Raw genomic sequence first — 72,089 nt, forward strand, 5'->3', positions numbered from 1 at the left:
TGCGTGCGTGAGCGTGGGGGTGCATGTGTTTGATAATAATAAGGCGAGTGAAAATGAAGAGGAGCTAAACTGTGTAAGTCATTTCTCATTTCCTTGCTTCAGTGCCTGTCAGCAGAAAGCCCTGCATTTTGAATGATGGCTCAGACAACAAAAAGTGAACAACAAACCCTGTGGCTGCGAGGAGAGAGATGGAGGAAGAAAAAGTACGGAAGAAAGAAAGATACAAGCGTGCAAACATCAATGACAAATACGCCTTTAAAAAAAAAAGAAAAAAATCGACAAACAAACAAAATCCCAATATCAATGCCTTAATAATACGGCCGAACATGCCCTGAAAGTGAAACATAATATAGGAAAAAAAAATTACCCGTACAGTTGGCACTCGTGTAGTTTTGGAAGGACCTTTCAAGGGGCTGATTTAATGTGAGAGCATCAATCCTTTAGCAGCACAGGGCCTTGACAGCAAGTGAAAGTAATCTCTTCTTTATTAATGGGACTTTTCACTTTGGACCCAGGGCCTTTGGTATTCCATAATAGTAGCTTCATGCTACGGACCGAAGGAAAGAACAATATGAAATCAGATCAAGCGGATGTGTTATGTATGATAAGTGGAAAGTATTTCTTTCTAAATTCAGCGGCGCCCTTCCAGGTGACGAAGAGGAGATGAGACGCAAGAAGCCGGACTCTGAAAATAGCTTAAAGCGTTTCGATACGACGAGAGCGCCTCGCGGCACGCGTGGCGAGGGGGAACCTTTCTTGTGATGAGTCGCGACAAAGGAAAACGCATGACTTAGTTGCTTCCGTTTAAAATCAGCATCTAGTCTCATTTGTGCTCTGTCAGTTTGACTAATTCAATAATCTCGGCCTTGTTCTTGATGAGATAACTGCTCTAGAGTAGAGCTATAAAGCTAACCTGCCTTCAAAAGCCACTCATTCAACACCTTGTGTGACTTCTCCTTGTGATTTATATCAGAAAAACAAACATAAAGTGATGTAAACCCGTAGTTCAGCCTATGGTGGTTTCTGCCAGAAGCTTATTTTGACCCATGACGTGACCCCACTGTCTTTTCATGTCGGTTTCAAGAGATCCTTCCTCAGCGAGACGCACGGCACAGCAACATTTCCACGCTGGTGGAGGGAATATAGATTGACCTTCTTCCACCATACCCTGGCGAAGAAACTCGATAACAATCTCAAAATATTAATCAAGTTATACACCTGCTGCATGCAACCGCGGAACCAGAGTATAAAAGCCCCCGAAAACGTGGCTTTAAATCGCAAAGATGCCGTGATCAATACCCAACAGTGGATCAAATTACAATGTGTAATGTGAAACGTATTGCCCAGAGCGAGGAACCCGCCGGAACCAGGTTCTGCAGTTCCTCTCGGCTCGTCAGAGCTTCTGTCTGCTCATTGTTTTTTCAGCTTTCTGACCCACAGCTTCACTGCTTCAGTCTCGCTGTTCTCATATAAAACCCCCTCCACGTCTGCGCTACGTGTGGCACGTTCACATGTGATGAGCCGAGTCTGTATTTTACTCAAATTTACCGACATTATCCCCTGCATGTGATGTCAAGGCTGTGCCTAACATCAATGTTTCAGAAGCGGAGCGTCTGTTCCTCGGCAGCTACATTAAAAATATAGATTAGAGTTGTTTTGCCCACTTTCTGCATGTGCCACAAGCATAAGTATACATTTGCAGCTCATTTAGATGGAGTAACAGATGCTGCGTCTGTACTTGTTGCTTCGAACCTCCCCTGTCATCGCTCGTTTTAAACGTCAAAACAGTGGATCTCACAGCACAGCTGCTGACTGCTGTTTGACGAGTTATGAACCCCGATCAGGATTCGTCTCACCTGTCAGCAGAAAACAGATGAGATGCTGATTTGTGTGGGACCAATATTATCACACAAGCTTTATGCTAGGTTTGGAATTTTTCCTTTACTAATTAAGGAAAAAGCAGTTTTACATGGGATTAAGATCACAGACGACCCCTGCAATCATTCCTCCAGTAATAGCCTCCTAGTCCTGTGCAAACAGGGTTGAAGTTGTAGTTGTTTTTGGGCTAAAAGGCACCAAAGCAGCATCAAACTGTTCAATAAACAATAGACGGACAACGTCAGCTAATGAGTCTTGAGTTGGTGGAGACCAAAAACAGAGCTAAAAGACCGAAACAAGACTCCAAATGAACTAACGTTGCTCTGTATCCACTGAATGTGTAAATTCTGCAAATTTCTCCTTGAAGATAAATAAAGTATCTATCTATCTATCTATCTATCTATCTATCTGTAAGTAGGCAAATGTTTACTTGCATGTGATTCAACATTAAATATTCATGACTACAAAAAAAACTATAAAATAAAGTTCTTATTAAGACTTTAAAAATAAAAACAGTTAATCTGCCTCATCCGGACTCTGTACTTGTTTTTGTGGTCAGATTTGAGGGGCAGTAACCAATCAACCCACCAACTGCCATCAGAATCTGATTCAAATGTTGCTAAATCCTGATTGGTGCACGGACGTGTGTGACATCCCTTTTCCCACTGAGCCCCGCCCACTTCAAACCAGGAATCTCACTGTACCTTTGCCAAAGAACAATCAGATCCCATCACTTACAGTAAGAAACTGATTGAGTTCATAACTGTTCAACATGATCATTCAGGCACCTCATTAACATCGACACAACTTTGTAGGCTGACAGCTGGAAAAACTCATTTATTTGTTTGTTTTTTATCAGAAGACAAGGTTAGTTGGTTGCTATAGAAATGTGCATCCCAACAAATAAAAGATAAACAGGAAATTGCAGAATCACAGTTGGTGCCGAGCACACGTCTTCAGCGATAATGACGGCTGTGATGAGGACTCTTTAGCTGACGGATGACCTCTCCATCAATCAGAACACCTCTCCACGATCTCCTCTGTGGCTCGCGAGTCAAAATGATGATGGTAGATTAGCAGCAGGCTCGCAGACTCTACAGTCTGTTCTGCTTTCCTTTAATTTCATTCTCACAGCAAAAAAAAAAAAATCAGTTTACAGTTATATTCCCCTTGAAATTCTTTTAAAAATGATCATTGATTTTTGATAAAAGTAGATAAAACCAGGCTCCTGATTTCTACTGTAGCTGTAGCTAGCTACTTGATAAAGATAACGTTAGCTCTGTCAAGTAGTTGAACATCATGTAGCCCCCAGAGGTGTTATCCAGTCCAGTTTTAATGCAATGCTATAATGTTATGCTAATGCTAACAAATAGTAATGCTATGGTGGCTCCATTGCTCCTACGCGGTATTAATGTTAGCCAAGAAGCTATGTGTAGCTACGTGGAATACATTGGCTTCAATGCAATGTCCAGCCAGCACAAACATTTGTATTCATTGCACACACACACACACACACACACACACACATACTGTGAGGTAAGAATTCAGGAAATAAAATCCCACCATGACCTTTCAGGGGGTCCATAACAAATGCTCTCCCTGGCTGACTTTTTAATGTTTCCAGCTGATTTTAAAACACCAGCTCTGTCAAAAAGGGATCTACAATATTCATGTGATGGCTTCATAATGTAGCGTGATGTTGTGCTAAAAGACTGAGGCTGAAGCTGCATGACCCAGGCTAAAAGTCAGCATCTCTTCACGCAGCAGGGAAAGACTGCACGCTGCTAGCTGTGAACGAGGCATCTCTTTAATGACAGCTAGTTAGCCGGACATGCTAATGATTACAGCTCAATTTGAAATGGGTTCAAAACTCAGATGTAGAGCATCACTCTTACTACAGCCCCAACAAACCAGCGTGTGAAGAAGTACCCAGTTGCTAAGCTATGACTGAACAATTACTATTGGGAGGAGCTGTTTAGCAAACGGTCAATTTGCAATAAAACAGTCTCTTCAGCCAGATCCATCAACCCAAAAGAAAATTCAGCTTGAGCATGAAGAGTCTTGATAATAATCCAGTTGCCTCAGGCAGGATATCAAACTATCAACCATGTTGTAAACGGGGCTGCACATTACCCCCGAAAACAGCCACCAATTAGCCTCTGATGAGCAACAAAACAAGTTTCCAAAGTTTTTGCACAGCATTATTACTTATTAATTTCATTTCAAAGCCTGACAATCCCCAAGTCTCACCGCAATGAGGGAAAGCTCATTAATGGACCAGAATAGCGAAGGTTCACATGAAATAACTTGCAGGAAATGTATTCTGCAAATCCTAAAATATTAAAGTTTGCATAATCTTTTAACACATTTGCTGTCAGATTTGACTCCAGCACACATGCTTTGGTGATAATAGGCTGATTTTGTGTAAGGGCTCACACACGGTAGTCAGTCTGGTTAAATATTATAGTGTCGTAGCGTGTGCGGTTTAATATTGAGTATTGTGATGTTTAGGCTTACTGTCTACATCCTGATATGAAGCCTCAGTCCTGTTCCGGCTCAATTGGTTGTAATTTGACATCATGGGGATCACATCAATGAAATATTTTAATGCATAAGCATATGCAGCATTCACCGCTCCATCCTACTCAACCAGTCATCTCATCTCCATCTTCTCAAGGGTCTCACCGAACTAGCAGAGATCAGATATAAGATACTTATGGACCTCTTTTCTCATTTTGTTTCAATCATATCTTTTTTAAAAGCCAATATAACATATTCAAAAGGCTTTCACTTCGGTTGTGTCCTGTTGTTATTTTTTTCTATTATTTTCTTTCATTACACACATTTCACATATTATTATTATCTAAAAGGATCACAGCAAATTATAGCACAGTCCCATAAGTAAATTAAATAATCATGATCCATCCAAGATCAATAACAAAGGCACACAACATATGCTTCTCACGCTCATGATAAAAATAGAATATTGTGAAATATATATGCACCAATACACACATATTATTGACAAATATCAGTAAGTAGTCCCTCAATTATTTCAGTTTATTTTGCAGTTTATTACTGAGCTGCATAGCACCAGAAACCAGACAGAATAAGGATCCAAGGTAGTGAGGAAATGTTTCCCTGTCTGTGTTAGACGACCTCTTTTATGTCCTTTGTGTCTTTTCACCCACTGCTGCCTGTGAGGAGAACGCTGTTTTCATCCCAATACTTTATTATTATAATAATATAATGATTTTAGTAGAATTCAACTCTTTCCAACTTCACTCAGCCTCTGGTCCGTGTCCTGTCATCAACATCACATGTCAATTAGCACCTTTGCATGCCCACTGATTTCCCTGTTATGTCCATAATCAGGATATGACAGGAGGGCTCGAACGCTATCTCTGCAGATCACTGCAGATGAATCTCTGTCCCAAGTTTTAGGATCCAAAATTATATTTAATTCTAAATTTGATTATTTCATTAGCATTTAGAGGACACACTTGGCCTTCAGCTGACCTGCATTAAAATTAGTGAGGTGATTTGGATACTTTTAAGCTCTGCGCTAAAAAAAAAACAACAAACAGCTTTCCTCAGAGGGATTCATGTAATATTTTGTATTTTTGGAGTGTTTGGTATCATTAGAGAGAATGTCAGTTGTGGCAGGAAGGTCTGGACACGATTCACGGTATTTTCACATCATAGTTTGTTTGCTCTGGTCCAAATCAGTGGATGAGTGGGTGGACTTGGTGAACTCACTCCACTCATTGGCTGGATGTGTCTGGGGTGGGACAGAAAGACCCGTTGCCATGTTTCAGCTCCATAAAAGAGGCATTCCCCTTTAAACTTCTGTTTATTTCTAATCAGCCGAGGACACCCAAAGAGGTAAAACTCCAGTATTAGATATAAGATATGAGATTAGAGAAAAGTCGAAAAGCTGAAAACAAACTTGTGCATCAGAACTTGTTTTTTCTTCTTTCCAACCAAATTAATCATAACAATCTTCATATTTATCTCAGGGTTTGGGTCTGAAACCAGTAACTGTGTAGTAGTTCTAGCTCCACCACTCAACTACAGCAGTAAAATGCTGCCCACACATTGATGCATCAGCGTGAACAAGTACTTTTGATAAGTACACTGAGAACTTCTGTAGTTTTACTCAAGTTCGGAGCACGTTCCCACCACAAATGAACCAAACCCTCTTCCTCTGAAGGGTCTTGGTGCAAATGTTTTGGTCAACATCTGACTACGATTGCTGGGCCAAACCAATCGCAGCAGGGCGGAAATGACCCAGAGTCTGATTCACTCACACAGGCAGACGCTCCTCAACCCCAACACCAACAAAATACTGACATTTTCAACCAACAGCACCATTTCAAAGGTGCAGTTCGCCAGCAACCTGCCACTGAAACCCACAGCTTCTCTGCTCGCATTGTTCACCTTCAGGAACTTTAATTGAAAATTCTGGCAATATGGAGGTGTGTGATATTTCAAATTTAGACACACACGCTTAAACACTATTATGATGCTCAGAATCACGTCCAAATTTTAACCTCCATACTCTATAATTATGTTCACATGGATGCTTTGATTTCTCTTCAGTTAAACCTTAAGGCATACATGTCGCTAGTGACTTTTCTTTAAAAAAGAAAAAAAAAGGCGGCTTCAAAAAGCCTCTTTTCAATCAGTTCGCTGTCTGCCAAACGAGAGCCCCTCTCAAAGACCCTCTGGTGAGCATTGTGGCGCTTTGTGAGGAGTTTGGCACCGCGTTTGAAAAGAAGAGCTGAATCTATAACCTGTGTGGGAGAGCAGAGGACAGAGACAGTTGACGGAGAGAAATCCTTCACATTGCTGTAATGAGTATAATTACACAAAGAAAAGGGCTGTTAGGTTAAATTACCCGTGATATTCACCATGGGTAATGACAGAAATTCAGAAGGTTAAATGACACCAGGAGCTGAATGACTTTTGACATTAAGGTACTTTTGAAAAAGGAATTAGAACAGAGCTTTTATGGGCAAATCCAATACCCTACATGTTGGTCTGCAGAGATTGGTTTGAAATGACTTTAAAAAAGGCCTTTTTTTGGTGAACACCTGTGTCTTTAGAAGCCATTGTGAGACAATGATTTAGTCTCAAAAGAACTGGCCGGATAGATTGTTTCCAACAGTAAAAGCTATTTGAAGCTCACTTTGAGTTGCAGTGATGTCTGGAAATTGTCCTGCTGAGTGGCGCACCTACTCACACAAGTAACCATGGCAGGAAAGGAAAAGATGAATAGATTCAAGCAATTAGTAGCTTCCCTCAGATTGTCTCTTACCTCGAGGCATTCCAGCTACTTCCCGAGTAGGCTTGTGTAGAATATCTTCAGTATTTTCGTCAGTGAGAACTATATTCTCTCTGGTCCAAACGCTGACCTTCACAGACAGCAAACAGCCCAATTAGTGGATGAGAAGGTGAAGGGGGCTGGACCTCATCCCCATGCTATTACCTCCAGTCACCCCTCGAGCAGCCACCCACACAACAAACAGTGAGCGTGCGGTGCTGGCCGGTAACACTGTGAACGACCATGAAGAAAGAAGAGAGCAGGCGCTGAGCATTAAGCACAAATTTCACTCCAGCTGTTGTGTTTCTAAAGAGTTTCACTTCCTTTATACGTCTCAAATCAAGCCCAGGCTAACTTCTTCTCCTCACTCAACCTGACTTTGCTGGAATTTTGCTGCCGGTCATCCAGGTGCTCTCTCCGTTGCTGATTGGTTTGCAAGAGTAGGGCGATGTGCCCTCCGGTGACTTGACAAAAAGGAAAAAAAAAGTCCTATCATACAGCATAATACATGTCAAACAGCTGATATTTAATGGATACTTTTCTGTATGTGAACTTTAATGTTTGGGAGAATACTGCTGATCAGGAAATAAAATCTCTGTTTAGAAAAATATGTTCCCATAGACATACCTGAGGAAAGAATACATTAATTTATATAATTTCATGATGTAAAATACAAATACACATACAGTACAAACAGTAGCATAATAAGTAACATAATAATAACTAAATAGTATGAGACATTTAAACTTCATAGGTAAGTAATATTGTAGGCATTGTGCAATAAGTATGAAGCATATATTTATATAAATCAGCATGAATCACAGTGCTGCACTTTTTAAGAAACCTTAACCTTCATACTCCTATCCTATCCATTACGTCAATGCAATGGCAGTTATGTCAATACACTGATGGTGTACTACGCCTTCGTGGTGTAGCCACTTGCTTTTTTTCTAGTTCAGATTGTGACAAACATCTGCCCAGGCGACCTTTACCAGCTCTTGCCTGAAAAACTTATTCTCAGCATGGGTGGAGCAAGGAAACAGTATACAGTCGTGGTTTCTGCAAATAAAAGACGTTTTTGCTTGCAGTAACGTATGTTGTGGCTGGATCACATTGTGGTCTATTGACGCCAGTGCAGATGCTACAAGTGCTTAAACATAAAGCATTACAACCCAATTCAAAAGGAATTCTGTAATCACCTTTTTGATTAAATAGTGGTCAAGGTTGGAAGTACTTGGCTTAAGCTGCATGAATCAATAGGATTTTATAACAAATAGTGATATAAATTGTGAATAGTGAACAGGCTGTTATCACCAACTCTGCAAACCCAGTGTTTTGGTTTTCCAGCCAACAGGGACGGCTCTCAGCAAGCTATTTGTTTTCAGCAAAAGACTCAAAAAACACAGAGCACCACCTGCAATTATCGGTAACACGTTCACCATAACAACCTCATAACATGATAATAGTGTGTTTTTAGCTTGTTCCACTGCCCCCAAGTAACCAAAAATAAATTAATGCAGCATCAAGGGTAGAGAAGAGTCATGGTTAAGGTTGAACAACACAAACACTGACTTTTGGTAGCTGGAAGGATGCAAACTGCAGCCTCTTGAGGTTAAGGCACATTCTTTGTACACTCGCCATGTTGTCCCATGTCATGCTACTCCCATCTTTGCTTCTCAGAGAGGACAGTCATTAAATGTTTCTGTCAGGAAAGTTGTTTTTAGCATTCATACAAAGCATATATAACATCTGCCCCTTCTATATCCATGATAGATGACATGATTGTTGAATAAGAATAGGTATAAGGAGAAACCTTTGCCCATTGATTTTAAAATATAAGCATTAATATTAGACAAACATTACAAATTATCTCACACTAAGAAAGTACAGCAAGCAAAAATGAGTCCAGATACAGAGAGCAGATGTGAAATGACATTGAGGAGGACAGTTTGTGAAATACACTTTGCTTTCTCGCTTAGAGCTAGATCAACACCAGTCTCTTGTCAGTATGATAGATATGAAGCTACAGCCAGTTAGCTTAGCTTATCGTAAAGACTGGAAATGAGGAAACAGCAGAAAAGAAGAGGATCCAAAAATCATCCACCCAGCACCTCTAATACAGACCTCTAAAGAAAGAGCCAGCCAAGTTTTTTCACCCTGGTTACAGTCTGTCCACAAAGCTAAGCTAAGCTAAGCTAAACTAAGATAAGCTAAGATAACAAGCTGCTGGCTGCAGCTTTATATTTACTGTACAGACATGACTCTGTCTGAGTGTCTCATCGAGCTCAGGGCTGGGTGGTGAAAAAGCATATTTTCCAACTCTTCAAACAAAAAATTCTGTCCATCTTTATGCTGATGGCTTCTCATTGAAATGCACTGAACTGGTCCATCATGCAAAGATTAGAAGAACAGCCACTTGAGAAGAAGAAGAGCCCCTCAGAAGATGGTGTCTTCGTCCCTAACCCCATGCCAAGGGGTAAGTCTGACCAAGTAGGGTCTGGGATTACAAACAGGTTGCTCTGGTCCAAGCTCCAAAACAGATGACTCCAGTGAGCTGAGGGACCCTGTGGGAGACCCCGAACCCTCATATGCATAGGTCCTTAGACAGTCGAATGGGGGAGCGTAAGGATCCTGATCAGCCTCTGCCAGCCTGTCCAGAATAAACTGCCTGAAGACCTCATCCTCCGGGCCGATGATGTGGGACTCTCGGAGGGACATTCGTATGCTTGCCCTGACGTCCTCCCTCCGCAGCCTCCTCTCCCTCCTCCTTGGGTGAGGGCGCAGCGGGACTACGGGCTGGCAGAAGTCCAGGTCTGCTCCTAAACCCCCTGGTTCTCCGTAATACAGCACCTTCTGTGACACCGTCTCAGGCAGCTCTAGCTCCTTCGCCTCCACCCCCAGTCCCTCCTGCTGCTTCCGCCTGTGTCTCCTCACCATCAGCATTAGAATTGACAGCACTGCAGACACAACACAGTAGGAGATCATTACAGTTAAACAACAGGGCATGAGCTTCGTGAGAAAAAAGCATCCACGGTGCCTGATGGAGCATGCGCATAGAGTGTACATGTGTGCACCAAAAATAATAGCAGCCGGATTTGTTTTTCTGTGAATTGTTATGATGGAAAAAAATCAAAATGAGGGCAGATTAGGTTATAAATTATTTATTTTTTAAATTTCATCTCAGACATAAAGACAGAATTCTGTTATTTGCTCCATGTGGCCCAGAATGCAAAGTGAGTGTTTATTTTTTCTGCTGTGTCTTCAGCGGGTATTGTGCTCATTCGACAGAATGTTAGCATAGCAGGTATTGTCATTAATCTTTCATGTGATGGGCACAGGGAGGACACAAAGCAGCCGAGGTCATAATAAAGCTCTTCACTATGCAAACCCATCAGCGTCCCACGATGGCATTGCTACTGATGTATTGCAACCAACACGCTCATTACCTGACATCATTGCTCTGCAAGCTTTCAGCATTTTAAAAGTGTGTGTTAAAGGCACGCTGGTGAGTTTTAAAAAGGGGATTCAATGAAAGTGCAAATTTGTTAATGAAGAATCCTGCTGTTCAACACACGTTTATATACTTGCCAAAATGATGTGAGGTGGACCTGCTCTAGCTCAACAGATCTGCTGAAAAAGAATGACTTTTTATCAGTGAGGCTGTCATTGTTTCATTACGCTCTGTAACGACCAATTTCCTAAAGGAATATACTGACTTTTTCAGGGTTTGATCTTTGGTCACCTTACTGCTAATGACTGTGAGTTAAGTAATTATAGATGTCTAGCATTATTCAAATGGTTCCGATCTTATGAAAATTTCAGCTAACCTCATTAGTCAAATGCAAAAATCAGCTCTCTAGTCCACTTGACTCCTGTTGTGTAAACACAACAAACTATATTTTTATCATGTATCTCAGAAAGCAGTAATCTCATTTAGCCAGATGTCTGTCTGAGATCTGGAGAAACTTGCCAAAAAAGGGCAGAACAAGATCTTTGGTAATCCTTTTTTTTTCAAGCCTTTTTATTGGCTGTTTGCAAGATGTGAAGATAAAGTCCAGAAACAGAATTACTTTATGTGAATAGCAAATCTTTGTAATTCTTCTCCCTAGTGTAATTTTATTGGCTTGAAGAACATCAACAGCCTGCTGTGTTTACACTTGAATTACTCCCAAACTTATAAGATAAGATAAGATATTCTGTTCTTGAAAGTACGTCTATCACTGACTGTCAGATTTACATATGGAGCCTCGAAGCTGACAAAATAAAGTAAAGTTATTATACAAATCAAAAATATAGCTGAATACATCAATCAATAATATTGTTAATCAAGTAATTCAAATGGAGAGGAACAAGAAATAGTATATAATATACAGTACACAGTATATATAATACCTTAGTCGCTGTACAAAGTTTCATAACAGTAGCTTCAGAATTTTAGCCTGCAAGCTAACACTAAAAAATCACCATGCATCTATTTTCATGCCTCTATCACAGTGTCTTCATCAGGTGCATGTCACCTGTCTTCATCAAGGACAATAACGAAAGTAAGTCTTGCACTTTATTGCATCTTCATTTTGTAGTTGTGTCATTGAATGCTTCTTTTCTAATGTCAAACAAGCTAAACTAAAAACTCCTCTGTAGCTTTAGCTAGCTAGAAAAAAACCCACTTGCAAATAATAATAAAATTGAGAGAAAGAATAACTTAGCAACTGTTACATTTGTTTATACAGTGATGCTACAACAGCAGGTTGACAATAGAATCACGTTACGAGCACTGGTTGGCATCATTTTCTGAAGAAATTTATGAAATGTGAGGAAGATTAAATGTTTGAGCAAAAATTATGAATGATAAACAAGAGCTCAAACCAAAAAAAGAAAAAAAACTCAGTTAACTAATTACAGTTAACAATATTATTTATTGATGTATTCTGTTTTAGTTTTGACTCTGACAGTGGTTTTCTAAATTTTGTCAGTTTTGGGGCTCCGTATTTAAACTTCTTTTATTTCAAAGAACCAATCTTCCAGCCTTAGCTCTTCATTTTCCTCATTTTGAAAACAGACCCAGACGTGATTTTGGTGCCAGATGGCAAAAACTTCCAAGAGACCAAGCTCCATAAAACAGTCTATTCCTTCATATACATCCTGATTATATCTCAGATTGATACTCCGGACTGGGATGTGAATATAAGCAGAGACCATGCTTGCTTACCTGTGAGAGAGACCAGGCAGACCAGAAACCCTAACAAGGCTTGCAGGCTGACCCCCATAGACAGGGCGAGGGCCTTCACTCCCCCTGTGGGACAATGGCCGGCAGGTTGGCAGCTGCACACGCTGATGGTCAAAGTGCTGGTGCTGGACAGAGCTGGAGAGCCGCTATCTGTCACCACAACAGGCAGGAGGTACTGGGTTTGATCCTTGCGGGTAAAAGTACTCCGGCGTGCAACAATGCCCGCTGTATTGTCTGAAAGGAAAGTCAAGAGAGGTGCACTTATTCTTTAAAAAAAACACAAACACTGTCTCCACTGCGAGTGCTGATATTTTGGGGGGAACTCCAAGCTGAATAACAAGTGAACTGACACGCGTAATGTGATTTAAAATACAATCTAAGTTCTCTGAGAGGCCCAAACACCTTGTCAAATCTAATTCTGAGTGTGTACAAAAGTAAATTTGGAAAATCTCTTTCAGTTTTGGGTTCAGCCGTAAGACTTAATCAAGGCACTTGAACAATAACTTTTTGAGAGTCAAATTTGCCTTGTGGCATATGGAAATGCGTTTTATTAAATGTGTTCCCTCTTGATTCATTATTCATTTCCTGGTTGCTGACTGGACTGCTGTGCTTGCCTGGCTAGCCACCCATACACTGCACCTGCATACATTTCATTCTAACTCATTCCACACATTCAAACTTCCCTCAGCTGCACACTTTAAACAACACTGCCTGATTTTTACTGCCCACTTTCATTATGAACTTGGAAAAACGGTTGACTGCCCACTGGCTACAAGGCAAACACTCTTTCAGTTTACTTACTTGAGAGGCTGTCAGCCACAAAAACAACCTACTGAAGGATTTCATGCAGCACAAAAACACTTACTGGTACATAGTGTTCATCTACATTCAAGTTCTTGTTATCATAAAGGATATCCCTTTATTCTTCCTTTGTCAGACAGTTACAGCACTTTTAATATAGGCTGTGGTTTAGCTGCAGCTTGCCATCATTATTTCAGCTACCAAATGGGACTTCAAGTAAGTATCAAGCCCCACAGCTTAAAGTCAGTAATTTGCAAGATGAAACTTGCTGCAAGGTAGGTATAATATGAGGTCTAATAACACAAATTTAGTTCATGCTGAGGGTCAGCAACTGGTTCAATGCACTTCAATGCAAGAGAAAATTTCAATTCTGCCATTGTTTCATTCCTTGAATTTGGCCAAAACCATCAACAACATCATCTCCAAGATTAGTCATCACCACCACTAGTCTTTTTTTTCCCTCTACACTGCATGTTCAAAATCACAACTCGAGCTGAGAGTTTCATTTTGGGGTGCATCGGCCTCGAAAGACACAGTTTGACATTTTGTGAAACAAGCTCATTCGCTGTCTTGCTGAGAGCTAGATGAGAAGATCAATACTGGTCTCATGACTGTATGATAACTATAAGGCTAGCGGCATGTCAGCTTAGCTTAGCACAAAGACTGTAAAAGGGGAAACAGCTAGTCTGGCTTAGTAGAAGGGTCAGAAAATCTGCCAGCTCTGCCCCTAAAGCTCACCAATGACCACACTGTATGTGTATCCAGCTCTCAATAGTGTAGGCTTGTTGTCGCCAAGAGGTTGCTATGCAACCACTGGACACTCCAGGGAGTCGCTGTGGACATCCAAGAAATAATACAGCATATAACCCTCATAAAACACATATTTTGATGCTCTTGTACTTCTGTTTTTGTATGGATTTGACAAACAAGCTATAGCTTGTTAATGACTGACCAAAGGTGCTGGTAGATGTGTTTTTCCCAAAATGTTGAACTCTTCCCTTCAGCACAAAAAGATTCAGAGCTATAGACATGTGTGTGCCTAATTATCTAATTGCATTAATCGAATATAACCTTGATTATCTCTGATAGTGAAGTTTGGATTGATGTGTTTCCCGGGGACCATAGAGAAATAGAAGTGGTGTCCCTCCACAGGCTCGTCCGGATCAGCAGCACTGAGCAGCTGAATGAGCTGAGAGACACAAAGACACATTACTAAGGACACATGAGCGACACAAGTGCCACATGCACACAACAGATTTCCTGGGAAGTAAGTAATCATGTGCACCCTAGATTTTCCCTCTCAGAATCTCAATCTCAGCAGCTGACAATGTGATGAATGTTATATGATGAACAATAGTCAAATGGTTCATTGTGAGTCCTTCAATGTTTAAAAAGACGTACTGAACAGTACAATAGTTTAATACAGTATAATACTTTTACCGTCCACATTCATGGAACTTCTCATTGGCAAAATGCATGCATAGTAAATCATGGACATCAGTGCATCATAATATACATACTTCTCCCGCCTGTGTTCCCTCACAGATATATGGCTGGTAATCTCTTGCAAGCCTTGGCACATTGTCGTTTATGTCCAGCACTTTGATGAACACCACCACAGAGGAGGATAAATGGTTCTGCGCTGCAGTAGTGAAGATAGACATTCGCTGGAGTCCACTGGGTGCATGTATCATAAATGCTTTGTAAAAGCTCTGTCAAAATAATACTTAAGACTGATAAATGCTTCTGCTTTCTGAAATAAGACTGTGGAGTTTCACTACTTTCTCCAAACTGAAACAGACTGAATGGCAAAAAAAAGAGTAAAAAAGTTAGTCCCCTATGGAAATGTAAGGGTTTGGATCATTCTAGACCAGTAGCAGTCAAATTAAATTTTAAACTGGACGTTATATAGCAGTTTTAATTACATAAAAGTGGCATTTTGGAGTGTCAGTGTTAAGGAAGTTTGGTGAAATTTGCATTCCCATGCCCTTAGCTAACGATTTCAACTGTTTACTCTTTGCTTGTAGCTATTTCAACCATTTATTCATTATTATAAGATAACAACGCATACATTGCTTTGGGCTAACTATGCCAACTTTTTATTCATAGCTCTTAGCTATTTCAATTATTTATAAAATATTTTAGCTAACAATGCATTCTTTGCTTTTGGCTGACTATTTCAATTGTTTATTCAATGCTTTAGCTAACAACGCATCCGTTGCTTTAAGCTATTTCAACAGGTATCAATTGCTCTTAGCTGATTGCTTTTAGCTATCTACAATAATTTATTAATTACACTTAGCTAGCAATTTATTCATTGGCTATTTCAACTGTTATTAATTGTTTTTAGCTAAGTGCCTTTAGCCATCAATTTCATGTATTCATTACTTTCGACCAACTATTAAAACTGAAAAAACTAAACAAAGGTAGGCTAACCTTGTTTCATTTTGCCAGGTAACGTTTGACAGATGACACTATTTCGCCCATTTATTTAATACTTTTAGGAAAGAATTTCAACCATTGATCCATTAGCCTATTTGTAGCTACTTGTTTGTAACTGTATTCATTACTTTTAGCTAACTATTTCAACCATTCATTTAATGTTTGAGGCTAACAATTTCAACATTTATCAATTAGCCTACTTGTAGCTAACTAATTTAGTTGTTTATTCATTACTTTCAGCTAACTGTTTCAACCATTTATCAAATACTTTTAGCTAACAATTTCAATTGTTTGTTCATTACTTTTTAGCATCTATTTCAACAATTTCCATTACTTTAGCTAACTGCTAGCCTGTCTGCTTCTTTCTTGACTAGTTGTCATGCTCAATCACAACAGGTATTTTTCAGGTTTCTATGTTTTTTTACAACAGTCTGGTTAGCAATTGCTGCTCTCAATAAACATATGTCATCAACACATTGCTGTAAATATATTCATGACAGGTTTCATGACCGAGTGGGATAAATGTGCCATAAATTGGCCGTACGGCATCAATTATATGCTGTTATACATGACATGAAATTCTCCCTACTTGTTTCCTTGGCTTCAACAGTCAAATTATGCCAGTTTGAAGTCTCTCGGTCCAAAGCTTTAGCGACGCTTATAGTCCCATTGTTTGGGTCTATTTTGAATGCTTTTGTGGCATCGCTCCTTTTATCAATTGAATATCTGCAAGAAAAAAAAACACGGAGATACACATTTAGAAAGCAAGGTTGTTTTCTGGGCAAACAAAACATTGTGATACCACAGGGAGATTAATTAGGCAAACTGCTCAATTTTTTTTTTTTATCTGTTGACAGATATCCAACAAAGAGACTACGCACAAACTGATGTCACACAGCAACAACAACACTAGAAAAACATGGCAGATTTTGTGTATTATTTGCAGTTGTTTTAATTGAATGTTATTTCTAAGCTGACCACAGACTTTCTCTATCTGTCATAAATGAGGAAATGTCATTTAAAAACAGTGAGACAGGGAATCTTACAAACATAGAGAAATCTTGTTCAGTCTTTTTGAAATGTATTACTTGTGTGTCTAAACAATGACACAGCTGGTGCAGCTGCAGTGACCTAATACACATCCCTTGGTCTTGTTTTCGACAGCGGGTAACTTATTCCTTGCATTTTTAAATGTAAAAATAACCTCAAAAGAGCACAAATTTATCATCCACCGACAGAGCAGGCAGAATTATTTATGAAAGAAATATTTGCTTGTTATACTGCACAGGTCTTTCTCACCACCATACCTTTAACCCCCATTAATACAAGTGATTATAACACCATGGTGAATTAGAGTAACCAGGTTTGAAAACATGCCAAGTAATGAATCATTTGTGTGAGCCACTTTGCTGATAATGACATGGAAAATAAGCTAATTTGACCAAAGCAAACTTAATCATATTTAGTAGAACTGTGGAAACCCCTAAAATGTCAGCCTGAATTTATTAATCAATGAGACACTGTCACCAAAGGGACAGTAATAGACGCTAGGCTGAGGATGATATGCAGCACCTGCCACTCTTAAGCTCTGTTGAGATGGACTACAGGCACCAGTACTGCTGCTGTCTCCTCTGCAACGTGCCCCACTTGCAAATGACTGCAAATCTCAATTCCATATGCCACCTCGTATGGTGCTTTATTACATTCCCACGTCCTAGCCACGTCGCTTTGTGATAATACCACAGCAATAGATAGAAAAGCCTGTGAGGTTAAAAAAAAATCGGCATGATTTATTCAGCAGGGCTCATTTCCTACTAAAGTAATATGAGATAAATATGACCATGTACAGGGTATCCAGAGATCAAGGGTAAAAATGGATGCACCGAGCCAGTAACATTATTTGAAATGGAATGATTTTTCACCCTGTGGAGGAAGCTGTCTAGGGCAGGCTGTCTGGGGACATTACGCCCCCACCAGCCTGGGTATGCACCTCGTCATTATCATACTGGCAGTGGGCTGGCAGATGCCATTCTTCCTGGTTGAGGCGGTTCACGTTACCTGATGGGCTTGTTGACTGTGTCAGTGTCTCTGGCACTAACACTGCCAACCACAGTTCCCACAGCTACATTTTCAGGAACTTTCCAGTCGTAGACCGGCGAGAGGAAGACAGGCGGCTCATCCACATCCTCCACGACAATCTTGAGTGTCGTCCTGTCCCTGAACTCCTCCGAAGTCAGAAAACGAGTGTCCACGTGATCGTTGACTGCCTCCGCGGCCATGACAAAACGTCTTTTGGTTTCAAAGTCCAAAGGCTGTGAAGGAAAGAAATGGCTTTTATAATTCATATGAACACTGTGGCTGTTACAAGCAGAAAACCTCTTGCTCATCATCATTAAGCAAGCTTAAAGAGTAACAGCTTTTTGAATATGTTTTGCCAGCTCGTACTTAAGAGAGATGATTATTCCTGAGAGAGCAGGATGACTCAGACTGGATGTTAAAATTGTTTAGTCAATGTCAATAAGCTACCAGCTGTGAGCATGCACTTAAATAATGCTGTGTTTTCGATTAACATTATGATGGTAGTAATAAGAAAACAGCATGCAAACCATTACCGCATTCCCAGAATGATTCAGAGACAGTCAATAATGTTTTTTCACTTTCTTTTTTATTATTATTATCACGCCATCTAAATTGAAATCTCCTGCGTTATATATGAGAAGCATACTGTATGTGGGAAATAATCAAGTATGAGTGTAAGTGTAATCAGCATCATGAGCGTTCTTAACTAATAGAAATATATTCAGGGCTTTCTCGCTTTTTCAAATCATTGGGCTCAACTTGAACATACAGAGCTGAGGCCTAAATGAAAGAATTTCACTCAATTTATAATTTTCCAGTCCAGTCAATTTGTTGTCCTGTCATTGCCCTTTCCAAGTAACTAGTGGAGATGCTAGGAAGTCTCTGCAATAGCTGAGAAAGAGTCCAGCACATAATGCACTGTAAAACCACAACTTGTCGTTTTTTTTTTCTCAGATTAGACAAACAAAACACAGTGTGGTAACTGGTGACCTTTAGAGGCGCTGATAGGTGGATCCTCTCTGGCTGCTGGCTGTAGCTTTATATTTTCCGGACATATGAGAGAGGTGTGAATCTGCTTGTCCATCTCTCGGCTTAATTCCCGAAACGTCCAACTGCTGCTTTGAGTTTGTTATACAACTGCAACATCACTGGTATTTTAGCTGTTTGCCAGCAAGTAGACAAATGTGTCTGCTAATTGAGCACTAAAATGAGGGTTTAGTAGACAGTGCACAGCTTCCCAAGAGGAAAACAGGTCCTTGTCACCCTCTTCTGATGTGTAAATGGATAAAAACTGGCAAATTTCAGCGCTGCTGTGACTCATCAAAAGCGAGCTTTTCGCATGGCCCGTTCATGTGCTGGAGCCGAGCTCAGAGTAGCTCATCGTGCATATACACAGAGACGTATATGTCTATGACCTGGAAAGGGGTGGATGTTGATGTTTCTACCAGATGTGTGACTGTGTGTCGTCACTGGGTCCCTCTGCAGCTGGTAGGCTCATTAATTTTTAAAAGAATTATTTAATTTTTTTTTTCTTTTTCCTGTGTGCGGTAAAACGCTGATGCTGCTGCAGTCTGCCAGCTGTCTGTCTGTCTGTGAGCCTCCATGGTTGCTGGGGAGTGCCAGGACATGCTGCCATGCCCTCTATCAGGTGCATTTTTTAAATCTGGCTCATGTCGTCATGTCATGCCTGTAGTTTTATTCAAATCTAAATTTAAACAGTGGCTATTTGACAAGGATGGCAATGACTGCCTGTAGCTTTTGTAAAAATAATGTTTCAGAGCCTCAGGGTGTCTGTGCTCACCCACACTTCAGTTTCTACCGCCCTTGAAACATCAGATTAAAAACAACATGTAAAATTAAAAATGTGCATAAAAAAATCATATATTAGATATAGCATGATATACACTGTGTATGCATTCACCTTGGCTAGCATAATAACTCCCTCTTGTGTCACCGGGTCTGTTTTGATAATAAAAGTGGAGCTTTCCTCCAGGTCATCCTCCAAACTGTAGGTCATTCTTGCATTGATGCCAATGTCTCCGTCCTCCGCCATAATCCTGCCCACTGTGGTGCCCACGGCTGCGTTTTCAGGAACGGCAAAGGCGTACAGGTCTGGAGAAAAGAGGATGTTTTTAAAGTGATTCATGTTGACAGCATTAGTCAGAGAAGCTGAACGCTTGAATAAGATATCAAAAGGAATATAAAATCTGGAAGATACCAAATTGTTTCTTTTGCAGCTCAGTAATAATCATTTAGAGAAAAGCAACAAATAAGAAAGTTTTCTTCACTAAAACGCCTACAGAACTGAAGTTGCTAGCAGCTGGTCAAGAGAGTCTGCAAGAGTGTAAAGTGATAAGGGAGGGAGACCACTGTGGTGGGGGGTCAATTTGTGTGAGTCGCAGATAAATTGTGGCAACTCCACCTAATCCCGGCCTAAGTCTAATAAGAAGATGAGAACATGTGATTGTGTCTTTGAGGGACTCCATTTGGATGGCTGCCACGGCTGCGAGGGACTCAACAGCAACCAGCTGCTCCTGAAAACAAAAAATCCCCGCTGATAATAATTTGCAATTATGTGACAAAACAGAGGGCACAGTTCAAAGTGACGTGCGGACATTGAATATTTATGAGGCCTTTTGACAGAACACAGAATCCGTGGGATACAGTAGCACCGGCGGTGAATGAGGGTGTGACATTAATAGTCAAAAGTATCATCCTTGCTGTCTCATTTCTGAAGAATTGATTTCCTCCCTGGGCATTCATTTAGTGAGGTTTATCGCTCAGAAGGCCAGGTTTGTTTCCAAAGGTCATGACAAATGTCCTTTCGCGTGTGAATGATTAAATTCATCCGGTGGGCGGCACATGTACGTGTGCACACACAGATGAACAGAACGTCGCCATCTCCTTTCCCCCTCTCCTTCACTCCCTCTCTTTCTTCCGCTGTCTCCTTTTAATTTCTGAATAACGGGACGTGCACGGCCGAACGCAGCGCTGGCGGTGCAAAAACCACCCAACTGAACCGGAGAAGAGTGATCAAATAAATACCTGTTAGGTAAAATATCAAACATGTCCTCGCAGTCTGCTTTCATTGATTCCCTGGGTGTGCATGGCCTGGCGTTTGCACCGCTATGACTCATACTGTACATGTGACTCACGGTGCTGGAATGTGGGTCCGTTGTCGTTGACATCAGTCAGGCTGACGGTGACTGTGGTGGAGGAAGAGTAGCCGCCACTGAGGCCCAGCATATCCTTCACCTGCACCACCACCAGGTACTGCTCCCTGGCCTCACGGTCCATGTTTGGCCAAGATGTCACAATAATCCCTGCAGGTGGAGGAGACAGACAGAGAGGAGGAATGCAAGAGGCGAGCCGAGTTCATTAAGACAGCATCAAGTGTATCTGTGGGTGGTTTTCTGCCTTTTTTTTCCCACCAAATGTAAGTGAACAAACTTTGCCTGGAGTATTCTTGGAGAGCCCTGTGCACCGTGCGCTGCACCACAGAGAACTTCAAGTCTGCAAAATGTATCAATACGCAAAGAAACATGAGGACGGCTTTCAGATGACTTAATGCTTCAGCAAACAGAAGAATAATCTGAACAAAGAGAACTACATTGCCCTGGAAAGTGTTCTGTATCTGCTTTTTGCTTTGGAAGTCATCATTTCAACCACTGAGTCATCTAATCTTGTTTAGATGACATGAGGTCCTCAGCAGCTATCCGCTAACCACATTACCTAGTCAGTTAACTATTGTATTGTGAATAAATTTGTGATGAGCACACAGCATCCAGTCGAGCTGGGTTAGCCACCTGGACAGGTAACAATGCCAAAATACAGCTTTTTTTGTTTTGTTTTTTCAACAATAAGGCACCAGTTTTTCTAATTTTTATTCTCATGAAAAGACCAAAACCAACAAAATCTTTGTCTGTCTTTCCATTTTTTCATGTCTGTCACTCTCAAGTCCATTATTCCTTCTGAAAAATGACAAAAAGTCACAAATATAGAATTTCTTTTCTTTTCTTTTCTTTTTTAAGGCCTAAATAATTTCCACAGCTGGGCACTGTGGTTTTTAGCAAACATTACTCAAACAGGAGAAAACAGCAGATTATTTGGGGACTATTTTCAGATGTGGATTAATCTACCTTTGGTGTAATAAGAAATGTTACATTAGCAGGACAATGAAAGTGGAAGTGACTCAGAATGAACTAAAGGGCACATGTTATTAATGCTGAAGGAAATGTCCCCCGCAGTTCAACGGTGTGGCTATCTGATTTGTTTGGAACAGGTTTGTGACAATGATGGACAGGCACTGAGGAAGAAGATATGTCAGACTTCGCTCACACAGACAATACTTGCTTGTACAATCGATCGCATTTGTTGACAATGAGAAAAAGTTAGAACACCTCCAGGTTCATCCTTCTAGACTTAAGCAATAAGCAAAACTACAACTCGCTGGTTTGGAGTCAACTGCTGCCCACTCCTCAGTGAAAACTAACAATTGGTTTCCTAAAAAGTCAGATTTGCCCTTTTACATATTGCATTCACTTGCATTTAAATGTTTTTTTGACGTCAATAACTCTCTCCCCCAACTCTTCACAGTTCAGGTCAGGAATGTGTGTGGGAAGTGTTGTAACTGACCTCTGTGCTACACAAGTAAACGGTGTGAACGTACGCGCGGCATCAGCTGAACCAGTAAGCTCTCTCATTTTTCCCGGTGGTCTGAAGGAGCAGCTGAATCTGTGAACGGCTATTTAAAGAGACAAAGTTGCCAGGAGAACGTGCGTGATTCTCAAAGCGAGAAATGGTGCCAGAGGGGCAAACCCAAAGACAAGACAGCGTCCTGCCTTAACGGCCTGATATTAGAAACATTTCTGCCCTTTTGTCCTTTTTAAGCCCACATGTTGTGATGTTCAGCATTATTTCTGCAAACTGTTTGTGTACAATGAAGGACAGTTCAGTCTGAAAGCCCCTGCGTCTGTCAGTACCCGTCTTTGGCTCCACAGAGAAGTAGGGCTCCCCCTGCAGGATGGAGTAGATGAGCTTGGCGTTGTTTCCGAACATGGGATCATCAGCATCTGTGGCTGTCACCTGGGCCACTGTGGTCCCTGTGGGGGGGAGGGGGGATCACACAGTCAGAGTTAGCTCAGGCAGCAGTTCCAGTCGACGGGGAAATAAAGTGATTATGCCACAGTCCCGCAGGGTCTGTCTGTCTGGCTCGGGGGGTGGCAGCAGTGCAAATAGAAGAGGGGGGGTTGAGGTAGGGTTAGGGGAGGGATGTTGACAAAGGGGCAAGGGTTGGAGAAGCGGGGGTGGGGAGCAGCGTTGGCGTTTCACAGCTGAGTAAGGTGGTGCAGGTGTGTGTGACAGCCCCTGCAGCCCTAAAACCACATCTCTCTCAGCGTCCACCTGCCCCTCGCTTTCCCGGCTCTCCCTTTCAGGTTCTCTTCTTACTGCCCTTTTCTCCGCCGACCATATCCTTCTCCTCACCGTGCTCCCTTTAGTATCTTCCGCTCTCTCAGCCCTCTTGTCTATCTCGTTCCTTTCTTCCCAGAGAGCGCTCTGTTTTTCTCTCACAGGCAAGGATTTACAGCAGCATTTCTTATTTTCAGCCGCCCGCACTCCAGCCTTCCCCTCTCCCTTTCCCTTTCCGAGTCAAACACATTATGATTTATTACGAGTGAGATATTACGCTGCAAAAGCAGATTACATATAAATTGAAATGGTAATGTTTGTGGTATGAAAGGGCAGTGGTTATAATAACATTATTTAAGAAATTTAAGGCATCCAAGCTACGACTAAGAATCCAATACTTTTACTTCCTGAATGGGGACAGATGACAGGCATTCATATAACCTTTAGTTCCTTGTCTCAGTCAAGATTTCAGTTAAGAAAATTCATTTGAAAAGTACATCCTTAGAAACGATAAAGCCAATAACGAGTTTTATCCGTTCAATATGAAATGTTTAACTTTAACCGGTAAACAAAACTAACAAAAAATGGAGATACACATTTGAATCTTGAGTCTTGCCATCGTTTATCCTATTCCAAATATTACCACACTATTTTAAAAAGAGATTGTCTTCAACAGAAAACATCTATGTAAGTCGTCTGTGCAAGTAGGTTCTTGTATTTATATTATATGTATTTAAAAATATTTATATCATAGTTATAGTTACTTTTTTTTTTTTACTTTTTTTGAATTTATCTCAACCTCTAGTGGCCACAGTGATTATGACAGGAGCAAAGGAGGAAGTCGGGTGTAGTATGAAGAGATGAAGAGGAGGAAAGTCTGCATGTGGAGGAGGAGGGGTTGACTTTCACCCAGGAGACCGCTGTTTGTGCTTTGTTTGAGTGAAACCAGGAGTCAGTGTTGGCTTATTTTAAGTTACGTAATGTACTTGAGTTAAGTAACGTATATACCAGAAACGTCTTTAACCCAAATCATGATCTTTTCTGCAACCAAACCCAAGTAGCTCTGATGCCTAAACCTATCCGGACTGCAACTGCTTCATGACTTTTTTCACACTAATGAGGAAGGTCCGGGATGCTTAATGTTGGTACTTTCCAGCTGTCAAATATGTCGTTTTGGGGAACACAGGCTGGTGTTCAATGAATATTAAATGCTGTTTACGCCCAAGATTTCTATAACTTTACTCGCCTGTATGTTCAGTTCTTACTGTTAAATGGGTGCTTTCCCCTTGTCTTTCTTCAACATACCTGTTGGACACATCTCAGGGATGCTGGACACATATGGTTCGTTCTGGAACTGGGGGGCATTGTCATTGATGTCCTGCACCGTGATGATGAACTCTGACTGGGGTTCCTCTGGTTCATTGGACCACCTGTTGATAGCCTGTGCTTGGAGGACGTAGAAGGCCTTCTCCTCTCGGTCGAGCTTCTTCAGTGTCCGGATCTCACCGGAATACTCGTCTATCTCAAACACATCCCCAGCGCCTTCTCCTGATAAGATGTACTTGATAGAAAACTCGCCTCGGTCAGAGTCAGATTTGAGCTACAAAGAGGGGAGCGGGTACATGAAAGCTTGATGTTTTTAAACAATTTTCTCAGAGGTAACCAGAAAACATACATTTTCAAAGGGAAGAACCGTATCAAGGACATGGAGGACATTCAATGTATGTGGTACCTGGCCAATAACGCGAGGAGTGGGATCTTCCTCGGGGACAAACAGCTGTTTCCAGATCCAGCCTCTCTTCAGGCGACGGTGCAGATGAGTGGAGCCTTGGGCCAATTGTTGGGCTTCCAGACCCTGAGTACCACTCATATCGCTCAGCACTCCGCCAGGAATCATGGAAAAGACAGTCACCATGGCCAAAACGCTCGGCATGCTCATTTTTACTGTCCATCCGTGTATTTCCTCTGCACCTCCCATGGTTAGTGGACAGAAGATAAAGCTATCACCGGTCCAGTGCTACCAATCCTTCATTCGACAGCACAGTAATTCATGATCCCGGCAGTGCTGTATCCCACCTTGTTACGATGTGGTTTGTATGCACACACATGTCTCTGAAATAAAAGTTAACAATTTAATTAATGGCTGCTGTGAGAAATTTCCAGCAGTGCACAGAGATGCAAAATGGTGAAATTGAAATCTGTAGCAGTGCAGTGTTTAATTACACAAAGCTTTAAATACACCTGAAGTATTTTGATCTTTTTGTAGTTTCAAAGCTACATTTCAGGGCTGTATATGTCTGTCTGAAATAAGAAGTAGATTTGAAAGGTAAATCTAACCTGAAGACTTTAAATGCTGTAAATAAAAAATGACTGTCTTCTGTATCATTGATCACTAACCACACGTACTTATACCTCAGGCTGGAGTTTCCATAGTTGCTTACTGGTGTTGTTAACATAGTAGAGTAGTTCAACTACACACACACACACACCCCCACACATACATAGACATATATACGTATATACTCTGTGTCCAATATGAGTTAGTGTTATTGTAGGCTAACAATATCCCCCTTTATGTAATTAGTAGTGTTACATAAAATCCAGATTAAAATCAACATGAACGATTCTCGAGTTCATCTGACAGGACTGTGGGGACAGGTCTGACAAAACAGGTCGGGAATCACTGTTCTGTGTGAGCTCTATGATGACAGGATCCCTTTTTTCCTGTCTGAAGAGTTATGCTAAATCCACTGCACAACAACAACAACAACAACAACTCAGACGTATAACGAATTCAAGCGAGAAAGCCAGTCTGCATCTCGCAAGAGAAAGACAAACCCTTTGTGTGAACTCTCCTTTTTCTTTTTTTTCGGTCTTGCATCCTGCAGTCCTGGACGGGCCGCCGAAAACAGCCCTCTGTTTTGAATTCAGACAAGGCCCTGTATTGTGTTTCATGTGGGGGAGCAGGGCGTGAACATCATTCCTTAAGCATGACACTGCACTCTGCAGCTGACTAATGAAGACTTCTAATTAGATCAATGTCTCCCCAGACATGGAAAACAGAGACGCACATGCCTCTGACAAACTATGACTCGAATCGATGCGCCAATTATAATGTGCATCAGGATCAGGGTCAAGAGTGTAAGGACAATGAAAAGGCAGACAAGACAGCGAATTAGTTAGGACAACACAAATAAAATATCTTGAACTGACAACCGCACCAAAGTTAACAGGCTTTAACTTCAACAAATTCACTTCCTTTATATACAACATGGATTAAATCTGGTCTTTTCTTTCTGCTACCAACGATAACCATCAGGTGTTTGGTTCCAAACTGTGGGCCTTCCTTCACTTTCTTCTCCTGCATTATGCTCTTTTGTTTTAATTTCAACACAAATTCATTGTCAAAATGTGAAACCCTGAACCCAATTTAACTGTTCTCGAGCAGCAAAGTGCACATCAGCACTCAGAGGGATCAGGTGTTATTAGGGGATAGAAGTCACAACAGCCATAATTCCAAACCATTTTAATAGAGTTTTTTGACACTTGGACGGTTTAATCCAAAGTGCTGCACGGGAACACAAGTGCATGTGTTCTCAGCATGTCTGGTCCAAGTGGAAAGTTAAATAATAGGTACTGCAGGAAGTTGTTTCAGCAGTCCGAGCAGTTTCAGTATTAATGCTTTAACAGCTCATAATGCTCATGTTTAATCTTGTGAAAGTAAATTAGCCATCAAGATCCACTTGTAACGACCTGGTAAAATCAATTACTGATACAGGCTGTCCTTTCTGAAATTCAATTTCGATACAGAACGTGAATGAAAGTATGTGTTTGTTCTCATGTATGTCTTTACGGGCCGTATTCATATCGCCGAGCGTTGCGGAGTGACATTCCAATTAGTGGCCAGTGAATCGTGAGCTGTTATGGGCTTTCGTAGGGCTGCCAAGCACGTGCCCAAACTGAACGCCTTGAGCCAAAACTAGACAACAGCCCTCAATGATGTTACTCTTAGCAACTGCTCAGCTGCCAACATGCCAAGGAGCCTGCTTAAAAAACTTCCTGGGGGTATCAGCCTTTACTGATGTGGCTGGAATAGTGCACAGGTCAACAGATGTTTAGGTGCCAATTTAACAAGATGGGCCTTTCTAGAAATAAGTGATGAAATTCTGGGAAAATAATGGGTGTGCCAAACAACTCCCAGGCCCAGGTCTCTAAATAGCAAAGGCATTAGGGAGCAAGTAAAACAGATGTCCATGTGTGACAGGCATCTTGATGGTGCTTGATAATTATGATGAACCTGTAAAAGTCGGGTTTAAAAGCACTAAATGTAGTGATGGAGCCTCTTCTTTTATAATGCAAGTTAGTTTTTGAGTTTTGAATGCAAGCTCTGAGAAAAATTAAGAGAAGCTAAAAATATAAGAAAAGAACTAACCATTCTATGGTCAGTTTTCTCCCTTAAAAAGAAATTCTCATTCCTACATGACATGCAGTACATGCAGAGTGCCCTGAGGTTGACAACCATTCATTACCTCTAATAGGCCTTCCTCCCATTTCCAGCAGACTCCTTGTAGCCTGTATGTACAGTGCGCTACTCTACCACATGACAGAATGACAACGAGCTGCAGTCTCACAATGTTAAGCACTAGATGCGCTGAGACCGTCACATTATTTTCCTATATGGTGATGTGTTCTAGCTAATAAAATGTCGCTCTGTTGTAGAAATGGTTCCAGGATGATGTTAAAATGGGTCTAATGTGCCAGCACAAATGTTAAAATGCGGCAATAAAGAAAAAGCAGCTTCTACTTGACATTGTGGTTGACACAATCAGTATCAATATGCACTGCCAAGGCCCACTGCTGCGTGATGCTACCGCTATATGAGCATTAATTACGTTGTTTTTCATGCATCAATCATCCAACTTGGTCATAAGTAGGATAAGTGAAAAAGGAAACAGAAAAATCTTTAACATATGAAAATGTGCAAAGCTGAAAACGTGACACTGGATCTAAATATAGACTCAAAACTCTCATTTAACTACAGCTATTTGCAATCTTGACGAAAAATCCATCTGTTAAGCCTTGCATCGTTAAGATTACCCTTCCAAGACAAAATGTCCTTAATTGGTCATTTGGGAGCTTATCATGGGACTTGTTGTTTACTGTTCAGCTCCGTATAACAACAAAACTGACATGTAATTTATGTTTCCTAAATCAGGACCTCAAATGAGTCCAGAGACTCAGCTAGAACAACAGGGGAATGTCAAGCCATCATGTACTTGCAAATAAGTAATTTGCTTGATTTTATTATGTGCACAAGTGGAAATCATTACTGTTTAGCAAGTGTCACGAATTTCCACTGACATTTATCAGCGATAGGACTACATCCTATTATTTTTCCTCTTATTTTTCATTGAAAACAATTAACTGATGCTCCATAATAATAAAAAAAAAGATGAGTGGATTTAAACTAAAGGCAATTATCTATGAAGACCTAATTATGGTGATAAAAATAAGTTTGTGACAAAGTTTTAAATTAAGTTTCAAGGAATATCTAACATGGACAATACTCTGAGAGCAGAAGAACATGTTAATACACTTACTTTAAAAGCAGAACTTGAGTATCTGCTATCCTGTAATGTTCGCTCCCCCAGTCTTTTCAGTCATATTGTCTATGGGCCTTTGTTCTGTGCTGTAATGCCACATCATGTTAGCAGTTTCCAGACATTTCATTGCTCGGCCAAGGTTTTCACCTTGTATAATGAAAATGTTCTGCAGTTACAGATGGGATATTTGTGCGTCACAGTTTACTGCCCTTGAATACGAGGACCATCATAATGGACAGACAAGTTAATTCACTGAGAACACGCCTGAAATGACCCATCTGAAGAAAGGGCAAGGAAATTGTGAATTCACTATTTAACAATGGCACATTTGAGGGAAAGTTTTAAACTCAATTTCCAAAGGCAGGATGTTACTCAATAGGGGTGGAAAAAATGGTTAAATAAAAACAACTTTTGTGACTAGCAATACAGAGGCCTCATTGGTCAAGTGAAATCACGTTGCTACTCTTAAAGTTCCCACTGCAGCCAAGAGTGCTATTTGCTCCCACATACATGTTTTCTAGCTAACGTTAGCTGTCCTATTAGCTGTCTCTGCTCAGACCGGGAGCTTCCAGTGAACACAGCCTCAGACACTGATGGAGGCAGGTTTGATCTCAGGAGACACAGTACCGAGGTGGTTTTCCTGCAGAGTTTGGCTCCTGACACCAGCATGGCTAACTGAGCTAATTAGCCAATGGCAGTTACTCTTAGCTGCAGTTAGCAGTTACTTTAGATACAAGTAAAGCAATCTGTCATCAGAGAACTGTAAACCACCTCGGTACTGTAACATTTTTCCCTGCCGTCAAGCCGACTGGCCATGGTCACTGAGAGGCTAGTCGCTAGTTAGCAACTGGTAGCGGTTAATTTAGCAGCAAGTAAAGGTATTTGTCCAGAGTTGAGTCAGAGCAGCCAGAAGACATCAGAGGGAAAAAACCCAAATATTTTCTCCATAAAATATGATCCAGTGAGCAGCGTTATAAAGTTGTGTTTTTTTTGCAGTAATCAGTGAAGCCTGGCCCCCAGAAACATCCACCTCTTTATACATCCATGACGGCCTTATAAGAATTCAGGTAGCGTGTCATTGGACGTAATATTAGTAACACCCCACAGTGCAGGATGAGTCATCAACATCTTTTTCTTTTTTTGCATTTTCCAGGAAATAACAAAATCTAAAATACAAGCAAGAAAACAACTTTTTTGCCATTGTTCGGCCAGATACTGGTGTATGTATAGGTTGATGTATAGCGCGTGGTTAGGAACACTAACATCGATTTTTGACTTGATGGGAACTCCAATTAAATCCACTTTAAAGTGAGTTAGTAATTTAAAACATCATTTCAAATCAAAACATGAGTTATTGGAAAAGCCTGCAGCCATCTGAAGAGATGCAAGAAACTCACTGATTTCCTGCTTTGACAAATCCCTGAAAGAATCCCTGGACTCATGTAGAATTGATTTTATTCCTTTTTTTTCATCCGTCTGCTGTGGCTTTTATGTTGAGAACCTATTTTCTCTTTGTCTTCCTCTATACATCGCGTCTTGGATAATTTGTAAAATTGCATCTAATTATCCTCTGACAAAAGCTAATCTCCTCTGGTATGTATAGTCTCCACCGACACACCCACCTGTTTGTGTGATGCTGCTGTCCCTCAAGCCACTTGTCACCAACCGTCGCCGAGAGAGATCATCGCGGGGTGTAAAGAAACACAATCTGCTTGACTAAATACCCTGGTACTGGAAAGCAATTCAGTCACCACAATGGCAGAAGCGAACGCGTGTGGTTCTCACAATGCGTAATCCCCTCTGCTGACGACCTCCCCTTTTCTTCTTCTTCTCTCCCCTTTTCTGCCCTTCTCAAACTTCCTGGAGAAGAACAAACACAGGCCCTATTGTCTGGGACTCACATCTGAACACTGCAGAACACTCAGGGCCTTCATCGCCTTGCAAATACTCACAGCACGGACTTACAAATGGATTTCTATCTTTTCACCCCCCTCTGGTTTTTTCTCCCCGCATTCGCGAACAATCCGGTGCTTATTAAAGTCGAGCTGGAGCACGGACGGGATGGTAATTCATCCACTGTATGACCACTATTTCTGCTAGTGATCGGAAGGCAACAGTCTGTTTTTTGACATTCAAGCCAAAGGAGCATGTTGTTCCTGCATGCCGCGTCCAGTCGCATTTAAAATTTGACCCGTCATGACACCCGGTATGCAAAATCACTCAAGATGTTGTTTGTCGTCCACATTTTCCACATTCTCAGTTGTTTACTTGCCTGTATTTAGCGCTACAGTGGTAAATAAAGGGTGGTTAAACTCCGTACCGTACCTCAGCTACACTATCACAGGCGTGTGATGACCGAAATGGCCTTAATAATAGATCAGTGTTTGGAATAGAGCAGAATAACAGAACTGGCAGTTTTACACACACATCATTCAAAATATGGTTGAGTAGATTTAGTCCCTCTATTTAACGATCGATCAGACAGGATCTAATCTTGTGTTTTTAAATTTAGTTGGGTTTATATTATGGTCTAAAAAACTCCATCTTCTTCTTAATCCTGAATCTCCTGCACCTTCTTTACTTTCTCCATGTTTCACTTTCTCCATGATTACATCCTGCATTGCTCCCGTTTTGTTTGTCTCCTTTCTCTAACGCTTCACCCAGTCTCTGGAAATATAAAAACCCTTTACTTAAATAGAGTTAATTGCAGCAGCAGTGGATGAACTCTGAGTTACCATGAAGTCAGAATCGATGTTTAAGTGTTTTTATCACACATGTCCTTGGCTATAGAGCATTTTGTAGGTAATCTTAATGGTATTTTAAAGTTTGTCATTTCCTAGAAAACAGTTAAAAAATGTTTATGACTCACGACTTACTAATTTTGCATCCAGTGAAACATTTTCTTTAATTTTTACAAGCCTCCATGGATGAAAGTGGATCATAATTTATCAACAAAATATTTTCTGGCTTTCCATTCAGCTGCTCTGCCTCAACTCCTGCTGATTTATGGAGTTTCTTGATGGCGAGATTTGGCTTTATTTATTGCTAAAGTAGCCGCTAACTGCTGCTAACTGGCTAGCAGGCTCCCAGTGCACATGACGCGACTGGGACTGATGGAGGCCAGTTTGCCAACAGGCAACACAGTAATGTTACCCAGATAGCAGCTTGTAGCTGCCATTAGCAGGCTAGCTCCATTAGCTCTGCAGCTAACATCAGCGTTCCTGTTAGCTGACTCCGGCCCGGTTTGCCAGGGGAAAACCACCTAAGCACAATATTCACTGTCGTCAAACTGGCCTCCTTCGATCTCGGAAACTGTGTTTGGTTGATCATTTGTCTCGGTTTTGTTTCGGTTGATGTTTGTGAATGATGCGCTACGAATCGGCGCATGGAGCGGCGTTCATTACCTTTACTGAGCCGTTTATAAATCATTCACACCTTGCTACCAAAAATATGTCATAAACATCATCATTAAAATCTGGTGTAGTAGCTAGCAGAGGCACATCATAGCAGGAGGCGTGTGTTTGGACTGAAACTTTAAGGCACGGTACACAGCTAGCTGCTTATCTTGATCTTTATATGAGAATTATTATTTGATGCAGCAGGTTTCAGATTATGTCATAAATCCATCCTCAGTTAAGCTAAAGTATGCTAAAATAACACACACACAGGTGGTTGAATAAAGACTATTTGAGAATAAACAGCGTTTAAATTCATTTACCCTCCACTGCAGGCCTGCTGGTTAATTGTGGTCACTCTAATTACCACCAGTTAAAAGTTTGTCATCCTTGAGTCATTTTTGATTTGATGACCGAATAACCTTTCGGATAAAATACCCAAAGAGCCTTCATTATACGCGTCTCGTAAACATGCTAACCTCTGAGGGCTAATTACAAACCTGAACAATGCTAATAGATTCAATAATTAGAGTGCACAGAGGGGGGCAGGCTAGCATTGTCGGGTGTGAATGTCTCCAAAGTGGCTGCACCAGCCTTCCCCTCGCAGCTTTGTGACAGGGCTGAATTTGTTATTTCGGAAGTTGAGATTAGTTCTCCCTGTGAACTCCACCGCTCCCATTCTGATTCCATATCAAACAGAGAAATGTCAGGACCTGCACTGTGACATTTAAAACCCCCATTGTAGACCTTGTCTAATTGAGCCTCCCTCATTATAATGATGGAGTGTGGACCGAGCACTGCAAAAGAACATCAAAGATGAAAGCTATGGTTTGGTGCCAGCGAGGATTATTTACATTCCCGAGCTCGTCCTCTCTCTGAACACAGCAGTGAATCCGACTATCTCTCAGTCTCCGGTGACATTTCAGGGCTGTCAAATAATGGGCACAGAGTAATGGTCAGCATATTTGCAACAAGATAAAGGTGAGTCTGGTCAAATCAGCACTCACTGGGATGTCATGTTGTATAAATAATGTAAGCAGTAATGGTGATACACAGCTTGCTTATATCCTGTATAATTCACTATCAGTGGGGACATCATTCTCTTGACAGGAGGCACAAAGTGACGATAATGTGGCTTTGACATCAAACTGACGATTTTCCACGGGCACATTGTTGTTTTTCACATTTTTTCCCGCTGCCGTGCCTCTCTCATTAATGATTTTGATTGCTTTTGAAAAGCAACCTATTTCTTAATCAAACACCGCACCAATGTCAATATAAAGTTCACAAGTTCAACTCACAAGAGATGAATACTGAGCTGTTCAGCCTTCGTCATGTTAGAGGCAGATGTGCCCTTCACGGCTTACATTCATATTGTTGCATCGTCTCGCTGTAATTGGAAGAAGAATAAAGCGTCATTGGCATTCTGCTCAGTCCACTGTGGTGAATTTGATGAGAATGTCACATTAAAAATGCATGTTCCTCATACGTTCTTTGGCCTTTGTCTTTAGCCATGGGAAACAGCGGACACTTATGACAAATAAGGACGGCGCTGACGCTGCCTGAGGTGGATCTCTCTATTCGACGGGAAACATCAGCGACTTCTCCCAGCGTCTGCCTCCTCCACATGAGACCATGCATTTGTCAGCCGCCTGGGCTGATTGAGGGTAAAAGAAATTGGGTCACAACAGAAAAGTTGCATTGACATAAGCATTCTTCTAGGAAGAAATCCAAGGGAAAACAAGCATTCTTCACCTGACAAATGATGACGTGCACAAGGACTTAGATAAATCCTGGTCACTTTCTCAGGAAATGTTCAAATAAAGTTTCATACGTCACTGTTTATCTAGGTTTTTGTCGTAGTTTGTTGTAATCTTTGATCCAACAGCTAAGACAGCCATCTGATGGCCGACAGCCAACTGTCGACCAGCTGCTGGCCGATCACTTGTGAGATAAATCCTCCAGGAATCTGCCACAAATGAGCACTAACTCTGCTCTCCTGGGCGGCAAGGGAAATCTCCTGGAACCAGACAGCAATGCTTTGTTCACATAAACGTTTAAAGCGGTTCTGTCTATAAAATATATAGCTCAAAGTGGGAAGTAATGGCATTTGATCAAGTAGTGTATTTAAAAAAAAAAAAGTTTTGAGGTACTTAGGAGTTTAGCTTTTGCAATTTTATGCCAGTTGTGGCGGTTTGTTTCTTTACAGATAAATGTTTTAAATATACATGAGTAAGCTCAACTAAAAAGTGCTGTTGATTAATGATTAAGCCACCCAACAGTTTTTAAAAGCGTTTTTTAATTAACACTACAATGACCAGCAATGACATTAAAATACTGCTTTGGCCATGAAAAATACTTGTTTCTAATTGGCTGACAGTTAGAATTGTCACCTCAAATATTACCACATCCGGTTTAAGCACCTAAATTATACCAAATTATATGGAGTTTCAAGGTGAACAACTATAATGAGATTCTAAAACACCAGGACAGGATGTAGTGGCATCTACTGGTGAGGTTGCAACCAACTGAATACCCCTTGCTCGCCCCAAAGATCCCCAACGGTGGCCAAAAACACAAAAAAACGCAAAAGGCCATCTCTGGAGCAGGTGTTTGGTTTCTGGGCTACTGCAGAAACATGGCTGTGCAACATGGTGGACTCTGTGAAGGAAGACCTGCTCCCTCTGCTGACATAAAGGGCTCCTTCTAAGGTAAAGAAAATGCAAACTGACTATATCAAGACGTCCACCTCCACGCATGGCATAAGACAATTTAACGTGTTACCGTCATAAATGTCATGATGTTACTTGAGCTGGTGGATTTCAAAATCGTATCTCCTGTAGTCTGTTTCCTTACTTACAATGTTGTTCAGACTCGTCTCTGCTAAGCACTCAAGTCGAGTGAAAGTAAAGCCACCAACATTAGCCACCATGGTGAGAGAGTCACATCACTGTTTTTTCTATTTTATGTCAGCAAAGTTACATCTTCTGAGAGTGAGAGCTGACAGCATTTCTCAAAGGATTAGCTGAAGGAACGAGCAGACTCCTCTCTGTTCTCGGGGGAAATATAGTTTTGAGTTGAACGTGCGGTATCCATCATGCTGATGAAATGCATAATTAATTCTCATCATTCCTGTAATCCTTCTCTAGACTTGACCGCAAAGTGGAAAATTACAAGCCGGGCCCGTGTCAGCCGGCTGGGTGATATCTATTGTAGTTTTCTCACACAGTGGCAAAGAAATGCAGATGATAAATCGGCAAGGTTACAAAGTATTTACACAAATAAGTTGAAAACAATCGATCCAGTGCACCACACTGTCATACCCTTAGGGATGTGGTTCCCTTGGAAGAATGCACAATCCCCCTGGCCTGGGTTCATTTGAGACGCAGATTGTGTCTGATTGATCAATGAGAACCACTGCTGAGCCATCAATCTAACAGGACTGGAATAGGAAAAAGGGAACATTAACATGTATAAGCTGCCGTGTCCTGACAATGTCCTCTACCTTGAGTTGGTGGGAAAGCAGTCACCTCTGGGGACATGAACAAAAGTGGTAAGTCTGAGACCTGCGACAGGAACGTGTTATATAAGGACAACAGGGACGATGTCAACATCTCAGCTCCTTTGTGATCTCATCTCTGTCACAGCAGAGGCTCTTTATCTCTGCATCTCACCGAAAATATATCTATCATGGAGCTGCTGCTACTCCTGCACTGCATTCTCTACACAGGTTAGAGAGTTAATAATCTCTGAATTGCATAAAACCTGAATATCACCTTCAAATGCCCTTCAGGTAATCATCACTGTAAGCCGCTAATGAAGGCATTAAATTGCTGGCACCTTTTTGGCCACTTCCGTGCTGCAGCATTTAAGACAAACTGGTGATTAATGAGTGATTTGTGCTGGTTTTGCTGGTAGACAGATGTTCCATATTGCAGCAATCATTTGGCGGAGCAGTTAAAGAACTGTTCGTCAAGGTCTTTCTATAAGTGGCATCGCTTCCAAGATACATTACTGGTAAAATGGTTAACATGTTGTGCAAGAGGATTTTTAAACTATCACAGCACAACATGGCAACAGTACCTAGAAAAACAAACAATAACTACACAGCATGCAACCAGGCTCCGTGTGGCCAAGCTGATATTTGGATTCTCTTCACTTTATGGAAATATGAACTATAATGATACAGCAGCTGTGGTGCAGACTTTCCCATTTTTCAAGAGGAAAAAAAGAACATTTTTGGACGTATTTCATAACGGCCTCTAAGCTTCAACCCTTTGTGTGGGCTGTTTCCATGTCAGCAGCTGACTGACTGAGACCCTGCATTGCTGGGAGACATTCAACTTTCATCTGGTCCAAATAGTGCTGAAAGATATGTTTTCCCTTTTTCGACAGGTAGACATGCTGTTGGTTTTGTAGAAGCATATGTCCTTTACAGCAAATAACATAACAACAAAGAACGCATCATGCTGTTTACCTGGAAAGTATCTTGTTAGGCTACTAAGTAACCATGTTGAAGCTATTAGCTTGCTCACATAACACTGATTCCCGGGCAGTGTTCATGTTCAGTGTTCAGCGCTGTGTACATTCCTGCATGAGTCAGCGGTTAGGTTTCCATCCAAATTTGAAGACAATTTGCAAGACAAAATGTGAATCAGTATGTGTTTCTATCTACTACCATTACACAAATATTAGGAGTTGGTTTGTTGGTTTTGCTTTTATTGATAAACCAACTTTTCCACCTTAGCCAGTGATACAAACTTACATATTTTGAGATTTATTTTTTTTTAATTTTCTGCATTTTCACTCAAAGTGCTCAAATTTAAAATGCTCAAATTCCAGACGGTGGTAGCTATTCGGCTAACTGACTGTGTGGCCAACGTGTTGTTACAAACTATTTCTAGTGCTCACCCACACATTGCATCAATCAAATAACCTGTGCAGACATTGTCAGTGGGAATAAAGACTTCACGACCCAAAGTAAATCCAACATTTCTTCTCTTTGGTAATTACAACCTTGAACAAAAAAAGTACACAAGCCAAACAAACACCAAGGACTTTCACAGATGTCTTAGCAAGAATGAATTTTAATTTCAGTTAGACTTGAAGATATTTTCATTACATTTAACTGTATAAAAGACATTACTAAGTCAACCTCAGTTAACCTGTTGCAGACGGAAGGACAGCTGCAAACTAAGCCACTCATTAGAGCAACAAGCAGCTCATCTAACGATGGTGGAAGTTAAAGTGCTTGCCAAAGGGCGTCTTGACACAAGTTGACAAATGGCGAGAACAGCATGTCTCGTTATGTTTTGCCACCCTGATTTTTGCACCTAATCTTGGAGGTTGAGAAGGTGACATTCCAGTTGCTTCTCTAACCATGCTGCCATTTACTACAGCCAAAAAAGACAGCATTTCATGACACACTGTACGTTCAAAAACAATATTAACACAAATAATGTGCAGCTATTTTGGGACACTGAGAAGTTTATCACTCTGGCTGGTCCGTGATAAATAACAGATGAGTTTACAAATTACTACACATTCTCACATTATTTTTATAAGCTGCAAAATATCTGCAGGGTGAACAAATGTCAGTTCTGGGGATATACAGTATAAGCTTAAATACTGACATTCAGATTGCAGCAGAATCAGTCCTCATAGTAACCAGTCACAGTAATACTCAGCTTGTGGCATTATTCATTCAGTCCTGCAGTCATGCATTGGCACAGTAGCTAATCTCTGCCCCCAAGGCACTTCAGCAGTAATGCACCTGTTAAAAAATCCCCATCCATGTCATTCTGAATTGTAAAAAGATTAGCTAATATTTTATAATAGTTTGGGGGATTTATTGGACACTTGTGTGTTTCGCTCTGGCTGGAAGGCTGCACTGTCACTCAACTGGTTCCATCCCAGTTTTTATAAGAAAATGGTGAATCCCCCAAAACTGCTTTTAAAATGATGTCCTGTCTAGTTTTATGCTCTGAAACCTCAAAAAGCAATCTCTGTCCAGACATTTGTGTAAAATTGTCCAAGTTTTAATTTAAAAGTGGCTGATGACAAAGTGCCGGAAACAATCAAAGTGGTACAGAAAGTCGTTCAAAAGCCATTATGTGGCCCAGTGTCACAGGGCTGCATTTTGCTGTCTCATTTAGTTTTTTAAATCTATTTTAGGCACGCACCTATTTTTGGTTTGCTTCTGTTCTTTTCAAACAGCAGGGTTGCTCCAGAGTATACTTTCTTCCTGATTTTGCAGATGCAAACAGGAGCACCTGGTTTTAGTGACAGACACTAAATCATAATGTATACTGTCATGCACAGATGTTGCAGGAAAAACCAACCGCTGACAAAGAATATTTTGGAGATGCTTAAAATGTGAACCTTTAAACCTCAAAATAAAAAATGAATCCATGCAGCATCGCATTTTCCTTTAAAAGGTATTTTGCTGCATATTAATAAGTCACAGGAGTTGTAGTTGTGATATTATGCTTGTCGTTCTTGACGACATTAAGAAGCCTCGTGGATGAGAGGCCAAACGTCTGCTGGAACAACAAGCAAGTCCACCATGACCTGGATGAATGAGAAACTTTACAAACCTATTATGCAAGATGCAAATTTGCAGCTGTAAAATTGAATCATTAGTGAAAGACTTGTGTCTGTTTCTCTGTTTGAGGCCCCGCTAATCTTTCCATCACACACCTGCTCAGGCGTTTGTCGCTTTTATATCTTTGATGCTGTTATACTTTGTGAGCGCTGAAATACATCATTTCCAATTGAATCAAATCAAATCATGGGCAGAATGTCAGATTTTATGATGCACTGCATCTCTTCTGAGAGAGCGGAAATTCAATCGAAACACCGTCGCTAAATCTTTACACCTCGAACACCTACAGATCAGCTCTTGCTTCCCTGTTGACAGATGTGGTGAGTTGACCACTGAGTAAATGCTGAACTGAGTTGCTAAATTTAAAGTTAATCCCAGTTGTGCAATCAGCCAAATGGCCCCGTCATAGCCAAAAAAACCTGAAAACCAAGCTGGAATTTAGCACTGGTAACATTTTTACAAGCAATTTAAGTTGCTGAAGATATACTCAAACCCACTATGGTAATGTTATACCAGCAAGAACGGTTTCAGATACAACTAAAAAATGAGCAAAAGTTGCAGTTTGTCAGAAAGCCTTGAAAATGAAGTTAACACCAGAAGCTGTTTTCCAAACCAATCACTGTATGTATTTCCACTGAGATGTGTTTCTGACAGAAAAACAATCAATTAAAATATAAGTGATATCTCTTGATATTCTGCACTGCACTGCACCGTACAATCGTTGTTGAATATGAATCATTCTGAAAAATATTTTTCTTGGAAGCCTTCTCTGTGCCCTTGGAATAACTTTATTGAAGTACATATTACCTCCTAATTTTTACATGACAATGAGCAGACTTTCCTCTTTTCACCTCACAAATTGACATGAATAAAAAAATTTGTATACCTATTACAACCACAAGAAGAGCTATGGATGCTGTTGGAGGCTATGTCCCTTACAAAAGGACACCTTGGCACAAGGTAATAAGAAGGGGGAAGAGCATCCCTTGTTAATGTGTTGCAGATAAATGTGAATCGGAGGCCTGGTGACTACACAGTGAAATGGCCACAGCAGGGGCAGCCACAGCAGAGTCATGGGGTATTGTTTAGGAAAGTGTAGCCATGCAGCATCTCACAGAAGTCAAGAGCTTGAAAAAAACCCAACAGGTTTTACAACATCAGTACTTAAAGGAATAGTTCGGCATTTTACACATTAATCTGTATGGCATCAACATCTACAGTCTCGTGCTCTCACACTGACTTCGCCCCCAAAGTGTCCTCTGAGCCGAGATCTGGCCACTTGTGGTCAGTGCGAAAGTAGTTCCGGTAGGTTTCCTGGGGCCAGAGAAGGCACACGTTTTTCCTCTCAAAACAGCACTCATTCGAATCAGTGATTTATTTGCATAACAAAAGACGTCAACCACAAAACGTCACACCTCGTAATCGTTTGGGTCTAACTTTATCCCAATTGCGATCAATGCGCGCAGGCGCCACTATACGTGACAGGTAGCTAAGCCAGGTGTTTCATTCACAGTTTAGCGTTTGGAAAGCTAGTTACACCATGTCTGACTACAGCAGCGACGAAGAATATGATTTCAGCACACAACCAGAAGGATATCTGTATGAACCCGAATATACGGATGCAGAACTCTATCAGATGGAGGTAGAACGGGCAGAGAGAGAGAGAGAGATGGCGAGCAGAGATGTGGAACGTGAAATCGGGGCCGCAGCTGCGAGACCTCGAGTGACTGATACAAGGTGGTGTACGTGCAACAAGTGCGAAGTTATGCAGACCGAGGTTGAGTGCTACTGTTGCCATGAATGGGACCTCGTAATGCCTCGCATGCAGGACCTTTCCATTGACGAGGAGGCTGGCGCATCAGCAGCTGTCTGCATCGCCAATAACAACGACTTGCCTGCAATCCTGAATGCTGGTGTCCTCGAGACTTTTTTCCACATCCCGAAAATAAACTGGAAAAAGCGCCCCAAACCTGCTGGACCCGATGGCCAGTTGTCTGCAGAGTGAGTTTTTGTCTACATGCTGTTATTTTGATGCTATTGCCTTATACCCTACAGTAGGCCTACAAGTGCTCAATTGTAGCCTACACCGAGTTGTATGTATGTAAGTAGAAGTACTCTTACAAATGTTATTACAACACCAGCAGCTTGGTATTGTAGTTGTAACAACGTGATAGTATGGGTGTTGTCAATAAAATAGTAAGATAACTTGTACTTTTTACAAAGCTGCTTGCTTCTATGGCGTTATATTGTATTAGTCTGAGCCATGCAGTAGGCTAGTGCGACCTACAGTCATCACATCCAACATTGAATGAATCTAATTATAGTTTTATACATACCATGTCATGGGTGGCACTTATGAATATAAATACATAATGTAGTGCATCCCTAAAGTAATTTATGTTCATTTCATCATCATACTTGAAGCAAAATTTACTTCTGAGCATCACTGTGTCTCAATATCAGCCTACTCATGAATGCCCTTCAATCATAAAGCAAGGCCTACCTTATGCATATTATGTCAAGAGAGCTCTAAGGGTTATGTCGCCGTGGCCCAAAGTGTACTCATAAAGGACATTTTCTCTGAGATGTATAAAAACACATAAGGATACCTATTTCACAGTAGCCTGAAATGCTGGTGCATAAATAAAGATACCTTCCTGACAAACTGCTGTGTTGTCAATTAAACAAAATGTGTTTATATACAACCATAATAACTATGCAGTTTACTCAATGTTGACACACTTCATATATCTAATGTGCATAAACTTATTTTCTGTTTGCATTTCAGACAGTACAGGCTGGTCGCCTATCGCATCATAATGGAATGGGCTCTGAAAGGACAGACGCTTGGTCCTGGCAACAGAAGAGTTCTTCCCTCCTGCGTGGTGGCGCTAATAAGAAGAACATATCCATCACCAAGTGGACAATATGCTGGTTTCAAAGAGTCAAATGATGCACTGCAATTGTTTTAGAATTTTAAAAATCAAAAGCTTTACTGTGAATTTCTTTTTGACGTGCAATTTCCTAAAAATACAAAACAAATGTAAAGACACAAATGTAAATAAACAATGTAAATAAACACACTTCTATGACAATATATGTATATACAGTCTCAGTCATCTTTCTCAGTGGCAGGTGTCTCATGAAAGCGTGATTTGTGTGCTGAAACCAATTCAGCCTTGTTTGGCTTTGGTGTTGGGGCAATGTTGGCTGGTATGATGACTGGAGGATGTATGTGGAAAGCTGGGTCTCCGAGCTTCACATTGGTGTCAAGCCGTCGTTGGATGACCTTCGCCACCAAATCTTTCGGGAACTCCTGTGTTGTTGGCTCATACAGTCTTCTTGCAACCCACTGATTTGACTGCCGTGAATGGAAGACATTATATCTCTCTTGTCCTAGGAAAAAGGAAATGGGGGGGGGGGGGGACACACAAGATAGGATGGTGTATGATCATTATATATGAAACTCAATATGGTAATGTGTGTCCTGTGATGCTGTGCGAATTCTCATTTATGAGCTTACAAATAGGTATCTCTAAAATAGAAAGGCAAACTAAGATGTAATTCATTTGTATAACATTTTTTACATTTCCTGGGGAAAAAAAACAGTTATATAGAGTTTTCAAAATGGTCTTGGTCTACTTTTTACTCAGATAAGTAATCAAGAAACATTATCTGTTAGCAGGCAATGTCTAGCAGCTAGACTACAGTCTGATTTCAGAAAGTGCCTGCTTCGAGTTCTCATGTCATTTTTTTGGACGGATTTCCAAATTACACGGGCAGGGTGCATCATTTGTCCCAATGTCAGAAATTCTTCTAGTAGCCTACCAAATTTTAAAATGTGACAATCTGAAAATAAAATCTGTGGAATTTTTAGCTCAAACATATGCTGGGTGCTGCCGTTATTTCTCCAGTCTAGAATCTGACAAGGGTAGCTTTATCTTCATTATGCTAGCCAACGCCGTCATGGACTTCTCGTACACGCATAGAAACCATGCACATTCCACGTAGTAATTAGTTTCTGACCATTGTAATAACAGTGTAGCCAACATATTATGTATGTGAAACATCATTGGTGACATGACACCGATAGATGAATATGTTTCACTCACTGAGATAGAATATATCTCAGTGCTTGCACTCGCATAGCCCGCGGTGCATCACCAGAAGACTATACACGGATGCTATAGAAAATATGTGGTACAATTTTGTTTACCTGGGGTGCAGGTACAGCAGTGCTCTTCAAAATACGTCTCTTTGTCTGTCCTTCTGGAAGTCGTCCTCGCTGAAGTGGTCACTGCACACGCGAAGCTTTCTCATCTTCGGTAGTTGGGTGAGCTCCACGTTCAAGCCCAGAGAAAAGTAGCCAAAGTCTCCTCAAAGCTACATTCGTCGAAGGGAATCGGTGGAATGTTTGAGGAGACCCACTCTCATCTTTGTTGGTACAGCCTGGATATGCACAAGTGCGCACCATGTCTCTATCTCGTTTTTCCAAATAAAGAATAGCCGGTGGACTTCTTCTCTCTCTCCTTCTCCTAGCTCTAAAACTAGCTCGTTTGCGTTGCGTCGTCTGCACTCTGTAAACACCATCGTACACTGACGAGAGATCAGTTGGCTCGCACACAACGGTTAGCACTGACAGCGCGCATTGATCGCAATTGGGATAAAGTTAGACCCAAACGATTACGAGGTGTGACGTTTTGTGGTTGACGTCTTTTGTTATGCAAATAAATCACTGATTCGAATGAGTGCTGTTTTGAGAGGAAAAACGTGTGCCTTCTCTGGCCCCAGGAAACCTACCGGAACTACTTTCGCACTGACCACAAGTGGCCAGATCTCGGCTCAGAGGACACTTTGGGGGCGAAGTCAGTGTGAGAGCACGAGACTGTAGATGTTGATGCCATACAGATTAATGTGTAAAATGCCGAACTATCCCTTTAAAGATGATTATCACCATGAAAACCAGTAAAATATGAAGATGCTAACATGTAACAACCTGTAACCTGCTTGGTAACTCACCCTTAATTTCAGGGCATCCTAAAACAAATATAAGACCTGATACGGCAGAACTATCTCCTTCCCAGAAGGGATATTTTCTATGTTTGACTCATGAGATGAGACGGACAGATTAAACCTCCCGGTTCAGACCAATCAGCACTATTATTGCGAAAGCTCATCCGGGGTGTGATAGCTCAAACAAATGATCAGCACAGACTCGGCCTCCAGTGAGTTGTACTTAATTGCTAAGAAGGCAGCTCCAGGATTTGTGTCTGCATGGCACTAACATCTATATTTTTTGGGAGTCCTTTGTCAGGAAGACTCTGGGGTCTGTTGGTCAGTCCACCACTTTGGTCTAGAATGAAATATCTCAACAATTGTTGAATAGATTGTAATCAATTTTAGTACAGATGCCCACAATCCCCAGAGGATGCATCCTACTGACTTTGGTGATCCCCTGACTTTTCATCTTGAACCACCAGCAGGTCAAAGTTTTCACATATCCAGCGGTGTAGTATCTCAGCAGTAGCTCAGTAGCTCAGATGCATTGTCACAGGATCTTGTCAGGAGATTCATGGTGTAGATGGTGTATCATAATTGCCACCATAAGGTTGTATTTGTGGTTTATAGTGAGTAAATGTTTCAGCAGCATTTGGATGTATCCCTATTAAATTTGGTACAGATAGATACTACTGTGCTTAGTACTAATTAGCAAATCTCAGCATGCTAATGTGCTAAACTTGGTGGTGAACACACTAAACATTACACTTACTAATCAACAGTATTCTACACACTGTCATCGTGCTCATGTTGGTGTGCTCACGTTAGCTTTTAGCTCAAAACACCACTGTGCCTTCGTACAGCCTCGAAGAACTACTAGCATGGCCTCGGACTCTAAGTCTCGCCTTGTACACAAGTGTTGAGTAATTTATCTGAGAATTTAAATACCAGCATGTTTTCAACTTTTCATGGAAATAACAAAAAAAGCACACATTTTCATTACAGAACAACAAAGATGTTGACATGGTAAGAGACACAAGGGGATGTAATGCCTCAGGCTATAAGCTGGGGTGGTGTGGTGGCTCAGTGTTTGTTCACAGCAAGAAGGTCACACCTGATTTGTCCATGTTTTCCCTTTGATGGACTGGCAACCTGTCCATGGTGTATCCTGCCTCTTGCAGAATGCATGCTGGGATAGACCCTGCAACCCTGCAACCCTGAAGACGACTACAAATAAGATGGAGAGACGAATGGTCTAAATGGACAAACTTTGTAAGGCCGCAATCACTCATTTATTAGTAATAACTACGCTTTAAAAAATTGATTATGTAATATGCAGTAATTAGATTAAATTAAATAGCTTCCCTCACATTATTGCATTATACACGATACTGACAGATGATTAACCCATCACATCAACCACTTTGACATTGTGTGTATCTTAAGATTGCTCTAAGACTTTGTTTGGAAGGACTTTTTTCCTTGGCCATGACAATGCTGCCAGGCCTAGCACTGAATGTCAGTCTGGACAATTGATACGATAAACCCAATTGAAACTTTCAATCTCTCTCCCGCTGATAAGAACAGAGGGAGTCTGCGAGGGGGAAGGAGGAGGGGGACTTTCTTTCCTTGACGGCCTGGTGTCAGTAACAGCAGAATCTCCATTAAACTGGCCAGGAAAACAACATTCGGGAGCACATCTCCTGCAGTTCACCGCGATACATTTTCCACAGCTCGAGGAGGGTGAAGAGAGGAAACCTTTGTGGTTTATTGTCTTTTTGTAAAAGGCTGCTTGATGTCATGTATGCAGTTCAAAAGGCGCCGAGAAAATACCGTAGCTTCTTAGCATAACAGAAGTCAGTGGTGGAAAAAGTATTAAAATCTTTTACTTAAAGGGACACTCAACCAATTTAACATGTCAAATCAAAATGAATTTACACATCTTGGGCTTGGAGATATCAGGAAGGCTGCATTACAAACCAAGGGTGTCTCAGTGTGTTTTGTAGCTGAGGACAAAACGTCAGAATATCTCGACCTCAGCAACTTTGATTATTTTGTCTTTTTTAAATCTGTCTTTTGAAAGTCCCCAAGCTTTATAAAATGCAATACTAAATCTCTGGGGTTAGGTTAAAGTAAAGTCAAGCCACATCTCAAGGATATAGTTCATGGTGCAAGGGCACAAGTAAAATTCCGTATAAAACTCCCCAGACGATAAAGCATCTTCTTATAAAAATTCATTATGAAATATTTAAAAGATGCCCATTAGGCCTTAGGCAGGGAAAAATAAAACAATGATCCCATCACACTCATGCCGTCTCCCCTTCAGGCTGTGATCAGGTTCAACCCTGCTTAGCTTTTTCCACAAGTCTTGTGTCAGTATGTTGCTTTAGAGCTGCTGGACCCATGGGATGGAAGGGGTTTGAGTCAGACATGAGGATTAAGGTAAGATAACGGTCAGGCACAGAGGTAGGGGTGTAGTAGGGGTAGGCACTACTGAAGGGGTTTGGTTAACGTAAGGGTAATTGAATTGAATCCAGGGAAATTCCAGTCATGAAGTCCAAGAGGGAGCCCACAAGCCAGTAAACATACTTTTATTTTACACCCCCGTGGAATCCTGTTTTGAAGAAGTACACAACAGATACATCATTATTTGGGCTGGCCACAAAACAACACTGAGATGTTCACGAGTCAGTTAAGGTCCAACGTGATGAGCCAATCCTCAAACAGCAGAACACATGAAAAGATCCTGCTGGTTGGGAGTACGTACCCACCCTGCCTCTGATGCCACTGTGTCCATCAGCGCATCGATCCAAAGACCTTATCAAGCAGTGTATCTGAAGCTAACAGGGTGGTGGGGATTGACTGTGCAAATCTCTACTCCTTCTAACTTTGCTTTTGATCTGAGCATGGCCTCTTTGCTCTGTGTTTCATAATCAGCTGAGCTGAACTTGTCTAAGTCTCAGTCTCTCTCTACATACTAAGACTGGAGCGGAGACAGTCTCTTTGGGGTTGCCAAGTGTCACCTCAAATTTATTTTACCTAATTCTGTCAGTCTATGATGTGTCTGGTTGGAAAAAGAGTGCATCTTTAGTAAAGTTCCAAACCATTTAAAAATTTAAGTCAACTCATCAGCATATTCATATGTCACACAGCTTGTTGGCTTTTACATTTGAGTAATCTTTTATTGATGCACCTTGTGTAACTATTGCATCATAGATTACAAAGAATAAAAGTGTGGGAACATCAGTATCATCAGAATAAATTGAATAATTGCAATAGTTGCACTGTCTCTGGTTATTTCATGATGACAAGAGACAGAAGCATACATCATGTCTCACTTCCTCACAGCGATCCAAAGATGACACAGAGCGATAACAAATACAGGCAGTTCCCATTGATTACAGGGCTAACAGCCTTCGAGTGGAAGACTAATCCGAAGCACTAACCAGTGTTGATGCACTCAAGCAGTAAACCAGTAATGTGCACCATAAAATACCTATTAAAGCCTTTCAAAACACCTTAAAGTAACATAGAAGTGTATTTCAAAGTTGGCAATATAAATCATAACACTGCAAGTTTATAGTTACAGTTACAGTTATAAGCACAGCGGGCCTATTTGACAGCTGTGATGCTTGTTGTCTTATTTAAATTGCAAACATTAGCATGCCCAGCTAACTAGCTAACCAGCTAGTGTATCTAGAGCGTAACTGTAGCAGCTTTATGCTGTTTATTTGGCTTGGGGAAATCCCTTCCTTTTGTAGTAACCTAGCTTAAACATCCAACTATTTCATAGTTAACCCTAAACTTTTAACTTTATTTAATATTTTTTATATATAATAATGCAATAAACTAGGGGTAACTAGCTTGCAATATACGTACAATATTGTTTCTTTAACTGGGACATGCAGCTTTAGCCTTAGTGTCTTTTAGCATGAACAAGGCAGTCAAGTGGATGTCGAAACCCTTTTACAAGTTTGTCTTTTTAAAAAGAATTAGCTGGAAACGTCAGCTCTATACCAAGAGAGCTTTTGCTAGCTAGCTCCAACTAATGGAATCTGCTAGCCACTAGCCGTCGTGTTAGCTAGCTAAAGTCAATGGCTGTCGGCTAGAAATGAAACGTCAGCTTTTGCTTACTTCTGTATAAACCAGCAGAGCCACTGTGTTAAAAATAACTGAGAAGTTCGAGTTTTAAACCTGCCAACGTTATCAACACAAGCTGCACGTCGGACAAGAGCAGAAACCTTGAAAGGCGTAGCAACAGTAGCGTCAGGGCTTAGCCAATGGTCGCTAACATAAAATAAAATGTTGTTAACAGTGGAAAAGTTTCGGCTACAGTCATCTGCGCTGGTATAGGCCTGATATTGATCAGCGATAACTAGTCTAGAACATAAGTAGCATCATTTTTAGTAGCGTCACAGCCGTCCAAGCACACCATGCAGGCCTGCTCACAGCAATCTGTTGAACCTGACTTAGAATAAGACTGTTTAAATACACAGAGCGGTTCCTGCTAACACTCAAGGTATTAACCCTCTTAGACTGAGTCATACTGTTGCTTTTAATACACGAGAAAGGAAATGATGATGCCAGTGTTAGCTGTGTAATCCTCTTGGCACTTAGACAAACAGACAGGGGCAGCAAGAGTGAGGTTTTCCTCGCAAACTAAAGCATGTTGATGGCTGGCGGTAAGATTTTTGGAATGCTTTGTTTCTGCGTATTTCGCTGCAGGAAAAAGTAAATGTAGTTCTGTATTTTCCACTCATTCTCTATACTGCTCGATGATGTTTTCTTGCTTTTCTTTAAGCTGTGCACTGCTACTGTATGCATATTGCATTAGAGGGGTATTAAGAGCTTTGTAACCAGGAGAAAACACGGATTTAGATTAGATGTTCTCTGACTGACTGCTATTTATTTGTCAGTTTGAGAATGAACAAATATTCAATTTGCACGGGATCAGATATCAGAGCGAATGAAGTGGATCAAATGAATTTTAATATGCGGTGATTTTATAACCTGCCGTCATTGTGTCTTTGATGCTGCAGCTGACCGCCGACCAAATCGCAGTCACAGGACGCTGCAGTGAATTTTGATCGCTGGTTTGGTCTCAGTTCTTAAGCTGTGTAATCATGCACGCGTTGATTGGGTGTATGACATTGTTAAATGTTACAAACAGGAAGCTAAGGCAGATTTGTCAAAATAATACAAGTGTAATGAGGGAAGATGAGAGGAAATGCAAGCATAATGATGTAGGCCATGCATTTAAGCACAGATTGATAATTAGTTGCATGTTGTGGGTTGTTGTTCTAACACATTAGGCTCGCTTACTTAACAATATGTGCATGGATCAGAAGTGTGGTATTATATTGTAGGTAACATCTGATAAAATAGGTTAATGCATACAATGATGTCAAGGCTTTGTTTGGCTCATTGCATTCTTCTTTCTTTTCCAACACTCACCTTCACTGAAAGCAGGTGAGTTTAAATATGTTCATGATTTTGTCATCATCATTCAAACTTTTATTAAATTGTTTTATTAATACAATTTCTCTCATGGCTGAGGTGATATATTCATACAATTTTTAATACAAACATCTGAGGATGCAAAGCTGCTGACCTGTGGTGGAATGTAACTAAGTACATTTAAATAAGTACAAATTTGAGGAACTTTTCTTTTTATGCCACGTTCTACTTCTTCTTCTCCACTTCGCTGCAGAGGGGATATATTGAGATTTTTTATGTGCAAACAAAACACATAAAAATGCACAACAAAAGATGAAACAATTAGTCAATTAATCGATTAGTCAGCTGGCAGAAAATGACTGTGCAACTGCTGTGATAATCGTCACGTTTCATGAAAAAACATTTCACGGCTCCAGCCTCTGAAATGTGACAATTTGCTGCTTTTCCTTTCAATTATTTTTATTGATTTTTAATCATTTTGAGGCGCAAACAAGCATTGTGAAGGAGTCAGTTTGGGCTCTCTAATTGTGTCTGCATGTCTCAGAGTTTTTACATATCAAACAATCAGTTAAAAGAAATGATCGGCAGATTAATCCAGAAAAATAATGATCACTTACGGTCTCCTGCAAAATAATTAAAATGAGTTCCACTACTTTTACAGTAATGCATGGGCAATAATAATCTAATGATATAATAAAAGTCCAAGAGGACATTTTTCTGCATTGAGTACTTTTAGGTTTAACACTTAAAGTATATTTTCCTGATTATACTTACATACTTTGACTTACATAACATTTCCAATGCAGTATTTTTACAGTGTGGTATTAGTACTTCTACTTAAGTAGAGGATCTGAATACTTCCTCCACCACTAACATCTCAAAATCATAAATGAGCACTGCAAGGAGGGGAAGAGTGACCCATATTAATCCACGAGAGCGATTCAAGGTCAAAGTCAGTGATCCCACATTGTGTAGAGCCGGGAAGGCTTCAGCACAAATGAATCAAACCAGTCTGCTGTCCACAGGCTGAGAGCTTTACTTGGGTCTTTTTCCATGATTTGAAATGTGAGGCTGTAGTCGAGCTTTGTCCAGTCCAAATCAGCTGTTATGAACAGCTTGTTTATCCAAGGCGTAATAAAAGGGATGACATCAAAGTCACGGGAAAAACGTAATTAATGTGTAACAGCAAGACCAAACAGACCATAAATTGTGCACATTATTTCCCCAATATTAACATGTGAGTGAATCTATAACCACACAAGCATCTTTATTAGACTCAGCTCAGACTTTCATCAGTCTCCACTTTGTCCAACAAGCTAAATGAAAAAATAGGTGGTTGAGCTTTGTCTGTCAATTCAGCTAATATGAGCATTTTCTTCTCCTGCACCTCCATCAGCAAGAACATGTCGTTTGTCAGCCTTCCTAGTTAGACCATTCATTCATTTTTTTTAATTTTCTTTTATCTACCACAACTACAGTCCATGTTTGTTTGTTTGTTGGGTTTTTTTGGTACAAAACCTACTTGGTTAAGGTCAGTGGTGGACGAAGTGTTCAAATCCTTTACATCAGTGCTTCAGTGCTAATACCACACAGTGGAAATACTCCACTACAAGTAGAAATCCTACATTCAGAACCTTACTTAAGTGAAAGTATGTCTTAGCAGCAAAATGCACTTAAAGTACCAAAAGTAAAAGAGCTCATAGTGCAGTAAAACGTTTCCTGTCAGTGTTTTACTGTTATGTCTGATGTTTTTGGATTAATAGTACTGCTGCATTCATGTGCATGTTGCATTTTACTGCTATAAATGTTTAAAATCCTGCTAATTTTAACTATTTTATAGATTGTTGGGCAGTTTAATCTACATGAATTCATCTTATTCTATAACATCATCATATGTTTGTAGCATCTCTGTTTGGTGAGAACAACGTATCCCAAAAAGGTAAACTTTTCAGCCCAGCAGCCCTGTTTTCAGTTTTGTGACAATGTATTTTTCCAGCTAATCCAAGAGGGGTTTAAAACAGTTTATTTGGCTAAAGAAGCAGGTGAATTTTTTTTTCACCTCTTTCGGAACAATTAATCCTTCAGTTTAGCAGAAAAACTCAAATTCAAACTCAACCAGTTTGGAGATACATGGTTTTCACTGGACAGGAAGGGCATGAAAGATCTGAGAAGTAACTGACAAGTAACTAAAGCTGTCAGACAGATGTAGTGGAGTAAAAAGTACAACAATCTCCTCTGAAATGAAAAGTGAGCACCTCAAATTAATACTTGAGTAAATGTACTTAGCTCCACACCCACCTGGTTTAGGTGGGGTAAACACTGTCATCATGGCGCAAATGTGACTTCTGGTCACAGATGAGATGCACACAGTGACACCCATGTCAAGGTAACGCACTTGGCTGAGGCTGCCATCCACTCCAACCTCCACCCAAAGAGGTTTTGTAGTGTTGCATCACGCTCCATCCACCTCCCTCTCATGGCTGAGGTGATATATTCACGTTTATATTCAGTTTATATAAACACAAGCCGTTTGCACAGCGTAGCGTAGCGGACGGTTCCTCAGCCTTACCTGTGTGGGCTTTAGCCTGAGCTACATGTTAACATGCTGAAGTTTGTGCGTTTTATACATTCATTCGGTGACATTCGGCTTCTGTGGCCTCAGCCTACACTTGTGCAGAGCTGCTCTCTCTGTGCTTCACTTTAGCCTCTGCTTTCGTTCAGTCAGCTCTCGAACGCTCTCTTTTCCCCTCTTAGTCTCTCCTGCATCTACTTCTCTAAGTACAGCTGTCTTTTGACAGGGTCAGCATCCCTCCGGGCACAGCTCTGCCTCTGCCTCTTTGCTGCTCTGATTGGCACCATTGAAAACTGCGCGAGCTGAAATTACAGCGAGTCTTTTGAATCAAATGCATTTTGAAACCATCTTCTTAATTAAATTATGGAAACTATGATTATATCTGAGCAAAGGCAACTCTGCATTAGTGTGCCAACTGTGCTGCCGAGGTCCGGTGACAAGGATTGATGAGTAGCATAAATACGATGATGTAGAAAGTTCAGTGTTGAAATGACTAAATGTGTCGTGCATTCATTCATCTACGTTTCTAATTACATTTAAATACAATGTTACATGCTTTTATATTTTCCACACAGTTTAAGCAGAACAGGGTCGAAAGGTTTAGCTCGTCCCTGTGCATCACTGGTTAAAACATGAGGCAGGAGAGGGAGATGAAGGTGCTTTCTGCTAACGTTCTGCTGTGCTGGTTTGATGTCACTTCCACAAACTCATGAAATTCATTTTACGCTTTTTGCTTTGGTTCCTTTGACAGAAGCTGTGGGGTCAAATCCTGGTCATTAAGCTCGAGAATATGGGGTTTTGTATATGATCAAAAAGCATGTAGATATACTGTATTTGCAGAGATTGAATGCAAAAAGTACATTCATTCAAGTACTGTGCTTAGTACAATTCTGAAATACTTCACTTTACTTGAGCATTTCCATTTTATGCTACTGAATACTTCAGCATATTGGAAGCAAACATTGTATTTTTTACTCCACTACATATATTTGAGAATATCAGCAACTTTAAAGATTCAAATTATTACTACAAAACATAAATCAACAGCTAAATTAAGATGCATTATTAGAGATTAGTTCAAATCAGCTCCATTTTAACCAGCTGCGAGTAATAGATCTGAATATTTCTGGCACTGCTGTGTATTTGCAAATCCACTAGCTGCAGTACTTCAGAACATCCAGCTAATCAATGCACAGCCTCAGACTGATCAAAGCGTTGAGGTATTAGGCTCTGCACATGCTCAGGTTTAGACAACTGAAGTCGCTTGAATTGTTTGTAGTGCTGCAGAGAAAAATGAACCATATGTAGAAAAAAAATTACCTATTATGTTTTGACACGAGCAAGTTATATATTATACATTATCCGGTTGTGCCCACTGTGGCCATGAGAAGTAAAAAAAGACAAGTCCCAGACGTCAGAAGAGCAGACTTCCAGCTCTGTTTTGAGATTCTCCTCCATGAGCTAATCTTTGGATTGCTGAGCAGTGCTGAGAATGCAGAAGAATTCAAAACATCCCACAGTCTTCATGCTTAGCATTAGCATACGGCGTGATGCCACCATATTGCCCCAACTGTGTCAGTGTGTTTGTAGATTATTGAACATTTGCATAAAAATAAGTATGACTGCAAATGCAAAGCCCGCTATTTTCCCCACACATGAGGGATCATCCCGGAGCCACGGCAAATCCCGAGCTTTGTTCATTGACCCTGTGGGGTCAATTACGTTTGCTGAGAGAAGACGGAGAGCGCCTCAGGTTCACGAGACCGCGGTGTCGGCACGTTGATCGATGGCAGGGATGCTTATCAGCCACAGTGTGTTACAGACACCTAATTGCAATTGATCCCCATTGCTGTGCCATTAATTGTAAATCCTCGCTCAATCACAAACTCCACACTACACGTGTTGTACTCTAAAACTAAAACTTCATTCATCAGTGGGCTCTAGATTGCTTTTCAATACAGGGGTGCCGTGGCAGACAGTACCAGAGCTAAGAGGCGCATTGTCTTGCCCAGAGTGTTCAGCTTCTCTCTGCTGTATGTGCCGCCTGGATGATTTAAAGGTCAAGGTTGATAGTTAGCAGCCGGGCGCTCTCATCAAGATGTCAACACACTGACTCGTGGTGTCAAAACACTAATAAGAAGACCGAATCAAATATAATGACATAATTGATGCTTTTATTCTTTTTAGCAACGCCAGCAGCAAGGAGCGCTTTGGTCCAGACTGAAACCTCTCAAGAAAGACTTGATGGATTCTCATGAAAGTTTGTACAGAGATTCATGGTCATGGTCAGAGGACTAATCTCAATGTCTTTGGTGACCCATTGACTCTTCCTCTAGTGCCGCCGTGAGGTTGACATGTATGGTTTTGAGATAAATGTCTCAACAAATAGGCATTGCTGTGATATTTGGTACAAACATTCAAGTCCCTGCAGGATGGATATGACTTTTCATCTCCCACTGCCATCAGCTCAAAATTCTCTCACAGAAACATTTTAATTATCTGCAAAACTACTGACATCAGCTCTGGACCTTGTGCTTGATGTTACTTAGCAACTGTTAACACACTAACGCAGACGGTGCAGACCATTTCTGCTAAAGTGCTTGTGTTATCACTGATTATGCCAGCATGCAGACATTAGCATTTAGCTTAAAGTTAAATGAACCAGTGATACTTGTCTGTACATCTATGGATGCACTGCAAACAGGAGCTGCTAATACCTCACTCAGCATGCTTTTAATAATACCAATTGACCAAACTGTGAACAAATAGAGGTTAAATAAAATGGGGCTCAAGCTGTAACCCACAGCTACACCCACACATTCCTGTTGACGTCTGCCACTTCCCCCAAATTATGGGAACTGTAGTTTCAAAATTTAGAGAATGAGTATCCCTGATATCGAAATAAGACAAATAGTAATGATATTGATATTAATAAATAGTCTTGATTAATTGGAATGGTACTTGTAGGGTTACCACCTTTCTCTTATATATTTGAAAAGGCAAAAAGAAATGTTGATATTTCATATAGCCTATTTAGTATTGCTATAACTGTAGAATTATGTAAGCTTCTGTGAATAAGCCTCAGAATAAGTGATCAAAGAAATCACATTTTTGACCTTTACAGCAAAAAACACTAAAATAAAAAAAACATTTCAAATGCAAAACATAAAAAGAGGGGCATGTCTCACCAAGTCGATTTTACATGGATATTTTTTGCTGCTCTTGACTGATTCTAGCAGCTCTTTGTCCTTTAGCACAGTCAATATGGACCAACTACAGAGAGAAGCACTTGCATGAGAAGTCACAGTTCACAAATATCTGAAGTTCATTTTTAATCAGCTCTGTGCTGCATCTGTTTCTTGAGTCTGACCATTTGATGGTAATCAGAGAGAAAATCCTCTCTGCAAATGCATTTGAGCCTGGCACACAGAGGACAAATGAGACAATCCTGAACATGTTGATCAAGTTGGCTTTCCTATGTTTTGGAAAGCCCACCCACTTCTCGCTCGTGGATTCTGTTGTATCCTCTCTGGCTTTCTGTATTACCTCCCACCTAGAACAAAACTCTTCATAGAGTTGGTGCGTATTGACTCTCTCTGTCATTTATTGAGAGCAGCCACCACCTGCTCCAGGCCACTGAAGGAAAACTCCTCATAGAGGTTTCAGTTTCATCATTATATTGTACGTGCATGCTGAGTTAGGTCATTCTCACTTCCATGGCCAATTGAAAATTCCCAACAGCATAAAGTACAGAAGGCTGACTGGCATAACCCAGGTCTTTTTTCCTTCCCCTTGTTTGTTGTAGCTGCACAGTCTTTTCTTTTGAGTAGGTTTATCTATATATGCAGGTTGAACTCTTTTTTTGAGGGCAGATATCTGCACTTTGATGCAATACGTACAACCAATGCACATCAGAGGGCCTGTGATTGGACGACCTTACCTATGGCATGATCAGCACATGATATGCTAGTGCTGTTCTATCAGATCTAGGATCTGCAAGAGGTCCGACTGGTGATTACAGAGCAGCTGTCACTACAAAGGAAATCCCATATGGGACACTGTCTTGTTCACTTGTCAGTAAAGAAGAACATAGGTATGTCTACATTTTACTAGTCTTATGTATGATAATGTAAAGTGGGCACACAATTAGAACGAATAATTAACTGTATGACAAATATTTTTGCTTTAAATGAAAAATGATGGGCCACATGATGCAAACATCCTTCAAGAAACTGTCTTTTCTTTTCCCTGAGCTCCATGTGCTCTATTACAAACAACTTCACCCAATGAAACACTTCCCCAGAGCTTCGCTGGAATAAACATACAGTAATACCAGACAGGGCGACAGGCGGTGTGCGCTGTGAGGCTAACAGCTATGAAACTGCTTCTTCCCTCTGGCAACAGAGTGTACATAACTAAACAGCAGATTCTCAGCAGCAGAGAGAGAGGCTTGCCCAAAGGATAAACTCCTCCAGGAAGCCTTGAAAGAAATTGGTTATTAAATAAGGTAGACCGGAGATAAAGATGTCAGCAGTAATAATGCTTTTCATTTTGACTCTGATCTTATTTGTTCAGAGGGGAGGGTGAGCCGTGCAGTCTCACCGAGTTGACATAAGGGTTTCTCCCACTGCTGAGAGACTGATCTGTCAGCAGATACATGGCAAAGCCGTCTTTGTCGCCCTGCCCTGGTGAGGACAAACTAATATAGCGGAACTGCAGAGGTGGCAATTTCTTACTAACACACTCAAAAGTCCATACGTACACACAGACGGGCCAGAACGCAGACAGTAACAGTCGCTGCTGATGTATAGAGGCTGTGGCGGCTACGCTGGGGCGCTCTGCTGTCTTACATGTCCCAGCGGCAAACAGAAATGATGGGACATACTGTACAGCAGTAGCGTTTGGTCATTCTCCCGTAAACAAGCCAGAGCTCAGCCTGCGCTCGCTGCGTTCTTCTCGGTGAGTGTGGAACGCGTTTCTGTTTCCACAGAGCGAGCATCTGTGCGCTGAGGACGGGACGGACAAATAAACATCAAGACGCAAACACAATAAAGTGACAGAGCCGCTAAAATACGATTACCGCCGCGTGTTACATAAACATACAACATAAAAGCACGCATAATGGAAATCACCTGGAGACACAGTCACTTGGGGAAGAAACTAATTAAAGGATCAAAATAATTAACAAAATTTGCATAACTGTTGTTGAAGTTCTTCGGAAAAGTGCACAGCAACCCATCGATGGGGAGTTTAACCAGAGGATGTTTTATTGCTAATTGCAGTTTAAACCACAATCCCTCTGCCTTTCCAAGAACACCCCGAATAGCAACAACTGTCAGAATCTCCGTTTGTGTATATCTGCAATGCAAAAACCCAGATCTGAGCCACATTTGGTCAATCTGACACTGCAAGCAGGCGAACCTGTTGATGTAGCAGCCCGGTCTTTGAGCTCATTAGTTAGACCTGCAGTAAATCGTGCCTTCATGAAGGTTATAATGTCCGGTTTTTGCTTGGTGAGGTGTTCACTCCACTTTACGGTCAAGCTGCTCGTGGAGGTATTCCCCACTGTCTGCCCTGCTGTTTTGCAGACTTTTAACAGCTCTCTGACCTCTGGTTGTTTTCCAGACATGTTTAATTATGCCATTGTTCACCCACTGCTAAAAAACCCCCCCCACAACTAATTTGGACCCCCTGTTTTTACTCTCCAAGGCTGTTACCTAAGGTTCTGGAGAAAATCATTTTATCTCAACTGATATCTTTTATGTATAACAACAGTGCTTTTAGCAGCTTCCAGCCTGTTTTTAGAGTACTTCATAGTACCGAGACAGCACTTGTTAATGTTACTAATGACCTGCTGCTAAATGCAAACACAGGCAACTGCTGGATTTTAGCTCTTTTAGATCGAAGTGCCGACTTTGACACAGTTGGTCACAGAAAAATCTTACATCATTGGAGACTTGAGTGGGCATCAAGGGCTCAGCTCTTAGCTTATCACACACAAACATCTCCAGCTGAACTTTTTCTGTCACTCTGGGAAACTATTTTTCCTCAACAAATTGTGGTGTCCCTCAAGGATCAGTTCTTGGCCCCCTTCTGTTTTCTATGTACATGCTACCTCTTGACCAGGTTAGCCATAATCATTTTTTTTTGCAGATGACACTCCATTATACATGTCGTTAAAACCCACAGATCCTAGCAGCCTAGCTAAACTCACAAGCTGCATTTTGGATGTAAAATCCCCAAATTCCTTAAATTTAAAAATTCTAAGATGAAGTCATTCTGTTCTGTCCCCCAAATTCAATCAGCTACTTAAGACATGAAGGTGATCGAGAAGACGTTGTATATGCTTTTATCTATTCTCAGCTTGATTACTGCAATGTAGATCATTAGAGACCACTAACATCCGTGGATGGAACCCTGCTGGTTGCACGCAGGTTACAGTTTATTTCCCTCTGCCTTTTTAATTATTTATCTGCCTTATCTGGTTTTATTTTATAAAGCACACTGTAACATTGTTAAGAAAAGTACTATATAAAACAAATATTCTATTATTATCATTATTATTTTGAAGGCTGTAGTTTGTGGTGTTGTTGAATAGTATTGTGTTGTACTTACAGGTGTTTATCAGGACTGAGTTCTAACTAACTCCCTCCTGCCATTCATTTTTCCATTAACGATTTCAAACTTAAAACACAAGCAGCTTAAAACACATTTTCGCTTTAACTGTGCCTAACCAACATGTTCTTGCTTGCAACTCCTCAAATACAGCAGCTTGGTCAAAGGTCCTACACTTCACAATGTGACACTCTCTGTACCACCTTATCATCAGGCCTGTATGTGCAGGGCTCCACGGCCGAGCTAGCAATAATAAATATGGAATATACAGTGAGACTTTCAAAATAAAGCTTGATGAGAACAACCATAAACACCTGGTTAATGCAGTTGCAGACAGTACAGTATGTTACTGTAACCATAAATTACTAATATTAATATTAATCTGGTCTATTAATAAATCTATTAAATATTTATAGTTCCTGTTTGGGTACAGTGAACAAAAGCCAATTTTTTCTTAGAATTACACAAACATAAAAACATACAAACATAAAATTCAGTTTTAATCCCATTCTTCTTTAAGAGGCTTTGTGTTAACTTAACAGCTGCTTATATTCTCCCAACAGAAGGCGTCCAGTATAAGGACGATAGCAGTTACTGCTCGCTGCTCCCGCAAGGGCACTGAATCCACCGCCGTAGCTACACACAGCTAACACTGAGGACGCTCTTCAGCACTTTTATGGAAGCTTGAGGATTTTAGCAACATGGGAGCTTTTACATGAACTAAAGACATACACATGGACATGTTAAAGTCTCATTGCAGTATGTTTAGACTCAACATCCATAAATTTGATCTTGAAACGAAATATATAGTGAATGAATAAAAGACTGCTGGTTATTAGAGATGTCTGCTCCGGGCATATTTTAATGTATGAGTTATCAGCTGAAATACATTTCCTTTACCACAGTTTTCACTTTGGATGCATCTTGAGCGACACTGAGGTTGGTAAAATGCACGGATTCGCGAAGCTCAAACGTTATGTATCATTAGCAAAGAACAATGTACAATTCATTCATTTGCGGCTGGTGCAGACCATTTCTTCTAGTTAAAAAGACAACTGTTGCCGGCGGCATGTAATTCATTTTAATTCGGTGCAACTTCAAATGAAACTGTTTTGTTGTCTGGTTGCTCTCTGCAAGCCGGCGTCTGCCAGGAATCAGCGGTGAGCGAGAAACTTCCACTCAAGACCAGACGTCCAGCAGAGTGATGCATCTTCTTTCCAGCTGATTGCTTCACATCAATTTCAGGAGTTGAATTCTCAATCTTGCATGCATATCTAACCATTAACTTGAGTTTACAGACCTAATATTTTTGAACCAGCGCCTTCAGCATTTGGATCAAGCCGTTTCAGTATGTTAGAGGCTTATTTAATCAACATTTTGGGTAAATAAAAGTAACCATTTTAACAGTATTAAAGGACTTAAAACTTGATTGGGACATTCCTACTGGGCATCAATATCAATGCCTATATGATAACTTACTTTGTGGGATGTGACATGTATTTGGGCCCCTTATTTCATTTATTAATTATATGGAATCTCTCAATGCATCAGTGTTTCATAGAAAACCAAAGAAAATAAAGTTATAGAAAAGTTTCCTAATTCATCACCTGACTCTGAGCGAGGATCATGTACTGAGTGTTCATACTTGACACTTTATACACATTTTTGTACACAGCATCTGCATCCTTCAATGGTCTCCCCCCTGTCCTTAACATATCTTGTAAGTATAAATTATTTCCTGCAGATGGTGCTTTGCCTTAAAAGAGAAATCTTCTAGAAGGAACTTGGCCTAAGTGGGGCAGAGACAAACTTTGGTCATTTAGCTCTGCCAGGTTTAACTAAACTAATAAGATTACTTCTGCCTCTGGAGCAGCTCTGCCTCTGAGAAATGTTCATATAACTAAAACTCCAATTTGCTTAATGCAAATAAACTGCTGCTCATTGTCTCTTCAGGCCTCCCTCGGCTCTGTCCTCCTTCCAACCAAACGTAATTTTTCTCCCTGCTCCCCTGCCACTTGATCATGCAAATCAATACAGGATGAAAAATGCTATAAAGAGAGAAACAACCATGCAGTTCTAAATAAACTCAAAAGCTTCATAATCTCACATTGTTTCATGTCTAAAATTGCGATGAAGTTATGCACATATGTTGCAGAACACCACTGCCACTAAAGAGGAATTTAGTGGAAAATGTTGCACTGAGGATTATTGCAACTCCTGCACTTAAACTTCCCACTGACAGCAAAACTTATGCAGCTAGCTTCAACATACAGCTGCTTTTAGCACTGTATCAAATGACAAACCATGGCAGTGTAGTGACAAACTGGAGATAATTATCACCAAACTCAGATTTTGTGTCACTCTAAATCAAGATGTGCAACCATCTATCAAGCTCACACAGAACTCGAGGGACTGCAACAGGAACAAGCCTTGAGAGGAAACACAGCTTTGCTTGTCAGGATGACAATTATATTAACTTGTTAAGAGTATGTAGTAAGTAGCCAGACCAGCGATGAGGAAAAACAATCATCTTTCATTACACACACTTGTCCATTCAAGTACTTGCAGGCGACGCTAATTTGGGGTGTGAATAAAAGTATGCTTGTTCAGAGACATGAACATATGTCAGATTCAGTGTAGCTATCTTTAGAAGATAACGAGTTAACGATTGTCAGATTGCTTCAACGCGGGTTGGAGGAAAAATGGGCTTTGACGTGTGGTGAACGTGTGAGTGGTTACGTTCATGCGCTGTGCTGGAAAAATGTCGCACAGCCATTGGAAAATAATGCACAGCCTCATTTTCTTAGTGGGCTCATTTCCCAGCAAAACGGATGCTTGAGCATGTACAGTGATTCTAGTAACACAAATGTAGGGCTCCTTTATTAGTAAATTATTAGTTCTGCATGATATTTGGCTAACCTCTGGCTCTCAGCTCATTATCAAGGTATGACAGATCCTGTACCTCCCTACTTTGGTGTGGGAATCTCTCAACAAAAGGTCTTAGGACATCACGAGCAATTTGCAATGTTTTTCCATCGGCTGCAGCTCTATTTACAGGTTGTCAGAGACAATAGAACTTAATTAAAAAGAACACAGTTATCAACCTCATTACGGCCGCGAATTTAGGCAAGTCAACTCAGGCATCTCATTTAATTAACTAGCCTTTACAAAGCCGCTTAGCACTGCCAAAAAGTGAATCTCTGTGTCTTTTTTCTTTCCTGCTTTCCCCTCTCCATCCACACACACACACACACACACACACAGAGATACACCACTGCTTTGGGTTCTTTGCTCCATCTCAAGGTTAAACACACCTATAGCCTATTTGTTTTCTGTGCTGTGGATCATCATTCTTTCACTTTTGGACATTTGGCTGGAAAACATAAAGGTTAGGAGCAACAGAACTTGATATTATTACTATAAAACTGACTACAGTGAACTCACATGGATCTAACAAGAAGAATAAGAGTCTTCAGTCACCCCAAAGGCTCTGTGAGGCTATACTTCACGCAATGTTGGCACATTGGGAAGAACAGGAAAGCCTTCCATTATTGTGACTTGGCAGCGCTCAAGCATTATTTCAAGATGGTTACCCCAACTGCTGGCCTTACAGTCACATTATTCAAATAGGCTTAATTAGCTACTCTTGCTGTGTTACTTAACAAATGAAGGCAGATACAAACACGCTGTGTACAGCTGCTTTTAAGTTAGTTAGATAATTTGTTGGATATCATTTGGATGTAACTGGCAGCAGCGGTGGCTTTGTCGCTGTTGTTGTTCTTATCACTGATTTCGTCATCGCTGTCAGAAATTTAGAAAATCGCAGACTGAGAATTAAAAGTCAGACGCTAACACGAAGGATCTTTTTAACTTGGTCGCTCATAATTACCACCTCAATGTTTTGATGTGAATGGACCACTATGAGCACAGTGGTGCATCGAGCTAAGCGCTAACATGACAAGATTAATGATGACAATGCTAATATGCAGGTACAATGTTTATCATGTTCGTATTTATCTCGTTTTAGGATGTCAGCATGCTATCATTAATAATAATAATGATAATAATAAAGCAATAAACATGATGGGGATCATGTCATTAGTTTTTCAGGTATTTCACTCTAAATGAAAGCATCAGGAAAATTTACATTTTGATAAATGACTGGTGTTATATTTCATCCAAAAGTTTAATTCTAATCGATAAAGTTTTTGAGACATTTCACTCAAAACCACAAAAGTCAACCTCATGGTGGCGCTAGTGGGGAGATCAGGGGATCCTGAGGCTTCATGGTCTGGGAACGATGAACGCCTGTACAAACTTTTGTTGAGACCCACGGAGTACGTGTGGAGATATTTCTCAGCATACCCAGGTGAAGATTTGTCCTTATGGTGGCGCTACAGGAAATGTTAAAGGGTCGCCAAAGTCGGCAGGATTCTTCCTGTGCCAGATTTCACGGCAATCCATCCAAGAGTGGTTGAGATATTTCTGTCTGGACCACAGTGATGGACCAACCAGCAGATAATGCAGAAACGAGCTTATAAAGTGAGACTCGGCATGTGGCCGAGATACAGGCTCCGCTGCTCAGAAGACACAGCAGCCCAGCTTGTTAACCTTGACTTGGCCTGCCAATAAACCCAAAAAACACCTTCACCACGGATGCACATGACCTTTCAAAAGCTTGTACTTCTGCATGACATTTCATTTAGCATCTACTCACTGTATTAGTTTTGGTCTGTACCCACATCATATGCCAGCAGGGCTAATTCCTCTCACACACTGGGCACACTGGGTAAACTGTCCCCATTGATTAAAGGGTGTTTTCAAACCCGGTTGCTCTCGGTTCTTCCCTCTCGAATAAATCAATGCTCTCACCTCAGTAGGACGCTGGGGTGACACTGGTAACACAGCCCAGTCAATGGGCCCCCCACTCGTTGACCAGCATTCACCTCATTGAACCTGCCACAAGCACTTCGGCGTGAAGAAAGATGTGAAGATTGAAACAAAGACGCAAGACAGGGAGTACATTACACTCAGGCCTTTTTAATTACACATCCCCAAATAATAATCCTCAGATCCCAAAACTCATTGAGCTTTGTTCTCAGCTATCAGTTTTGTCTGTGCCTAACCTTGAGTCACTGTAATTATACATTAGGTTCCTATGAAGGGCCCAGCGGCGTAGTCTGGCTTCGAAATGTGGGTCGTGAGTGTTTTGTGTTCTTTTCTTTAATCTAAAATATATTTAAGGGAGACAGGGGCCAGACAGGACACAGCTCTACATCACCCAGCGGGGTGCCTGTCTGCTGTAGCCACAGGGTCCGGTTGGATGATTTATACCACAATACCAGTGGCTGTGATGGTAATATACTACAGGTAATTGAAAAGAAAATTGAATTAGGTCAACAGAAGCAGTGACAGTCTTTGTATGTCACACAAATGCTTTACAACTACAACATCATTCTGCCACGCTGGCCCCATTAAGTATCTTGCTGCCAATTCTAATAACAGGCGACTAGATAATTGTCGCCATATTTCATTTAGACTTAACACTACCTGAAACTGTAACCTGTTTTAATACTTGTACTGTAGCACTGATAAGGTTTTGTACAAGTTGTCTCGTTGTATAAAACGAGATAAGACCTTATCTCTTTTGCTGCGAGGTTGGAATCAGGGCAAGTGGCGTGGATAGTCCGTGAACTTTCATGATGTGCTGACATCATGACAGAGGCCAGAGGGGTGGCCAGAGGTGTTACGCCCCCCTCCCCGGAATCTGATTGGCCACCCCCGCCTCTGCTGCCACAGTCAGAGGGTAGATAAGTAGCTGGTTATTAACATCATGGATGGATTACTGAACAGGTCTAACAGTTACAGGCCCAGACAGAGACTGATAAATTTGTCGTTAGAAAGTCAACCAAATGATTTCAAAGAAACACGAAATGACCACAAAAAGATTCTAAATTACCACAAAGAGACGCAAAATGACCACAAAGAGATGTAAAACATCTACAGAGAGATGCAAAATGGCCAAAAAGAGATGCAAAATGACCAAAAAGAGATGCAAAATGACGACAAAGAGATGTAAAATGTCCACAGAAAGATGAAAAATGACCACAAAGAGATGCAAAATGACCACAAGGAGATGCAAAATGACGACAAAGAGATGTAAAACATCCACAAAAAGCATGCAAAATGATGACAAAGAAACATGAAATGACCACAGAAAGATGAAAAATGACCACAAAGAAATGTAAAATGTCCAGAGAGATGTAAAATGAGCAAAAGGAGATGCAAAATGATGAGAAAGGAACATGACATGACCACAAAAAGATGCAAAATGACCACAAAGAGACGCAAAACTTGTGCTGCTCTTATGTAGGAGGGGTGGGGGGTGTTTTACGTACCTGTGTCCAGGGGCCCGTTGTCTCATAATCTGTTCATGTCTGTAGGTTATTTGAAGTTATTTGAAATTATTTCATATTAGTGTTGGAAAGATTCATGAGTTGCCATCAGTGGGCTCGGCCTCCTGATGGTCTACACCCTCTTTCCCTGCAGATTAAAGCATCTCTATCCATCAGGTTATCTGCTCAGATCTCATACCCTCATTGGTCTGGGCCGGTCCGTTCCAGAGGTGAACGGCGTAATTAGAGTATTTAAAGTTGTTGATTTGGCATTAATTCATTACGCTGAATAAACAATGTAACTATTAATAATTTACAGTTCATCACTGCTGTGAGCTTCTCAAACACTCTGGTCCAGTCAGTAGTGCACATATTAAACAATGCATTTTCCATAAGAGTGCGTGTGAATCATGGTGAGCACACAAATGCTGGAGTGCTGCTTAATGAGCTCCTCTTCCATGTCACAGCCTTAAATATTAATCTAGCACTTTGCAGGAATAAAACGCCACCTTGAATGTTAACGGTTAAACGGAGGAGCGAGCCATAATTCATTCTAACCATCTCTAATGACACACAATGTAATTAACAGATAACGAAATTAATTAATTTGGATTTACCGCGACACCTTTGTGGCTTTGAAGTCGCTTGTTTACTCGAATTAAGCCATTTTGTTGATGCATGGCCACAGGACCTTTTAAGTGCAATGGAGACGGCCGTGAGCGGAGTATGAAATGAGGAGGAAAATACTGTCCAGGCTGTGTTGCACTTGGGGAAAACATAAGTTGTTTGGCGCGGCACCAGGTTTTGCCTTTTACTTGTAGTCATTTCACAACTTGTTTACAGCATCCTGCACACTTAACTGTAATCATCCTGTGAGATATAAATATGAGACTTTGCACTTTCGTGCTTTTTATAGAGCCTGAATTACTGGACCAGCTCTACAGTGTGGCATGGATGAAAAAGTTTCTACTGAATATGCCCTCCACAATCACATGCTGTTAGGTGATTTAGTCATATTACGGTAGCATAACCCTCACTGCCTAACTAAACATTTAATATAGCTTCCATGACTTCGAGACTTTTCCACAATACGGTTCCGCTGTGTGAAATAAAAGTGAAGTGCGATTTTTTTTTCCTCTTTTCTTTTTTGTTGGACACACCTGCTACTCAGTTATTGTACATTATAACAACAGTTGTGAGAGAGAATATTGACAGAGCCCCGCCAGAATGAGAACATTACTTTCATGCTGCAAAATGCTGGATTATTACAGCACTTTTTAGCTCCGTCAAATAAAAGTCCACAGCTGCCAGCGTAGAAAGGGCGAAGGGAAATGAAAATATAATATGCATTGCTTTCATTCACACAATTATTGCCTCACATGTGGAAGACGGTAATATGAAATGTTCCTATAACAGCTGGGTCGCAGTCTTTTCGCCACGCGTTGAATATATTCATGATCTGGCTGCAAGATGGTAAGCTCCCCCCTCTCTGATTCCTTATATCCTCCCTGTGTTGCGTTGAGAGGCGCTGAGGCTGATCAGCATGGACAGTTTTGTCTGAGGGGAAACAGGAGAGGAGACAGGAGTGACACAACTGTGGCCTCCTGCTGAGAAAAGAGAGGAGGTGAAGCAGGAGGAGAGGGTGGCTAGTAGATAAATAGACTAATCTGATTTGTTACCTCGGCCAAATGTATTCCAAATCCTCCTCTGCGCCTCTCTGTCCCAGCCCGTGGCGGGTGACGCTAAAATGTTTGGGCAGGAAGGGACACAACTGGGAGAGCGCTAGCCCAGAGGAAGTTCAACACTATCCCACGGTCCTCTCTGACACAATTCTGTAGTCTGCATTTAAAACCGCAGCCCATCCCTGTGCTGCAATGAAATGCATATACTTATGCAAATCACAGTCTACAGAATAACCTATGAAATGACTCTAATAATGTATTGATAGTAATATATCGCCGGTGGAAATTGAAACTGAGAGGTGTTGTCTCATCGGACCAGAAACCAAAAGTACAGATCAATTTAAAATGGCAAATGAGCGCGCTCCCTGAGCCCATTTCGAAGAATTGAGTAATAGATCTCTGATCATAGGCTATTACCGCCTGGTCAGGCGCAGGCTGGGCTGCCTGTGGAATACAGAGAGCACTCCTTGACTTTTACATCAAAAAGACGCCTCGGAGAAAGTCCTCGGAGCCTTGGGCGCCGTGGATCTCTGGGGTCGCCCCACATGAGGAGCACAGTCGAATCTTGGGTTTCATCTTTCTCTCTGCTCTTTATTAATGGCAGCAGGATTGTAATTCAGAGAGTTGTGCTGACTTCACTGATGCTAATCACATGGGCCTGTTTCAGACAGGGGTGGCGAGAACATTTTATACAGTGAAAGTGATTTGATAAGCTAATGCTGGGTCAAAAAATCTCCTTCTAAGTGAGAGATAACAGGAGGCGCTGATGGCTGGAGCGCCACTTCAACCCTCGTGTTTGTTGACATCGGCTTTGATTCCTCGTTAGCAGGGTTCCCATCAAAATTTAGCACAAATTTTAAATCTGCAAAAGAAAATGCACATGACTGTGTGTTTCCGTCCACCACTGTTAACATGAATGTTTGGCTCTAATTCTCCCGTCAGGCGGCGTTAAACCGCTGCAGAGGAAGACGGTGCAGTGAGATGATGTCATGAACATCTGTGTGGAAGCGTGATGGAAACGTGTCACTTATGATCTGATGTTTTGGTCTGAGGCTACTCGCCGTCTCTTCAGTGGACGCTTAAGTCACATGCTTCACGCACGTCACGTTTTATTCGTTAAGTCTGTTTCCGTTGCAATTTGTCACATTTAGTTTTTTTGTCCATGAAACCAACTTTTGCACCTCAGCAGAGAGTGAAAACCTTTTGTGATATTTATAGATATATTAATAGATATTTACTTTTTTGTGTTTCTATGCACATTTGGGAAAACTGAAAGAATGCATGGAAACACACTTACTGTTAGTGTTTTGGGTGTAAAAATAAAAATTGGTGCAAAATGAAGAATTTCCTCTTCAAATATTTTAAACTCCTCTGAACGAAACCTCTTTCAAGCATTGAACTGGTCACCCTTGCACAGCTTGCACGTTTGATGAAGGTGGTAATAAACAGCCTCATTACGGCGAATGAGGAAACATTTCAGATTTGATATTCTTTATGGTCTGTGCACACAAATATATTTCCCTTTTGCCAAAAAAATCCTAGAAATACAGAATTATCACATACTGTGACACGTTTGGTTTAAATTCAGCGGCAGAGGTCAAACTCCCTCGCAGACCTACAAAAACTCCACTAACAGAAATCCAGATGGACTTATTTGGGTTTTAAGAGGGTAAAAAGAGATTAAAAGGTCATTGTATTAAAGCATACAGAAGCAATATTCCCTGTTGCAAACTTCTGAATCACGTTTCTAAGAAATTCTCCTAAAGTGAAACAGTGAAGTCATGAAGTGGTGAAAGTGTGTTTTATGAGCTGGTAACAGAACATCGGGCTGAGAAGTGTCACTTCCTGTTTACATCGTCGGCATGCAGGCGATCACCATCATCTCAGGTGAGACGCCTTTCAGTAACACTGAACTGCGTTGAGTATTCAAACGCGTTCGCCGGCGATGAAAATTCCATATGTGTACATATGCGAGATGAAAATTCATATGAGCCGATGCAAATGAAGACCTTTTTGATCTGACAGTCAAAATCAATGGGTGGGTCCTTAGATCACTACGGTGGCGCGATGAGAGCCGAGAGAAAAGAAATCTGAATTTCAAATTGATCTTATTACGCGGTCTTTGTGCCACAGGTATGCGGCGGCGCTGAGAGTGGACATACAGAGAATGTGGAGTACACCAGATAAATTGGTGTTTTGAGAAAGCCTCGCTGGAATCGTTTTGGTAGAAGAACCTCAGAGAATATCATCGTGCACTGAGGACCTCTCAGCTCCACTCCTTCTCGACATCTTGATAACAATATTCCTGCCTGAACAACACTCCGGGTCAACCTTAAAGATTTTGCGGGCCTTCAGGGCTGAAATATTTTGCATCTAAATGCCGTATTTGCAGCCGTTCTGAGTTCAACAGCATGCATAAACATAAAAAGGACTGTGTTTATATACCATCGCCTTTAGTGCGTTCTTATTGATCAAAGTTGACAGCTACACATGTTGGATAAAGAGAAACATCATGATGATGTATTTTTGTTGCATTATTTATCATGGCTGGCCTGGTAGGGCGACGGTCCCTGAGGTAATATGTCTCCTGATACATCATATCAGACAAATCTCTGGCTCACTCTGGAGAGTTTTTGCCTCAGAGTTTTATAATGCATTCATTTGCTGTTATGTAACATTTATGTTTCAGGTCCGGGGGAATCTGTGAGTGTGTGTGTGTGTGTGTGTGCGATTCTACTGCTAATTTCATGTTTTATTTATTATCCAATGGCAGTCGTCTGGGAAGGACTTACAGTGTGTTTGCTTAGTGTGAGACAGTTGATGGGTTCAATAAAAATGTCTCTGGATGAATGGTTGTGGATTATGGGCCATTGTTAGGCTTGAATAAACTTGATTATAGACAAAAAATAAGGCTAAACTACATTTCTATAACTGTAACAACCCAAACCACAGTCATTTAAAGAGGCAGATTTAAAAAATGCAATATTCTGCTCAAAAACACTGAATCCTACACCTCCCATAATGCACTGCGGCGCTGACTTTTATTACAGCCTCCTTGAACTGACTTGACTTTAGAGATAACAGAAGATCTTAAACATCAACTTGTGACCTTCATGTGTAACATCAGTGGAATGCCCCTTTAAATCCCTCACTGGTGAAATTAAAAACGGTAAATGGGAAAATATCTCTTCAGTCTGAATTTTGTTTTGCTTGTGATCACTTATTTTATCCATTATTCGCGTATGAAAATGTTTTAAGTGCCTCGGTTTTCTTTTACCCATTGCATTGCTTTTTATTCATGTTACTGGTTTTAATATTTCACTTATTTCATAATTTATATTTCTCATGTGCATCAGTCTCAAATTGTTATTCTGATGTTTTCATTATCTGCACAGGTGGAACATAACTAAGTACATTTACTCAACTACTGTACTCAAGTATAATTTGAGATGCTTATATTTTGAGTAGTTGCATTTTATGCAACTTTATATCTTATATATCTTTAGAAATTTATATCACTACAACTCAGGGGCAGCTTTAGTTACTACCTACTTTTCAGATTACAATTAATCATACCCTTCCTCTCCAGTGAAAACCACGTATCTCCAACTTTTCTGATAAATTGAAGGATTATCCTTTGTGTCTCGAGCAAATTCTCCTATTTCTTAACCATCAATAAATTATTTATGTTTTTTACAAAGCTGAACTCGTAACATTTTTTGGAGATACGTGGTTCTCACAGGACAGCGACCCTACAAACGCATGATGATCTCATAGGACATGATGCATGGCTGTATATTAAACTAGCCAGCAGTGTGTAAAGCAGTTGAAATTAGCTCAACCTTAAAACTCTGCAGCAGTAAAATGCAACATTAATGCAGCAGTAACATTAATCCACAAACATCAGATATAATAATAAAACTAAATAAAAGGGAACATTTTACTGCACATTGACCTGCACTGTCCTGTAAGGTGCTGTACAAATCGAGTTGATTGATTAATTAAGAGCTGGATCAAATCAAGTATTGATTTGAAGGACATAAGTATGGTTTGTAAAATGCAGATTGTGACAGTGAACACATGCAGTCACTGCTGCAGCTGTTTGTGTTCAGCTTTAAAGGGTCACTTTACACAAATCATAAAAAAAAGTTCCTCACTTTCTACTGATTTCACCGGCACTATTTATAGAGTAGAAAATAGTCCCAGTGAAAAACTGCTGACTGTGAGTTTTGCAGAACATCCAGATTTGGAAAATGTTATAAAGAACTGGAACATTTATTTCCAAGAATGACTCAATACTTTTCAAATGTTATTATATTTTTTTACTTTAATATTTTTACTTTTATTTGACAGCAGTAGAGTAGAGAGGTAGAGAGGTGACAGGAAATTAGGGGACATGCAACAAAGATTCCCTGCAGGCCTCAAACTATGTCTACAATGTAATTTTATTTTTGTTCATTTTGAGCACCACAAACAATATTTCTGTCACATCCATTTTACTGCGCTGGGAGACAATATCTGAAAATCCCAGCAGATAAAAACAAAATATTCCATAAGGGGATATTAGGAAAACAGTCATTTTTTCTCTTATTTTGGTGAATTTACCCTTTAAGATAGAAAATGCAATCAGTGTGACAAGAGGGAGAGGACTGATATCACTTATGTGCCATAGCTGATAGGCAATTATCACATTTAATCAATTACAAGATGTCAGACTGGATTAAAATGGAATTATAACCCTGCTACTTTCTCCACAATTCTTGTAAACAATACACACATAATCACAGGGAGAGTAATAATGAGATCATTGCATGTAAACAGACCTATAGAGCTGATGACAGACCCAGCTCCAGTTGATCTTACTCTGATTAGCTGCTGCAGACCCTCGTGGAGATGGATTATTAGAGTTCGCTGGAGCGTCTGTCTGGAGTTCAGCGTGTGTGTGTGTGTGAGTGAGTGAGAGATACTGTGGAGAGAAGGAGGAGGCAAAGTGATTTCAGAGCCCGGCAACGTCTGAAGTGTGTTAAACAGCTCAGAGTTGTTGTAAAAACTGTGGGATTGGGGATTGCAGCCCAAGCACCAGCTGAGCAGGCAGATCCCACAGGATACATGAGCTGTTTGGGTGTCGAGCTCGTTTTTGAATCGACACATCAGCATGAGTCAAATATAATAGGACCTTTTTTTAGGCTTGAGATTTATTTTTTTAATAGCAGCAGCAGGATCTAGTTCTGGCCTCGTTAGAGGTTCACATGTTTTCAAGTCTGTCTTCACAATAATCGCACGTCTTTATGTATGTTTACAGCATCACTGGTTGTTGGACTTGTTCCTTCTGCTAAAAAAGAACGAACAGAATGAAACAAATCAGAGGTCCGTTTCACAAAGCAGGTTTACTGAAAACTCCGAGTATGTTAACCCTGAAATGAGGGAAACTCTGAGTTTTCCGTTTCACATAGGAAGGTAAGTCAAACCAGAGAAAGAGGGGTAACTCAAGCCTGTTTCACAGACAGGGGTAAGTTAAACTCCGAGTCAGTTACCGCAGTAACTGACTCTATGAACCTAACCTGGTCGGGACCAGGTTTTACTCAAGGAACCTCGAGTTTCTCTGT

At 40.8% G+C, this 72,089-nt stretch overlaps 2 protein-coding genes across 2 annotated transcripts; one reads left to right on the top strand and one right to left on the bottom strand.

Annotated features, from left to right (window-relative positions):
• Positions 1–7,906: 7,906 nt before the first annotated feature.
• cdh19 (cadherin 19, type 2) lies at positions 7,907–30,507 on the bottom strand. The gene is made up of 12 exons (XM_041961139.1): positions 30,388–30,507; positions 24,895–25,274; positions 24,468–24,762; positions 22,736–22,855; positions 20,909–21,076; positions 19,675–19,865; positions 17,733–17,986; positions 16,264–16,400; positions 14,753–14,874; positions 14,304–14,421; positions 12,414–12,665; positions 7,907–10,161 (listed from the first exon to the last, which is right to left on the bottom strand). Exons 2-12 carry the CDS (start codon positions 25,138–25,140, stop codon positions 9,641–9,643), a joined length of 2,424 nt encoding a protein of 807 aa, XP_041817073.1. The 5' UTR covers positions 25,141–25,274; positions 30,388–30,507; the 3' UTR covers positions 7,907–9,640.
• A 9,598-nt stretch (positions 30,508–40,105) lies between these two features.
• LOC121624053 lies at positions 40,106–41,813 on the top strand. Its single transcript, XM_041961649.1, has 2 exons — positions 40,106–40,765; positions 41,553–41,813. The coding sequence occupies exons 1-2, from the start codon at positions 40,305–40,307 to the stop codon at positions 41,734–41,736; spliced, it is 645 nt and encodes a 214-aa protein (XP_041817583.1). The 5' UTR covers positions 40,106–40,304; the 3' UTR covers positions 41,737–41,813.
• The last annotated feature ends 30,276 nt before the right edge of the window (positions 41,814–72,089 follow it).

The sequence above is a fragment of the Chelmon rostratus genome, chromosome 20, assembly GCF_017976325.1.
Source record: "Chelmon rostratus isolate fCheRos1 chromosome 20, fCheRos1.pri, whole genome shotgun sequence".
Taxonomy (NCBI): Eukaryota; Metazoa; Chordata; class Actinopteri; order Chaetodontiformes; family Chaetodontidae; genus Chelmon; species Chelmon rostratus.

Coding starts and splice junctions, on each gene's coding strand:
- cdh19 (XM_041961139.1), bottom strand. CDS start 25,140: ATGGGAGGTGCAGAGGAAATACACGGATGGACAGTAAAAATGAGCATG. Junction 24,763..24,894: donor CTCCTCGCGTTATTGGCCAG/GTACCACATACA, acceptor CCCTCTTTGTAG/CTCAAATCTGACTCTGACCG. Junction 14,875..16,263: donor TGTTGAAGCCAAGGAAACAA/GTAGGGAGAATT, acceptor TCACTACTGCAG/CGCAGAACCATTTATCCTCC.
- LOC121624053 (XM_041961649.1), top strand. CDS start 40,305: ATGTCTGACTACAGCAGCGACGAAGAATATGATTTCAGCACACAACCA. Junction 40,766..41,552: donor GATGGCCAGTTGTCTGCAGA/GTGAGTTTTTGT, acceptor TTTGCATTTCAG/ACAGTACAGGCTGGTCGCCT.